The 69,889-nt window shown below is 48.4% G+C and overlaps 5 protein-coding genes across 38 annotated transcripts; 2 read left to right on the top strand and 3 right to left on the bottom strand.

The window, feature by feature from the left end:
- The first annotated feature begins 27,012 nt into the window (after positions 1 to 27,012).
- On the top strand, positions 27,013 to 41,053 carry LOC100280329 (uncharacterized). 34 transcript variants are annotated; one of them, XR_004858190.1, is made up of 11 exons: positions 27,013 to 27,339; positions 28,592 to 28,649; positions 28,978 to 29,101; positions 37,457 to 37,555; positions 37,632 to 37,751; positions 38,133 to 38,242; positions 38,580 to 38,639; positions 39,018 to 39,125; positions 39,816 to 39,886; positions 39,983 to 40,122; positions 40,578 to 41,053. XR_004858190.1 is itself a non-coding variant. In XM_035967977.1 (10 exons), exons 1-9 carry the CDS (start codon positions 27,182 to 27,184, stop codon positions 39,883 to 39,885), a joined length of 882 nt encoding a protein of 293 aa, XP_035823870.1. In that variant the 5' UTR covers positions 27,013 to 27,181; the 3' UTR covers position 39,886; positions 39,983 to 41,053. The 34 variants fall into 34 exon arrangements, 9 of the variants coding, with proteins under 9 accessions (XP_035823870.1, XP_008643549.1, XP_020408898.1 ...); XR_004858187.1 differs by having other exon boundaries at positions 39,793 to 39,886; XR_004858188.1 differs by having other exon boundaries at positions 39,793 to 39,886; positions 39,958 to 40,122.
- A 442-nt stretch (positions 41,054 to 41,495) lies between these two features.
- Positions 41,496 to 43,517, top strand: LOC100276918 (methyl erythritol cyclodiphosphate synthase2). The gene is made up of 3 exons (NM_001150613.2): positions 41,496 to 41,938; positions 42,035 to 42,165; positions 43,135 to 43,517. Exons 1-3 carry the CDS (start codon positions 41,626 to 41,628, stop codon positions 43,366 to 43,368), a joined length of 678 nt encoding a protein of 225 aa, NP_001144085.1. The 5' UTR covers positions 41,496 to 41,625; the 3' UTR covers positions 43,369 to 43,517.
- A 678-nt stretch (positions 43,518 to 44,195) lies between these two features.
- On the bottom strand, positions 44,196 to 46,179 carry LOC127752396 (pentatricopeptide repeat-containing protein). Its single transcript, NM_001414427.1, has one exon. It carries the CDS (start codon positions 46,062 to 46,064, stop codon positions 44,196 to 44,198), a length of 1,869 nt encoding a protein of 622 aa, NP_001401356.1. The 5' UTR covers positions 46,065 to 46,179.
- Positions 46,180 to 46,437: 258 nt separating this feature from the next.
- On the bottom strand, positions 46,438 to 59,126 carry LOC100286144 (uncharacterized). Its single transcript, NM_001159032.2, has 15 exons — positions 58,919 to 59,126; positions 58,037 to 58,184; positions 57,827 to 57,911; positions 57,656 to 57,751; positions 56,912 to 56,977; positions 49,130 to 49,228; positions 48,837 to 48,950; positions 48,618 to 48,728; positions 48,483 to 48,545; positions 48,314 to 48,406; positions 47,874 to 47,909; positions 47,615 to 47,728; positions 47,325 to 47,396; positions 47,175 to 47,240; positions 46,438 to 46,928 (listed from the first exon to the last, which is right to left on the bottom strand). The coding sequence occupies exons 1-15, from the start codon at positions 58,947 to 58,949 to the stop codon at positions 46,809 to 46,811; spliced, it is 1,314 nt and encodes a 437-aa protein (NP_001152504.2). The 5' UTR covers positions 58,950 to 59,126; the 3' UTR covers positions 46,438 to 46,808.
- Positions 59,127 to 66,490: 7,364 nt separating this feature from the next.
- On the bottom strand, positions 66,491 to 67,657 carry LOC100281885 (uncharacterized). The gene has a single exon (NM_001154805.3). The coding sequence runs from the start codon at positions 67,555 to 67,557 to the stop codon at positions 66,679 to 66,681; it is 879 nt and encodes a 292-aa protein (NP_001148277.2). The 5' UTR covers positions 67,558 to 67,657; the 3' UTR covers positions 66,491 to 66,678.
- Positions 67,658 to 69,889: the final 2,232 nt, after the last annotated feature.

Raw genomic sequence — 69,889 nt, 5'->3', positions numbered from 1 at the left:
GTAGACGATGGTGGGGTCATCCTCGATAGGGTCTCTCCCTGACAGTGCCTGAAGTCTTTTCCTCCAGGCGGGGGTATTTTTGTTGCTGGGTGGGAAGTAGCGGAGGGGGGTTTCAATGATGACCCCGCTGTAGCTCTCGCATAGTGGTCGGAGGGCTTTTCGGGCAACATTCTGGCAAGTATCTGGGAAGCGGTATCCGGTGAAAGTGACTTGGAAAGGAGGATGGTTCGGGTAGTTTTGGCTTTCTCCCAGGTAAACTGCCATAGAGCACTTCTCCATTCCATACTCGAGATACTCCTTCCAGACGTATTCTGGCTTCTTGCGGATTCCCATGCGAAGCGCACAACTTCGCAACAGATGCGGGAACCCCTCTACTTCTGAGTAGTAGGATGTCCTAATGACCAGAGAGTCTTCCATCTGGAATAGGAAAAGAAGGGTCTGTTAATATTGGGGGAAAGAGGGAAGATTTTTCTTGGGGTAAGAGGTATTTTCTTTTAAGGCAAGTTTTAGGGTCAGGGTTGCGACCTACGGCCAGTCCTATGGCTCTGATACCACCTGAAGCGTCCCGATCCTTTGGGACTCAAATGTGATACAAGTACTAGTCCTAGGAGGCTAGTAAACACATTCCTTACTTCAAATAGTACAGAGTTTAGATAAAGGTTATTACAATACCGGGGTACAAGCTCGAGGGAGCCAAAATAAGAAGCGTAGTAGGAAAATATACTAGCCCAAGCCACAGGCAGAACTGGGTGCAGACACAGCCCTCTCAATCAAGCATAGCAGAAAAGAAGTCTTCGACTGCTGAAAAACATAAATAATATCTGGGTGAATACACTAGGTATTCCGCAAGCCCACCCCACTCCCGTAAAGAGAAAGAGACCTATACCACACATGCTTTATTTGGTGGAGTTGAAGTCACTCATCTTTTTCTTAGAGAAAGGCAGTTGTTGTGAGGTTTTTCCCAAAGACTTAAAAGTAACAAAATACTCAATCACCACTGAGCTTCCCGCTCCTGTGGCCTTGTTTTCTTTTCCAGTAAGCACTTACACACATTTCCCTGTTCACGGAGGTTATAGAAAATCTCTAATTGTCATACCACACCAGACTCGTCCATACCAGTGGACACGGACTATTCGAATAGGTTTCAACTCTGCGCAGAGGGGTACACTTTACCCACTAGTCCGGTTTCTGCGATCTCACCGTCGCGAGACCCGAATGCTGGATCTCTTTCCTTCCTCATACGTCCTAACCTTATCGGTTATCCGGAAGGAGTCAGGCCACCACCATGTCCAAACCGGACAAAACTTTCCCCCTCCTTATCCTCCCGGTGCTCCCCAGCCTTCATAACCCTGGGGTCAGACCGCACGAGTTCGGATTGAGTGACTGCCCACACAGTCTCGAGTGGTTGTACTATTAAAGAGTACAGGTAGTGAAGATGACAAACCGGTCCTTATATGAGGGGACAAAGCTGAGCCAACACCTTAGGCCCTCCCCTAAACCAGGGAGTCCTTGATCATCCCACTCCCAAGGTGATGAGGGTGAGTACCCTTCATCGCACACCTCTTTTCAAAAGAAACCTTATTTGAAGCATCATATTCCCCATTCTCCGAACCCACATTTCGCATCCGAAAACAATATATGTTAATGCAGGCTATCTCTTTGCTCACAATGCAAATATCCCACCCTAAAATCCCGGCCTAGGTAGTGGTAGAAAGAATAGGTAATTTATGCATCAAGGGAAGGATGGACTTGCCTTCGTCTAAGCTTTCTTGGCACAAAAGATCTACTTCCGGGAGATCGGGCTCCGGCCCTTCTTCCGGGGCTACGGGTTCCGGATCAACGGTCCCCGCTTCTTCTAGTAAACACAGGCAATAAAACAATACATCAACAGTCGTTCTCCAATTGCAGTGTGCCATTTTCTAACGTTATTATTACTTGTGATCTTAGAAATCATTTTGATTATTTTTGATGCATAAAATATTGAGAAATACTAATTAAATGAGAAGAGGTTGGAAATAGGAAAAAGAAAAGGGATTCCAGCACTGGTGGGCCGGGGGAGATTTTTGGCCCAGCTAGGCGCAGCGCGCGCGTGAGGGCGCCGGCCCAGCTGCGGCCTAAGTCGAGGAGACGGCGCAGGCGTGCGAGGAGCGGACGCCGTCGCTGTAGGCCCACACGTCAGCGAGAGCGGAGGGGGGGGGGAAACGGCGCCACGGTTCGACGGCGCGGGTGAACCGGCCGCCCGCGGGGGAAGAAACCCGGCCGCCGGTGGGCTCGGCAGCAATTCACCGCCGGTGGCCCGGTTCTTGGACGACGGGGAGGTACCTTAGCACGGGGAGGGGCTGGCAAACCTAGGGGTGGGCTCAATTTGGCTATAGCGGGCCGGGAGGGGGCTGTCTGCGGGGAGGTGGCGGAGCTCCGCGGCGGGGATCGCCGTCGGTGGGCTTCGGGCGAGGGATTGGGGCGGGGGAGTGGTGTTCTGAGTTCGCGGCAATGTGGTGAAGCTGGTAGGCCAACTTAATTGCTCGCTGGACCAACAGAGAGGGAGGGAGAAGAGGGGGAAAGGGCTCACCGGAGAGGGAGAAGACGGTGGCGCTTCGCGAATTGAGCTCGGGCGAGGGGAGGAGAGGGGTGGCCGAGGCCGGTGCGGGGAAGGAGGTGCCTGGGGCGACCTTTTTATAGGCGTCCGAGGGGAGGGGAGCGGCGGAGCTCGGCGGGCGCCGGTGAGGTGCATAGCGCCGGCATTAATGTCGCACAGCGGCGACGATGAGACCTCACGGCGGGGGCGGTACCGGGCAAGGACGCGGTCAAGCGGCGAGGACGGGGCGGTGCCGAACTTTCCTGTGCGGCGAGGGGATGGGCGAGGGGACGGCGATGGAGGGGATGGCGGTGCGTCGTACGCGAGGAAGACGACGAAGCGGCTGACCGGTGGGGCCGGTCTGCCAGCGAGAGGGAGCGCGCGAGAGGGAGTGGCTGGCAGGTGGGGCTGGCTCGTCAGCGAGAGAGAGGGGAGGGAAGCGCGGAGCGGCTGCGCGCGCGCAAGCGGGCCAGCAATGGGCTGAAAGGGGGAAGTGCGGGCGCGAGGGGGAGGGGAGGCGACCGCGGCATGGGCCGGATTCAGCCCAGCAGGGGGGCGAGGAGAGCCTTCTCTTTTTCTTTTTATTTTCTAATTCCCATTTCCATTTTTGTTTCTTTTTTTCTTTTTGAACAACTTATTAGTAGATAATCTAGATGCTGGAAAGTAAAATCTAAGTGAGGTGTTCATGATCAAACAAAGTGTATGCATATGATGGGAAAAATCTAAGGGAGTTTTGGGATGGATAAAAAGAAGAGGGGGGTTAGATTAGGGTTTCAAACCTGGGTTAGAATTTGGGATGTTACATGAATGCTTGGATGGTTGGAGTGGAGGTGGTTGGTGGGTATTTATAGCCCTCAACCACCAAAACAACCATTGGGGATGGCTGCTGTCGATGAGCGCACCGGACAGTCCGGTGCGCCAGCCACGTCACCCAACTGAAGCGTCCCGATCCTTTGGGACTCAAATGTGATACAATTACTAGTCCCAGGAGGCTAGTAACCACATTCCTTACTTCAAATAGCACAGAGTTTGAGTAAATGTTATTACAATACCAGGGTACAAGCTCGAGAGAGCTAGAAATATATAACGCAGTGGAAGATAAACTAGCCCAGGCCACAGGCAGAACTGGGTGAAGACACAGCCCCTCTCAATCAAGCATAGCAGAAAAGAAGTCTTCAGCTGCTGAAAAACATAAATAAATCTGGGTGAATACACTTGGTATTCCACAAGCCCACCCGGCTCCCGTAAAGAGAAAGAGACCTATATCATACATGCTTCATATGGTGGAGTTGAAGTCACTCTTCTTTTTCTTAGAGAAAGGCAGTACTTGTTTTTAGGGTTTTCCCGAAGAAATAGAAATAACACGTTGCTTAACCACCACTGAGCTTCCCCATCCCGTGGCACCATTTTCAGAGACACACTCACACACACGTATTTCCCTGTTCACAGATGTTGTAGAAACACTAATTGTCATACCACACCAGACTCGTCCATACCAGTGGACACGGACTATTCGAATAGGTTTAAACTCTGTGCAGAGGGGTACACTTTACCCACTAGTCCGGTTCTGTGATCTCATGGCCAATGAGATCCAAATCCGAATCTCTTTCCTTCCTCGCACGTCCTTACCTTTACGGTTATACCGGAAGGAGTCAGGCCACCGCCATGTCCAAACCGGACAAAACATTCCCCCTCCTTATCCTCCCGGTGCTCCCCATCCTTCATAACCCTAGGGTTGGACCGTACGAGTTCAGATCGAGTGACTGCCCACACAGCCTCGAGTGGTTGTACTTTTTATGAGTACAGGTAGTGAAGGATGACAAACCGGTCCTTATATGATAGGACAATCCTTGTGCTCATGCCTAAACCAGTTGAGCCATCACCTTTAGGCCCTCCCCTAAACCAGGGAGTCCCTGATCATCCCACTCACCACGTGATGAGGGTGAATACCCTTCATCGCACACTTTTTGAAAACATCGTTGGTTACAACCATTTCCCATCCCATATCTTGTGATCAAAAGGTATTAGTTAATGCGGGCTATCTCATGCTCACCATGCCAATAGATTCCATCCCTTAATTCCTGGCTTAGGTAGTGGTAGAGAGAATAGGTAAATTATGCATCAAGGGAAGGATGGACTTGCCTTCGTCGAAGCTTTCCTGGCACAAAAGATTTATCTCGGAGGGGTCGGGTTCCTGCCCTTCTTTCGGAGCTACAAATTCCGGAGGATCGGATACCTCTTCCGCTAACAAGCACAAATAAAACAATACATCAATCATGGTGACTTAGTGGGGTGTGCCAATTCTTATACCTTATTATTTTTGTGCCCTATAATTTATTTAAACTATTTTTGGTGCATAAAATATCAGCATATAATTATATATGTGGAAATGGGAAAAGAAAAAAGAAAAGGGATTTCCTGCTCGCTGGGCCGGGGGGTGTTTTCGGCCCAGCCGAGCGCGAGCGCGCGCGGGGGCGCGGCAGGCGGCCCAGCCGGCCCACGAAGAAGGGGGCGTTAACGGCGCAGAGCGGGCGATGGAGGGGGGGTGAACCGGTCGGCTCGACCGCCGGTGATGCCCGCGGCGGTTCTCCGCCGGGATCCCGGTTTCGCATCGGGGAAGTGGTGGCGAGGCATGGGTGGGGGTAGGGGGTCACGGGGGTGGGGTCAATTTGACCAGCGGAGGCCTAGGGTGGTCGGTCCATGGCGCGGTGGCGGGCGCTCGCGGCGGTGAGGTCGCCGGCGAGGCAGCCGAGCGCAATAGGAGGTGGGGATGGGTGCATTGGGTTCGTGAGGGAGTGGCGAAGCTCAAGAACCATATGAAATGGACTGGGACTTAGCAGAGGGAGGAGGTTGGAGCTCACCGGAGATGGGAGAGACGACGGCGCCGAGTCCGATTAAGCTCGAGGGAGGGAGGTGGAGTGGCTGAGGCCTGGTGTGGTGGAACAAGGGGCTTGGGGCGGTCTTTTTATAGGTGGCCGGGGGGAAGGAAGGGGGGACGGCGAGCGTCGACGAGCTCGCCATGATGGCGGTGATGGCACAAACGCGACGGGACGGCTCGGGCAGGCGGGGTGGGGGTGAGGGGACGGCTCGGGCACAGTGAGCGGGCGCATGGCGCCAACCGAGCGAGTGCGTGCGTTAATGGTGAGGCGACAGGGCGGATGGTGGTCGGCGGCGAACGCGCCGGTGAAGGCATGGGCGGAACGAGGGACCTGACGAGCGGGCTCGGGCTGCTAGTTGGAGAGCGGCGCGAGAGGGAGGGAGAGGGTGCAGCTGACGGGTGGGGTCGGGCTGTCAGGCGCGGGCGTGCGCAGCTGGGCCGCTTAGGACGCGGGAGGAGAGGGGGGGAAATGCGGGCGCGGGCGCGACTTGGGCCGGAAACGGCCCAGCCGAGGGGGGGAGAGAAAATGTTTTTCCTTTTTCTTTTTCTGTTTTCTATTTCTCATTTCTATTTTCTATTTCTATTTTCTTTTTATCTCCTTTTCCTTTGAACAACAATTTGCTATCTAATCTTAGGTGTTAAAAATAATCTATGTGAGGTGCTTCTAACAATCAAAGTGTATGCATATGACCTAAGGGTGAAGTTTAGGGAGAAAATAGAAATAAGGGGGGGTTAGGAGATTAGAGTTCCAAACCTTGGGTTGAGATTTTGGGATGTTACAAACCTACCCCACTTAAAGGAATCTCTCCCTCGAGATTTAGACTGGATTTGAGAAAAGATAAGGGTATTCCCTCCTCAAAGAGTTCTCACTCTCCCAGGTAGCTTCCTCTTCTCCTTCTCTGCTCCACTGAACCTTACAGAGTCTCACTTCTGAGTTACGGGTCTTCCGGATTGCTGAGTCAAGAATCTTTATTAGCTTCTCATGGTACTGAAGATCTTTCTGAATCTGTATTGCCTCTTCTTCGATGTGACTTTATAGTGCTTGCAGGCATTTGCGGAGCTGGGACACGTGAAACACATTGTGGATGTCAGACATGGATTTTAGTAATTCAAGACGGTACGCTGCGGGTCCCACTCTGCCAATGATGGGATAGGGGCCGACGAATCGCGGTGCTAGCTTTCCTTTCACTTGGAACCTTCTGACACCACGCATCGGGGAGACCTTGAGGTAGACGAAGTCTCCTTCCTCAAATCTGAGTTCTCTCCGACTGTTGTCCGCATAACTCTTCTGCCGACTTTGAGCTTCAAGTAATCTTCTGCGGATCGGGGCAACTTTCTCCTCAGGCTCCTTAACAAATGCAGGTCCTTCCAGCGCCTTTTCCCCTACGTTGTACCACATGAGAGGGGCTGGCATTTTCGTCCATACAATGCCTCGAACGGTGACATATTGATGCTGGTCTGATGGCTGTTGTTATACGAGAACTCCGCATAAGGCAAACTGGATTCCCAACTTCTATCGAATGTTAACAAACAGGCTCTTAATAGATCTTCGAGGACCTTGTTGACCCTTTCTATCTGCCCATCTGTCTGAGGGTGATAGGCGGTGCTGAAGTCTAGCTTGGTGCCCATGCCTTTCTGAAGGCTTGTCCAAAATTTGGAGGTGAACTGGGTTCCTCTGTCTGACACTATCTTCCTTGGGATGCCATGGAGTCTGACTATCTCTTTAAGATAAATCCGGGCAAGGGTGGCTCCTCCAAAGGTAGTTTTCACGGGGATGAAATGGGCTACCTTGGTGAGACAGTTGAAAGGGAAATAGGGTCAAACCTTTTCCTAAATGATTTTGGTGGTTGAATTGCCCAACACAAGTAATTGGACTAACTAGTTTGCTCTAGATTATACATTCTACAGGTGCCAAAAGTTCAACACAAACCAATAAAAAGAGCAAGTTAGGCTTCAAAAGAAAGGAGCAAAAAGGAAACCGGAGTATGCCCTAGTCTGGCGCACCGGACTGTCCGGTGTGCCACCGGACAATGTCCGGTGCACCAGGGTGAATCAGCTTAAACTTCTCAGCTTTGGGTTTCCCAGGCGCAGCTCCGCTATAATTCACCGGACTGTCCGGTGTGCCACCGGACTGTCCGGTGCACCAGCGGAGCAACGGCTATCAGCGCGCAATGGTCGACTCTGATAGTGAACAGTACAGAACAATGAACGCGGCAGAAGTCAGAGCAGTTGGTCAGAGGCGCACCGGACTGTCCGGTGCCACATGAGGACAAAGCCTCCAACGGTCGACCAGCTTCAAGCCCTAACGACAGGATGACGTGGCGGCGCACCGGACACTGTCCGGTGGCGCCCATCGCCAGCAGCCTTCTCCAACGGCTACAATTTGGTTGGTGGCTATAAATACCACCCCAACCGGCCACTTCAAAGCGAGGGAGCCCAAGCAACATTCCAAGTCATCTAGTTGACATATTCAAGCCCTCCCAACCACCTCTATTCATTGATTCATCCTATACACAAGATTTAGACCACTACAAACCACACAAGTGCCACAAAAGAGAGAGCAAGCAAAAGAGAGCCTCTTGTGAGAGCTTAGCTCTAGTGCCTTGTGAGATTGATTGAGAGAAAGTGTGTGCTACATCTTGTGTTCATTTGTGCGTGGAGTTTTTGACTCCCATTGAACTTCCTTCAAAGTTTTGGAGACTTGTAAAGCTAGCAAGAGACACCTAAGTGTGTGGTGATCCTTGCGGGGTCTTAAGTGATCCTTGAGAAGAAGAAGAGCTCGCCGATCTTTGGGATCGGTGGAGAGAGGGAAAGGGTTGAAAGAGACCTGTCCTTAGTGGACTCCTCAACGGGGACTAGGCCTTCGAGGGCCGAACCTCGGTAAAACAAATCACTCGTGTCTTGTGTGTTCATTGTTTGTGATTTGTTTGTTCTCTCCCTTTCTAAGTTCTCTTGCGCTACTCTTTGATAATATTATTTTGTGTTGCTTCAAGTTAAATTCTCATTTAGAGAAGCAACTCTTTGCAAGAAAGAACTTGTGTTTATCCTCTTCTTATCTAAGCCCTCGTGCTTTATTCTCCATTGATCTATTAGTTGTATTGATTTATCAATTCTGCATTATTTGAAAGCAATACTCTTTACAAGCAAAGGACTTAGTTTTTATACTCCGATAATCGTGTATCTTGTTCTAACCACTAATCAAGGGATCTAGTTGGGGTGTAAAATTATAATTTTCAGGTTTTGCCTATCTACCCCCGCTCTAGGCGACTTTCAACGGTCTATTATCACCTAGATAGAGTCATTCCCTTTTTGCGTCCAGGGTAGTCCGGTTACAAAATCCATGCCTATTTCTTCCCACTTCCATTCAGGCACTGGGAGGGTTGCAATAGGCCTGCAGGCTTCTGGTGCTCGGCCTTCGTTCGTTGGCAGGTGTCACACCGGGCCACATACTGTGCTATCTCTTTCTTCATCCCTCTCCACCAGTATCTGGTTTTGAGGTCTAGGTACATCTTGGTAGTTCCTGGGTGGATGGAGTAGGCTGAGTTGTGAGCTTCCTCGAGCAGGACTTCTCGTGCCCCCCCTTTTGGTACACACAGACGATTCTTGAACCAAAGGGCTCCTTGTTCATCTGTCCTGAGGTCCGGAAGTTGTTCTTTGCGAGCTTTTTCCACAAGTCTTGTTGTCTTTGAGTCTAGGCATTGAGCTTTGCATATGAGGTCTTCTAGCATTGGTTTGACTTCGAGACTGTCGTTGTTTCCCAAACATGCATTCAGTTGAGCTGATTCCTTCTTCCTATCTTCTAAAAAGTTGGTTCCCTTTATCCCAAAAGGTTTTCAGCTGAGGGCGTCTGCTACCACGTTGGCCTTTCTGGGGTGATAATGAATCTCAAGGTCATAATCTTTGATCAGTTCTAGCCATCTTCTCTGACAGAGGTTGAGATCTGGCTGAGTGAAGATATAATTCAGACTCTTGTGATCGGTGAAGATGTGGCATTTGTTCCCAATTAGGTAGTGCCTCCATATCTTCAAGGCATGAATTATGGCTGCCAATTCCAAATCATGGGTGGGATAATTCTGCTCATGCGGCTTGAGTAAGTGGGATGCATAAGCAATGACTTTTTCGTTTTGCATCAGCACACACCCTAAGCCTTGCCTCGAGGCATCACAGAAGACGACGAAATCCTGATGTATATCCGGTAGTGTCAAAATGGGTGCGGTCGTGAGCTTCTCCTTTATGATCTAGAAACTTCCTTCACACTTCGGGGTCCACACAAACTTATGGTCTTTCTTGAGGAGTTAGGTCATAGGTCTTGCTATGCTGGAGAATCCCTTGATAAAGCGGCGGTAATATCCTGCCATTCCCAGAAAGCTTCGAACTTCACTGACGTTGGATGGCTGCCTCCATTTTGATACTGCTTCTACCTTGGAAGGGTCTACTTCTATTCCTTCTGCGGTCAAGATATGCCCAAGGAAGGCTATCTTTTCCAACTAGAATTCACATTTACTGAGTTTAGCATAAAGTTGGTGTGCCCTGAGTTTTTCGAGGACGGTCCGGAGGTGACGCTTATGGTCTTCGTGGTTCTTGGAGTAGATAAGGATGTCGTCAATGAAGACTACGACAAACTTATCCAGCTCTTCCATAAACACCTTATTCATGAGGTTCATGAAAAAGGCGGGTGCGTTTGTTAGTTCGAAAGGCATCACTGTGAATTCATATTGTCCGTACCGGGTGACAAATGCAGTCTTCTGAATATCTATTTCCTTGATTCTCAGTTGGTGATAACCAGACCTCAGGTCTATCCTGGAGAAGTATTTGGCCCCTTGAAGCTGATCGAAGAGGTCGTCGATCCGAGGGAGTGGATACTTGTTTTTGATTGTGACTTCATTTAACGATAGATAATCAATACACATCCTCATACTTCCATCCTTCTTAGAGACGAAAAGGACTGGTGCTCCCCAAGGGGATGAGCTGGGATGAATGTACCCTTTTTGTTGAAGATCTGCGATTTGGAGCTTCAATTCTGCTAACTCGGCAGGAGCCATGCGGTATGGTCTCTTTGCGATGGGCGTTGTTCCAGGAATCAGATCTATGTAGAATTCCACTTCTCTTTCTGGTGGCATTCCTGGCAACTCTTCCGGGAACACATCCATAAATTCTATACCACTGATATGCTTTCCGTTACTACATTAAACATCATTGGATCATTGGCGGGTGGCTGAGCCTGACAAGAGACTAACTTTCCTTGGCGGTCTGTGAGAAGGACTGTCTTGTTTGCACAACTGATGATACCTTTGTGCTTGGTCAACCAATCCATTCCTAAGATCACATCAATCCCTTGGGATGGCAAGACGGTTAAGTCTGCCAAGAATACTACCCCACTTAAAAGAATTCTGACTTGGGAGCATTTGAGCTGGCATAGAAGGTCTGACCCTGGGGTTCGGGTGACCAAGGGAATCTCTAGAGGGGTAGAGGGGATGCCATGCTTTTCCACAAAACTAGTGGCTATAAAAGAATGGGATGCTCCTGAATCGAAGAGTACAGTAGCGGGAGTAAATTCAACAAGGAACTCATCGAGCACTACTCCCGGAGCTTGCTGAGCCTCCTGAACATCGACGTGATTTACTCGTGCCCTTCCTTGATACTGGGTCTTGTTCTGCTGGCTGATGGAGGAGGGCGCCTTGGGGGCGGGTGCTGAGGTATTCTTGGGGCCATTCACCGAGTTGGAGTAAGCAGGTCCTGATGGCTTCAGCTGGGACAGTTGTTCTTGAAGTGACTGGGATCTCCGCAGTGCCAACACGCATTCGCTGGTGGTTGGTTGCTTGCAACTGAGGGGGTATGAAAGGAGCTCTGACTCTGCTGACTAAACCGTGACAGGGTGGGTCTAGCTGGTCTACTGAAGCTTGGTCCCTTGGGTGGAAATTCAAAGGATCGAGTTTTCTGGTGCCGGTCTTGCTGCTGAGCTCGGAGGACTTGGAATTTCCTCTTGAGATGGCCTTTTTCTTCTTCCTTTGCCCTTTCCACTTGCATGGCTTTGTTGGAGAGGTGCAAGAAACTGAGGAAGTCTTAGCTGGCTAGGATGGTCTTGAGTTTGGGTCTGAGCCCCTTCAGGAAGCGGGCCATCTTCTTGACTTCGGTGCTGACGTCAGCCGGCGCGTAGCGGGCTAACTCTGTGAATTTGTGCACGTACTCACTGACAGATCTTCTGTCTCGAGTTAGTTCCCGGAATTCATATTCCTTGAGCTGAACGATCCCTTGGGGCACATGGTGCTCTCGGAAAGCAGTTTCAAACTCTGCCCAGGTAGCATCTCTGATGGCAGCATTGAAGGTATCCCACCAGGCTAAGGCCATTCCGGAAAGTTGATGAGCAGCCAGCTGAACACGCTGATTTTTTGGGCATCCGATGGCTTCCAGCTTCCTTTTGATCATGCGCATCCAATCATCAGCATCGAGGGGATTGCTAGATCCAGCGAATGTGGGAGGCTTGAGTCTCAGGAAATCTCCCATCCTGTCTTGCGGTCTTCCACCATTCGGGCGTTGATTTTCCAGACTTCTAGTGAGGACCTCGATGAGTCGGGTTTGGTTGGCTAGAACTTGGGCTAAATCTAAGGGTAGTTCTGGAGGTGCGGGGAGGTGGGTCTCACTTCCTTCTCTACCAGCTTCTCTTTCAGCTCTTAGGGGAAACCCTGCTCCAATCCCGGAGGCGGTAGGCGTGGTTTTATCCGAAGCCATCTACCAGGGGAGAGAGTCACTATTATGCACATGCCAATTGTTTTCAACCAAGTTATTTTATTCATTACACCAATACATTACAAGCATACAGCTACTACAAGTCGTACTACACGCGAGCGTTCTTTGAGGTACTACCGAACTCTTTTTCTAAAGTGTCCCCAAATTCCTTGAGAAGGCCATCAAGGCTAGCTAGGGACATATCCTCGATGTTGGACAAATTCTCTATCCTGGCGGAAGTTGGTGCTGGAGGGGCCTTCTTCCTCCATTCAGCTTGGCCTCCTTGGTTCTTGGTCTTCTTTTGGATTTTCTTCGTGGGGGCGAGCTTCTTCAGCTTCTTATCGTAATCCATCTTTAGGGTTCGGTAGGCTTCACGGGTGTTGGCCTCCTCGCCTTCTGCTATATCGAGACACTCTTGGAGGGATGCCTTCTCCTTCTTAAGTTCCTTGACCTGCTGCTCTAAGCTTTCCACCCGGGAGTTTAGGTGGGTGAAGTGGGAGGAAAGATCATCGTAGTGGTTATCGAGAGTGTGGAGGTATCCGGCCATGTAGACAATGGTGGGGTCATCCTCGGTAGGGTCTCTCCCTGACAGGGCCTGAAGTCTTTTCCTCCAGGTGGGGGTACTTTTGTTGCTAGGTGGGAAGTAACGAAGGGGGGGTTTCAAAGATCTCTCTGCTGTAGTTTTGGCATAGCTGTTTAAGGGCTTTTCGGGCAACACTTTGGCAAGTGTCTGGGAAGCGGTGCCCGATGAAGGTGACTTGGAAGGGAGGGTGGTTTGGGTAACTTCGGCTTTCTCCCAGGTAGACCGCCATAGAGCACTTCTCTACTCCATTTTTGCGGTATTCCTTCCAAACATATTCGGGCTTCTTGCGGATCCCCATGCGTAGTGCGCAACTCCGTAGGAGGTGAGGAAATCCTTCCTCCTTTGAGCAGTAGGATGTCCTAATGACCCAAGAGCCTTCCATCTGGTAGGAGAAAAGAAGGGTCTGTTAATAACGGGGAAAGGAGAGAAGGTGTTTCTTAGGGGTAAGAGGTGTTTTCTTGTTAAGGCAACTTTTAAGGTCAGGGCTGCGGTCTACGGCCAGTTCTATGGGCTCCGATACCACCTAAAGAGTCCCGATCCTTTGGGACTCAAATGTGATACAATTACTAGTCCTAGGAGGCTAGTAACCACATTCCTTACTTCAAATAGTATAGAGTTTGAGTAAATGTTATTACAATACCAGGGTACAAGCTCGAGAGAGCCAGAAATATAAAACGCAGTGGAAGATAAACTAGCCCAGGCCACAGGCAGAACTGGGTGAAGACACAACCCCTCTCAATCAAGCATAGCAGAAAAGAAGTCTTCAGCTGCTGAAAAACATAAATAAATCTGGGTGAATACACTAGGTATTCCGCAAGCCCACCCGGCTCCCGTAGAGAGAAAGAGACCTATATCATACATGCTTCATATGGTGGAGTTGAAGTCACTCTTCTTTTTCTTAGAGAAAGGCAGTACTTGTTTTTAGGGTTTTCCCGAAGAAATAGAAATAACATGTTGCTTAACCACCACTGAGCTTCCCGCTCCTGTGGCACCATTTTTAGATACACACTCACACACACACACGTATTTCCATGTTCACGGATGTTGTAGAAACACTAATTATCATACCACACCAGACTCGTCCATACCAGTGGACACGGACTATTCGAATAGGTTTGAACTCTGTGCAGAGGGGTACACTTTACCCACTAGTCCGGCTCTGCGATCTCATGGCCAATGAGATCCGAATCCGAATCTCTTTCCTTCCTTGCACGTCCTTACCTTAACGGTTATACCGGAAGCAGTCAGGCCACCACCATGTCCAAACCGGACAAATCATTCCCCCTTCTTATCCTCCCGGTGCTCCCCAGCCTTCATAACCCTGGGGTTGGACCGTACGAATTTAGATCGAGTGACTGCCCACACAGCCTCGAGTGGTTATACTTTTCATGAGTACAGGTAGTGAAGGATGACAAACCGGTCCTTATATGAGAGGACAATCCTTCTGCTCACGCCTAAACCAGCTGAGCCATCACCTTAGGCCCTGCCCTAAACCAGGGAGTCCCTGATCATCCCACTCACCAGGTGATGAGGGTGAATACCCTTCATCGCACACTTTTTGAAAACATCGTTGATTACAACCATTTCCCATCCCATATCTTGTGATCAAAAGGTATTAGTTAATGCGGGCTATCTCATGCTCACCATGCCAATAGATTCCATCCCTTAATTCCCGGCTTTGGTAGTGGTAGAGAGAATAGGTAAATTATGCATCAAGGGAAGGATGGACTTGCCTTCGTCGAAGCTTTCCTGGCATAAAAGATTTATCTCGGAGGGGTCGGGTTCCTGCCCTTCTTCCGGAGCTACAAATTCCGGAGGATTGGATCCCTCTTCCGCTAACAAGCACAGATAAAACAATACATCAGTCATGGTGACTTAGTGGGGTGTGCCAATTCTTATACCTTATTATTTTTGTGCCCTATAATTTATTTAAACTATTTTTGGTGCATAAAATATCAGCATATAATTATATATGTGGAAATGGGAAAAAGAAATGGGAAAAGAAAAAAGAAAAGGGATTTCCTGCTCGCTGGGCTGGGGGGGTGTTTTCGGCCCAGCCGAGCAATAGCGCGCGCGGGGGCGCGACAGGCGGCCCACGAAGGAGCGGCGCAGCGCGGGCGGACGTCGTGGGCGTGGGCCCACGCGCCAGCGAGAGGAGGGGGGTTAACGGTGCGAAGCGGGCGACGGAGGGGGTGAACCGGTCGGCTCGACCGCCGGTGATGCCCACGGCGGTTCTCCGCCGTGATCCCGGTTTCGCGTCGGGGAAGTGGTGGCGAGGCACGGGTGGGGGTAGGGGGTCACGGGGGTGGGGTCAATTTGACCGGCGGAGGCCTAGGGTGGCCGGTCCATGGCGCAGTGGCGGGCGCTCGCGGCGGTGAGGTCGCCGATGAGGCAGCCGAGCGCAATAGGAGGTGGGGATGGGTGCATTGCGTTTGTGAGGGAGTGGCGAAGCTCAAGAACCATATGAATTGGACTGGGACTTAGCAGAGGGAGGAGGTCGGAGCTCACCGGAGAGGGGAGAGACGACGGCGCCGAGTCCGATTGAGCTCGAGGGAGGGAGGTGGAGTGGCTGAGGCCTGGGGTGGTGGAACAAGGGGCTCGGGGTGGTCCTTTTATAGGTGGCCGGGGGGGAAGGAAGGGGGGACGGGGAGCGCCGACGAGCTCGCCATGATGGCGGTGATGGCGCAAACACGACGGGACGACTCGGGCAGGTGGGGGGGTGAGGGGACGGCTCGGGCACAGTGAGCGGGCGCATTTCGCCAACCGAGCGGGTGGGCGCGTTAATGGCGAGGCGACGGGGCGGACGGTGGTCGGCGGCGAACGCGCCGGTGAAGGCATGGGCGGAACGAGGGACCTGACGAGCGGGCCTGGGCTGCCAGTGGGAGAGCGACTCGAGAGGGAGGGAGAGGGTGCAGCTGACGGGTGGGGCCGGGCTGTCAGGCACGGCGCGGGCGCGTGCAGCTGGGCCGCTTGGGCCGCGGGAGGAGAGGGGGGGGAAAGCAGGTGCGGGCGCGACTTGGGCCAGAAACGGCCCAGCCGAGGGGGGGGGGAGAAAATGTTTTTCCTTTTTCTTTTTCTGTTTTCTATTTCTCATTTCTATTTTCTATTTCTATTTTCTTTTTATCTCCTTTTCCTTTGAACAACAATTTGCTAACTAATCTTAGGTGTTAAAAATAATCTATGTGAGGTGCTTCTAACAATCAAAGTGTATGCATATGACCTAAGGGTGAAGTTTAGGGAGAAAATAGAAATAAGGGGGGGTTTAGGAGATTAGGGTTCCAAACCTTGGGTTGAGATTTTGGGATGTTACACCAACCGTTAGGGTTCAGGCGCAGACGACCGTTGGAGCTTTGTCTTCTTGTGGCACCGGACAGTCCGGTGTCGCACCGGACAGACACTGTTCACTGTCCGGTGCGCCTCTGACGGCTGCTCCGACTTCTACGCGCACTGTCCGAGCACTGTAGCGTTCGCAGGTGTCCGTTGCAGTCGATCGTTGCGCTGGTAGCCGTTGCTCCACTGGTGCACCGGACAGTCCGGTGGCACACCGGACAGTCCGGTAAATTATAGCGGAGCGCGCCCTCAGAAACACGAAGGTGGCGAGTTCGCAGCTGTACAGTCCTGGTGCATCGGACACTGTGCGGTGCGCTAGACCAGGGCACCTTTGGCTTCTTTGCTCCTTTGCTTTTGAACCCTAACTTTGATCTTTTATTGGTTTGTGTTGAACCTTTATGCACCTGTGGAATATATAATCTAGAGCAAACTAGTTAGTCCAATTATTTGTGTTGGGCATTCAACCACCAAATTATTTATAGGAAAAGGTTAAACCCTATTTCCCTTTCAGCGGGATTGGTTTTGTCTATCGTGAGATAAGCCTTTTCGAGGGAAGATAAGCCTTATCGAGGGGAGGAGAATAACTGTACACGCGTGACGTACGACAACGCACGTCAGTCAAAACTCGTGTTTTAAAGGAGTATATATATAGCGTTATTCGTCACCCTAGATAATAAAATCGTCATTAATTGTTAAGTCGTTGCAGATTGGGTGATCATAACTTAGGATGGCCAATTCATCACCCGAACCAGCCCTCTGCTTAATTACGATCGAACCCGAACACCCACTCAGCCACATCGTCGTTAATCCCTGCTCACTCGTCCCCGTCCGTGACGGTGCTTCCCCCAAATGATTAATTCTCCCCTGGCGCACCAATGTGCTACAACAACCGCCTCTCGTCCTCGACTCATCACCTTGAATTGATGATCTATAATGACTGAAGTAAATCTTGAGTGGCTGAATATTTATTTCTGCTATCCATTGAAATAAACCTTGAATTGCTAAATATTTGTCTCTGTTGTATGTTGAAGTAAACCATAAATGACTGAGATAAACAATGAATGATTGATATAAACTTTGGATGGTGAAAGGAAAATGGACCTAATCATTTCCTATAATCGATTTTGGTGGTTGACGTCCAACGCAAACCACGTGGACTAACTAGTTTGTCTAGATATCATTTATCTTAGGTGCATAAGGTTCAACACAAATCAAGAAAGAAATTTAGTTAGGGACACAATCAAATTTGGAGCAAAGGACTTAGAGTGTGCTGAAAATTGGCGCACCGGACAGTGTCCGGTGTACCAGGCCCGTACACAATCAAACCAACCACTCCCGGAAATTCCAGGGGCACCCTCCGCTATAATTCACCGGACTGTCCGGTGAGCCAGCAGAGCAACGGCTCCCTGCGCACCAACGGTCGACTGCAAAAGTCTATAGTGGCAAACAGTGCCGCGCAGAAGTCAGAGCGCAAAAGTCAGAGGCCACCAGACTGTCCGGTGTGGCATCGGACTGTCCGGTGCGGCAAAAAGACAAAGAGCTCCAACGGTCAACAACTCCAAACCCTAACGGGCGCTCTGACGTGGCGCACCAGACAGTGAACCGTGACTGTTCGGTGTGCCCATCGCCAGCAGACTTTACCACAGCTAGGAAGTGGTTGGGGGCTATAAATACCCCTCAACCACCTCATTCATTGCATCCAAGTGTTCTGACTTCAACATTCAATACAAGAGGAAAAGACTTCACTCCAAGACACATTCAATAGATCAAAATCCTCTCCAAGTCCCAAAATCAACTCCACCACTTAGTGACTTGAGAGAGAGAGAGAGAGTTTTTGTGTTCATTTGTGCTCTTGTTGCTTGGATTGCCTTCTCTTCTTCCCATTCTTAATTCTAAGTGCTTTGTAAAGCTAGCAAGAGACACCTAAGTGTGTGGTGGTCCTTGCGGGGTCTTAGTGACCCGTTTGATTAAGAAGAAGGCCCACTCGGTCTAAGAGAGAGAGGGAAAGGGTTGAAATAGACCCGGCCTTTGTCGCCTCCTCAACGGTGATTAGGTTCTTTGGAACCGAACCTTGGTAAAACAAATCACCACGTTCACTTGTGTTGATTTCCATTTGATTTGTTTTTCCTCTTTCCTCTCTCTATAGTTACCTTGCTAATATTGATTTCGTCTTTTGAAGGTCCTCAAAAACATGTTTAACCATTGGTTATTAGCATGATTGTCAAGTATTGCAAGAGCTTCGACATCAGAACACCTTCGATGCAGGACGATGGATGGGTGACGAAGCTAGTTTCGTCATAATGGCACAGGGAGACGATGTAAGGAGAACATGTCATCCTGATTCCTTAATGCTGAAAGCAAAAGATGATGTTCTTGTATTATTTGTAAATCCTGTGTGTAATTCTTATGGGTATAAATGTAATTTCGTACGAAGCTGTACGATTCTCTATAAATAAATGAACAGTGTACTGCATAAAGTACCTTTTGGTGGGCTGGATAATTGCCTTATGTAATCTCTTTCCCAGAACACCTTTGTTCTAATTCACTCTGTAGAACCAAAGATACGATTGTAAATTTATTATATTAAAGGGGAGAAATGTGATACCAAAATATTCGAGATGAGTTATCATGTTTAACTTCTTCACATTCTTTATATTCTTATTTATGCAATTAAGTCACGATTTATTCGATTAAATCCTAACCTTCATCTTCGAAGGAGTTATCTCGAACAAGACGAAGGTCGATTATCTTCTTAATATTGTGTTGTCTAGTTTTCAACTGTGTATAGCAATTGAGAACAAGTGACCAACCGATACTATGTTGTGATGCTCCAAGCACTAGATACATCTAAAAGACCCCTTCATACAACCCAAGGTATTTAAATAGTGTATCTTATTCACTAGAACCTCTCAAAGATACAACTAATTTATATGGTTTGTATTAATAGAACTGTATCTAGACTTAAAGAACTGTGTTAGAGATGTTTCTTCGTCAAAATATTGTCTCTCGTGCTTGAGATGTGGTATTTATGTAGGTTGTACGTGCAGTGAGTCGAGGTGTGGGTGATGATTAGCACTTTACAAGCGTGCATGGTAAATGACCAAATGCAAGCTAGGGGTCAGACGTGTGATTTATCAGACGGATAAGCAGGACAAATCGTGATGCAACCGACTATGAACGCCTAGCAGGCTAGCAGCCACACATGACACATGAAACAAATCCGTGCCTAAACTAATGCTGTCAAGCGAGGCGAGAGCACGACAGCGCGAGAGGAACGGCGGGCAAGTGGGCGGCAGTGGGCCAGTGGCAGTCGCCCGCGCAGCCACAAGCGCTCGCCCACGGACGCGCGCACCAGGCGAAACGGAGGGAAGAAAACGCCGTCGCTCCCGCATTCCCGCAGCCAGACGCTAGAAGCGCGGAATCGCCGGAATGCGCGGTGCCACCAGCCCACCACCCACATCATTGCCTGCCCCCACCCACCCACATAGCGCCACGCCCGCCGGCCCACTGTAACACCCCAGGTGTTACCATGGCATAGGCACATCTATGCACAAATGGCTGTGATCACATGTGGTAGAAACTTGAGAAGAAGCACATAAGAACCTTGGGGACCATGTATTAACCAAGCATGTTCATGACCAAAATCATTACCCAAGCTTAAGTACAATTATCACTTTGGGCAAGAGGGGAGTAAACCCTAGAACCCTCTTGAACCCCTATCTCCTAAAACCTTGGTTGAAGGGGGAGAAAGGTTAAGCCAATGAGCAAAACATGATTTAACCTTTGGCCAAAGTTTAAGTAACATGTTGATCTACAAATATAGAGAGGAAACATTGCAAAAAGACCCCTCAAGGAACCCCAAATCCATTCCTTAAGTAGAGAGGGAGCTAGAGCTCTCTAATTCCTTCTAAGTCCAAATTTGCACCTAATCTAAAGATCCACCGTGTTCACTTAGGAGATGGCACCAAAACCACCTAAGTTGTATACCAAAAATGTGGCATACCACCTAAGGAACCCCCTGGAAAAAGTTGAGACCGAGCCCTTGACATTTGACATGAGTTGGCATGGCTTTTGTCGCGAGGTGGGCAGAGGGACAAGCCAGATTTGGCGTCCGTATATCTCCCTACCTAGGGCATATCTGCCATGGGGACTCACGGATGAGAGACAGCCCTAGGTGCCAGTAGGAGGTCTGCGCCGGATTTATGCCGAGATTCGCACGCTTGCGACCTGGGCGAGCTGTTGAACACGGGCAGAAGAAAACTTCCGCGTGTTCGACGCGCTCTGCGCGCGCCAGAGCACGCCCGACCCCACGCCGCGCCGAGCCGTACCCGTGTCCCCCGTTCGCGCCCGCGCCTATAAAGCCCACTCAGGCGTCTACCGTACTCCTTCGCGCACGCTCGACCTCACCGGAGCCCGAAACCACCGACGTTTGCCCCGCGCACGGCGTGCCCGCGGCCACCCGAGCCCCTGCCACCGTAGACCGGCCACCAGAGCCTTTCCCAGCCACGCCCGACCCTTGGAAGAGATCGTGCATGCCTCGGTGAAGCTCCCCGAGCAAGGAATCGGACTTTGCTTCGCCGGAGAAGCCAGTCCACGGTCGCCGGACTTCACCCGATCGCCGGTGAACGTAGACCGGGTAAATCTCTGCCCCATTCTTCGATTCCTTGTGCACATCGCCTCTACGTCACCCCGTGGAGCTCACCGTGCCTTTTGATTGAACTAGATCGCCGTGGTTTAGCCGGAACACCCGCCGCCGACGAGATCACCCGCCTGCGCGCGTGGACCGGCCGATTCCGGCCACCTCCGCCGTCGAGCCGTACACCGCTGTGACCGCCAGGACCTCCCGGAGCCAACCCCGCCCCTCGCCGGACCTCTCTCGCCGCCGGTAAGCCGCGCCGCCCTTTTCTTTTCCACGGGTACTGTTTAAACCAGGGGAGGGACCGCGGGGGAGAAGAAGAAAAGGGTAGGGGGTTTTGTGCATTGTCAGTGACTCAGGGGAATAGTGGCGCAAGGGTAGAAATGAGTGAGTTGATTCGGATTAAACGCAGGGTCCTCGGTGTAAACTGTTTTTCCAGGAAACCCTTTTTAATAATCTGTTTTAAATTCAAACAGAACTTGGAAAATTCATAACTTTAGTTTGAGTTACCCAAATCGAGTCAAACCAATTTTGCCAGATCCCAAATAATGTAAACTACGTAGGAAAAATATAAAACCCCTAAGTGTTACAGAAAACTTTAAAGTCTTGATTTAATTATTGATTTGGCCAAAAGCTAAATAATGGGAGGAAAAATAGTTGCACTGTTAGACTGAGGTTAAGAAAATTTGGAGAAGTACCTAATCACTTCTTAACCTGTTTAAAAATAATAAACCTCTCTGTACACCCAGTTAAGGTAGAGTTTACCATTTAAATCCTTTTTAGCCTAAAGTTTAAGAAAATGTTAATGGAGGTTTAAATAAAGAACTAGAGAGCACCCACATTTTTGTTAGTTTACTTATTCAGTATAGTTCACTAGAAAAATTTATTATACCCTTGTTTAGTTCAGAATAAATGAGATACCTTTTATTTTAAGGAAATAAGGAAAACTTAGAAAAACCCTAGAAAAATAACCCAAGGAGAAAACACCCCAAACCTTGGGATAACTAATGTTTTGTTATTATGAACATAGGAAAAATATGAAACCTGTTGTTTGATATTTTTCAAATAACAAGTTAGTTATAAGCACCTTTTTGGCATAAAACTTTAGAAATTCACAACTAAATATCTAGGATGCATTTTTCTGTGATTTTTAATACAAGAGCCTAATACCACCTATGTACCTGGACAAAAATAAAATTTGGTACAAAAACCTCAATTAAATCATAGCTATAGTGTAAAGTGCCTCTTAAGAAGTTATTCTTGTTAATTTTGCACAAGTAGTATCTGAATCAGTATCCACCTCAAACTTGTAGGACAGATTACAGTGACCAATAGTAACCTACTGTAAATTTTTCAGAATTTTTGGAAAAAATTAAATCACTGTTGTAGTTCAAACCCACACTAGAAATTCATAAATAGAAATGAAAAAGGGAAATTAATAGTGGGAATTAATGCCACCCTAACCCAACCAGCCAAACCGCTTTTATTGCCCACTAAAATAAAATATCTCAGGGAAATACAATCCACTATGCTTATCTCTAACAAAACCCCAAACTAAATTGATAAGCATATACCACTAAGAGCCTCGTATGGCCAAGAAACCCTAAGTTACTAACTAACTTAGTTTTCTTTCACTTAGCATAATGTTTACCAAATCCTGCATAATCATGGTATGCATATTCTTATTCATTGCATTCGATAGATTGCAACCTCGCTGACGGAGAGTACGTCCTCGTGCCGGAGCAAGGAGCTGCTCAGGAGGTAGCCCCAGATCCAGCACCCGAGCCTGCACCAGAGGATCTGCCTGCCCCAGCTTTGGAAGGCAAGCCCGGTTTTATGCATAACCTGCTATTTATGCTATTTTACTACACTTAATGATTGTAGGATTGAATGTGAAGTGTAGGAGTTATTTGAAACCCTAGTTGCATGATCTCAGGAATCCTATTGAGATGAATACTAGTATGCTAGGTCGAGTAACTGCTTTATTAATTAGGATCTCGGTAGAAGTCGAGTGATTTTTTGAGCACTCGCGCGAGGTCAGGAATTGGTTGTACCCACTTTCATATCATATTGATGATTGGTCTGTGGACAACAATCCATGGGGATTGGTTGTCTACGAGATGGAAAATTGAAATAAGGACTAACGTGCGGATACCTGTGTCAAGTGTTTGAACGTACTAAACACATACCGAGAAATATGGTAAATCGGTAAGCCTAGTACCTGAGTGAACCTGCCCACAGACATATCCCCTCACGCGACCTGAGACGTGGTCTCCCATTCCGGTTATGGTGGGTACAAGTGCGGTCACTGCACGACGACAGTCGGGGTAAGTGAGGCATTGTACGCCAAGGCGGTGAGCCCTGATCTGTTGCCAGGAAATCGATGGGGACGGTTGATGTGTGTGGGGACAGAGTGCCCCTACATGTCGTGTCTTTAGGTTACCTTGCAAGGATAAAAACTCGATTCGAATCGTCTGCTTCTCGCAGCTAATGAGACTGCTTGATCCATTGTACTGCATTGAGTAACAAGTGGAAATGTGATGAGTTGATATAATATGTTGATTGCTAAATATGTTTGATACCATGTATGAGTAGATAGTACACATTTAGCCTTAAGAGAGTCACACTTAAACTTGACAAAGCTAAAATTTGATTTACAAACTCAGCTAGTGCTTTTGGCAACCCAACCCCACAGCCAAACAGCTGCATGTCTAGAGGTAGAGGAGTAGACTCCTCACACCGGGTAAGTCTAGCTGAGTATTAGTATACTCAGCCTTGCTTGTGGCATAATTTTACAGGTTCTCTGGAGGACATGGTTGCTGGAGTGACTTGGTCGTCCATCTTGCCACCGGATTGGACAGTCGAGTGGGATCCTGCCTCGGCTGAGGAGGAGCATGAGGAGTGATGGGACAGGCTTCCCCATCTCTCTCTTTATTTATCGTTAGGGTCATTCCGCTGCACTTCGAACAGTAATGACTACTTTTGCAAAAACTCCGATGATGATGTAATAATTTAATACTCCTTAATGTATGGTTTTATGCTTTATTGGGCCTGTTTGGTTCAGCTTTTTTCTGACCAGCTTTTCTGATAATCCGGCTGTGGAAAGAATCTGGCTGTGTAGAGAATCTGAGTATCATTAGGATTACGTGCGGAGGAAGATAAAGGTGTCCATAGGACTCAGGATCTAGAAAGTGACGGATTTCTACTATTGCAACGACTCAACCGATTATGTGTTTATGTTGATTTTGAATGGTTTTTACTCAAACAAATTTTATAGAAGCTGACTGAAAAGCTGAGCGTTTGGCAGTCCACAACAGCTTTTGGTGGCCAGAAGCTCCAAAAAGCTGAAACAAACAGGGGCATTGTATTTGCTCTGTGACTCACCATCGAGTGAGACTGTGGTACTTGATTCTGTCAGTGGCCTCGTCGGACTAGATCCGAGGGATTGACGGGTTATTCCCATTTAAGTGTGGTCTAGCCTCTAAAGCGGAACTTAGGCACTTAAGTTGGAATAATTCGGGTAGTTCCGCCACACCCACGCCCCACACCACCACGAGGATCGCAACCGCGCTGCAGCTGCTCACACACAGTGCAACAGACCTCCTCCATGGATCCAGATTCAGTGCCTTAGCCAAGGTAAGGCACCACGTACCTTGCCTTCTACAGCAAAAGGGACACAGCAGGAATACGTCTGGATCCCAAACAGGTTATGTTTGCACATAGTACAGCTTACCAACAGCACATGCAAACAGAACACAAACATACAGCTAATTTTGAAGGATGTTTATATAGCATTTGTTTCAGTTTCTTAAGCAATACATGGCATTCAGAAATTTACAATTACACCATTTGGGCATTGCCTGGCATACTAACTGTCATTCATCAGGCTACTCACAAAATACTATAGTTAGCCCACAAAATATTGTTGTTAGCTCTATCCAAAATACTATCCAATCAACTTGCAAATCTAGAACAGATCTTCATCATAAAAATTTTCATCATGACTAGCCATAGATGTTAGGAGCCTGGTAAAATCACCAATGACCCTGTACTCATGGAGGTCCACATTTGCTTCTTTGTTGCTGGTGTTATTCTCCACTTGTACATGTGGTGGTGCACCATCTTCTTTCTTTTGTTGTTGCCAACAAAATGCAACAAATTAGTTCAGAAGTGAGCGACAACATCAATATTAAAATATCAAGATTGCAGTATACCTTTGCTCCCTTTTTTGTTGGTACAGCAGATTTAGTCGCCTTGCGCTTCCCTTTGCGTAACTTCTCAATCCAACTTTTCTTTCTCTTTGAGCCTTTCAACTGAACCTCTTTTTTCTTAAGTTGTGCAGTGCCGAGCAAGTCATCTCTTTGTTGCATGTTTGGGCTAATATTTTCTTGGTCATTACATGGTTTTTCATTGGCAACACTAGATGGTGCATTGAGTTTATCCTCTACTTGTGGACCAAGGAGATCAGGTGCATTGTCTATTAGCAAACAACACTCTAGAGAAATGGCTGCTTTATATGCCATGTTGAGAAATTTATGAGACAAAGATCTGAGCCTAAGTTGAGCCTCCAACTTTGGATTTTCCACCACTTCCCTTCCTTGTCTATCCAGTATGCTTCCACTGCATGCTTCTCTAGTCCATCTTTTTAGGACATAATGTGTGGGTAACATTTTTATATTCATCAAATCAAGCACTTTCAGACCATGTGCACATAATATCACTGCATTCAGCCCATTTTTCTTTCACCTTGTATATACTATCTAGCCAAGTTTGCTTATGCACTTTATATCTCATGCTGTCAAATGCTTCTTCGAATTCTATTTTGTCCTCATAGCGATACATGCAAGCACTAAAATCAGAGAGAATATGAGATTCTTTCTCTTGGCCCTTCACTGGAGATAAGTGTTTGACAGCATTTTGCATGATGTGAAAGGTGCACAATCCATGATATGATTCCGTGAACACATTGGGTATAGCCTTTCCCATTGCTGCATCTTGATCAGTATAAATAGTTCTAGGTTGCCTATAATTATGGGCAGCTAGAAAGGTCTCAAAGAGCCATGTAAATGAGGCTTCTGTTTCATCAAAGAGAATTGCAGCACCAAAAATAGTGGTTTCTCTAAACTGATTGAGCCCAAGAAAAACACCAAATGGCCTATATTCTTTATTTGTGCCAAAAGTAGTGTCAAATGTGACAACATCACCGAAATGTGCATAGTCTAGAATCATTTTTGCATCAACCCAAAATATGTTGGTTATGTGCTCCTCACAATCCACTTGCAAAGCATATTGGAATGATGGATTCTCTGAAATTTTGTCATGAAAATATTTCAGCATGCTTCCGGCTTGCCCAAAAGCCAACTCCCTCTGCCGTTTGCTTTGTAAATAATTTTTCCTATCACGACAAGTGTAGCTAAGATTAAGTGGTCCACCTACTTGACGGCAAGCCAAATCATGTGCAGCTTTTGGCCTGATTCCAGAATCATCTGCAGTTTCAATTTCAAAGGCTTGCACTTCTGAAATTTTCCTCTGTGATGCCATCAAGTGGCGGGTTTCTGGCAAGTGAAGCTTGTAGTTGTGTTCAAGCATAACATCAGTAACTTCATAGTTTTCTGCCCCTCGATCCAATGTGAGAGTCATTCGGGATGTGCAGCCCGTTCTTGTTTCAGCTCTAAAACACTTGGTCACATGATCAGTTTGCCCTTTTCTTCGGTGGCCCTCATTAGAACAAACAAATCTGCATGAAGTAACCTTACCATCATAACTGCTGACATTTGAGTATCTTTTCCTCACATCAAAGCCTGTATGCCCCCATATGCCACCCAAAACTGCCAAGCCTCATCTGGAGTTTTGAACCTCAAACCAATTTGAGGTGTCCCCTTGCCAAATTCTACCATTCCCTTAATCCGGAGTTTATTGAAATCTATGGCACATGGAATGCATGACATGCTACAGAAAAAACTATGGCACATGAAGAGAAAGGGAAGCTTACTGAAATCTCAAATCTCAAATTGGTAAGCATTCAGTGAAGAGAAAGGGAAGCTTACTGAAATCGGAGGGTTGGGCTACTGGATCGACGACGCGCAGCACCGGGTCGAGGAGCGCGCAGGGGTACCAGGACGGCGGCGCACAGGGCTCTCGGGCGGCGCGGCACAGGGCTCCCGCGCGGCAGGCAAGAACAAGCGCGCGAAATGCGGCAAAACGTGTGCCTGCGCGCGCTGCGAGTGAGGACCGCGTCCTGGCTTGGTATTAATTGGAGTCTCCTCTGTTGTTTTGCCTACACACGACAGGAGCCATTGGATCGTTGTTGGAGGGCAGATACGGAGGGGCAAGGTACGTGGTGCCTTACCTTGGCTAAGGCACTGAATCTGGATCCCTCCTCCACCTCCACGCGAGCGGACGACACGAAGCGGCCATAGCCGCACGTTGGGATCCCCTCCGCTACGCCTCTCGATGGTCTCCGCCAGCGCGCCGCCGCCGCAGGCCCAGTCCGACGCGGCCGGGTCGGGGGAGGAAGTGAGCAAGAAGGTGCGGAAGCCGTACACAATCACCAAGTCCCGGGAGAGCTGGACGGAGCAGGAGCACGACAAGTTCCTCGAGGCCCTGCAGCTGTAAGCAGACGCGACCCCCTGACTTGGATTCCATTTTATTTTGGTTGATGCTCGCTTTGCGGTTCACAGGCCTGAAGCGCCGGACTTTGTGGTGTATTCTCGCTAGAAGACTAGATGTTTTCTGTCTTTTTGATACGTTAATTATGTCGTCGTGGATTTTTACTTTTTAATGTCTTGAGCATTTTTTCTAAAGATATGGAGCAGTCGTAATAATTAGTCGGTGCATCTGTTTGTTACTTATTTGAATTTTACTATCATTTTTTGTAACTCAATTTCTTTTTTATGATTTCAATTTAGAACTTTATAATTAGTCGAAGGTTTCCCTGTCATTTTTAGGTCCAACATAGGGAAACAAATTATGTGTTCGGGCAGTTCAGCTACTGTGATTCACAAGCTGAATATGAAGTACCGAGTACATGTGAAATAGGATGAATCCAATTTGCAGAATTTGGAATTTGAATTGATGAAGAAATTGTGCTGACCCTTTGCTTTACTGGTACTACATCAGGCAGTCTTTTTAGGTTTAGGATTCAACTAGGACTTGATTCATTTAAGTGTTTTCGGTTTTTTTATGTGGAACATACGAAAATAAGATGTATTGGGCGTTTGGGCTACTGTGGTTCACTGGTTCACAAGAAGAATATGTATGACAAATAGGAAGCATCCAATTGCAGATATTGGAACTTCAACTGATGAAGACTCTAGTGCTCTTTGCTCAACTGGTTGTGTCATTTGGCTGGGTAGGGCACACACTAGATTCTGTAAGCCAGCAAAGCATGTGTTCTTGCAATTAGTCTACCGACACAAGTTAATCAGGATCCAAAATTCATCCATCTCCGTCCAGTTGAAAAGGCGCCATGCATCTTTGTCAGCACATGCTTTGCCGATGGCCTTTCAGAATGCACTCTTACACGCATGGGTTGTTAGTAGCATTCTGCCTTCTCTTATTATCTATCTGTTCCATAGTATTTTGATTGCAAGCATTAACTTGGTCATGATTGGACACCTGAATTTATTGACGTCTTTGAGCATCATGATTTGTTGTGCGTGATACCACTCTTGGTCCCAAACTCCCATAGTCTCTGCACAACTTTTTCCGGTGTATGATTGTGACGATAGCGTCCCTTGTTGCCACAAGAACACCACATTTACTGTTCTTGAATCCATACACATGTCCCAAAAATTTAGTGAAATATAAGACCATATCTTGCATGTAATATTCATGTGTAAACTATGTTTCTTTTCTTTTTAGCTTTGATCGTGACTGGAAGAAGATAGAGGCTTTTGTTGGCTCCAAGACTGTCATCCAGGTATTCCTATTGTAAATGGAACTATAAGTTGTTTAACTTTATAAGAAGCCTGATAATCAAACTATTTAGCATATGCACCAACAAATCAAGTGAAATAATCCATCAAATATTCAATTTGTTACCTACGGATGGTGGTTAACAAAGAGCTGAGGGATTTGCCCTGGTTGTGTTCTTTTTCTCTGCATTACAACATTAGAAATAGCAATCCATTTGGATAACTCATTTCCTGGTCCTACATTTTTCATCGTTGCATAAACTCCTATCTGTTCATTATCAATTATATCATCTTAGAACAAATTTCTTTTGGTACTTTGATTTGCTGTTGTAGATTAGGAGCCATGCACAGAAGTACCTTTTGAAGGTTCAGAAAAATGGAACCAGCGAACATGTCCCACCTCCACGACCAAAGCGAAAAGCTGCCCATCCATATCCTCAGAAGGCTTCCAAGAATGGTGAGACTTCATATCCTCAGAAGGCATAAAAATAATGATCATATATATCCATGTCATGCGCTGTGGAGCATCAAATTCACCAGCACCCTTTGTGTTGGGGACTTGCTCTCAAATGCTATAAATTGAGAACAAGGCAACACAGAAACAGGTTATTTGTTAATGACTTTCGTCCTTCGAAGCATTATTTCCCCAAGGATATAATGATTTTCGGACGAAGGTCATGAAGGACATACCTTCATCATCTCAATATACATATATGTACACACATTAACAGCAAACGAAGCATGCAAAGCATAAGAAACAATGTGAAGAATCATATAACATTATTATATATATTTTTCATTATATAATTGTTAATGAATATAAGGACAATATCGAATTACATTTAGTACCTTCGACTTGACAGAAGACAAAGGTACAAGCGTGACGCAAAAAACAAATGCCAAGTTAGCGTGAACAGTACGGGAGTACTGTTCATCTATTTATAGACACGGGACGCAACCCATGTGAAATTACATTCATGCCCTTTACATTTGCTAGTGACTCTAAGGTAATCCACCGAGGTCTAAATAGCCTTTTTCCTTTTAAGTCGGTTCCCTTTTCTGTCGTCATGCCGAAGCTCCCTTGCGCGTAGCTTCAGCGCTGTGTCAACCTTCGTGTTGTTCCTGCTTCTCACTCTGTGTGGTTCTGATCCGAGTCCGAAGGTACCTGTTCATATATAATACTCGGGAAATATTGTTAAATCATGTTTTTGATGACCTTCGGAAGACGAAGGCCCCCAACAGTAGCCCCTCGCGATATTAATTTGTTAGAATGACAAATTCAGATTGCGACATGGACGAAGACTCTAAGCCGAAGGTCCGAAAAAACACCTTCCCTTTGCTAGAATAGCAACAGCCAATGACAGACGGGGCCCTCCAACTTGGAGCGCACTGGGCGTATAAATAGGAAATCACACCGACTGCACTTGACACACTGCTTGTGCCATTTGCCTTATTTCCTCAATTTTACAACTTTTGCTTACTAGCGCTTGATAGCTCTCAAACTTTTGAGCTTTGGTTTGTAGGACACATTTTCGTCATTTCCGAAGAGAAGATGTCTCAAGACAAGAAGGCAGTTGCTGAGACGAAGCTAACTGAAGAGGAAAAGCTTCTTGAGGAGAAGATTGCTGGGTTTGTTGAATCAATCGCAAAAACAAATACAGAGAAGATCACTAAAGAGATACTGGAAGGCTTGTCTGAAGATACTGATGATAGCGACAGCTATGATATGGAGAGTGGAGGCGAAGACTCTGAAGATCGGCCCTGGCGACCAAGTCATACAGTCTTCGGGAAATCAACTATCAAACAGAGTCATCTAGATAATATGAGAGGAAGGTATTTTCGAGATATGTCTATCGTGAGGGCTGACATAGACAGGGCCGCTCCTGCTCCCGAAGAAGACGAAGTTGTGATCTTCCGAAGCTTCTTCAAAGCTGGACTTCGGTTCCCGTTGAGTAGATTTGTGGTTGAAGTTTTGAGTACATACCAGATCTACCTTCATCAGATTACTCCCGAAGCAATTATTAGAATGGGGATTTTCGTCTGGGCTGTGAGAAGTCAAGGTCTGGAGCCAAGCGCAAGATGTTTTTGCAGTATGCATGAGCTCTCGTATGAGACGAAGGCCTGGGGTAAAGAACAATATCACAACAATTTCGGCTGCTACAGCTTTGTTGCTCGCTCCGGCGTAAGCTACCCAGTGCCAACATTCCGGAAGAGGTGGCCCGGAGACTGGATGAAAGAATGGTTCTATGTAAAGAATGATTTAAAGGCGAGAGAAGACATTAAAGAGATCATCATGCGCCCCATTTGGTCCCACTTCGGCCTCCGGAAGCCGAAGGTTGAAATTGACGAGGCAGTCGAAGCATGCCGAAGGGCTTTCAGCACAATTTGCTCTTTTGTTGGGACAAGGGACTTGCTTCAAGAGCATATAGCCTACAGAATATGGCCACTTGTAGACAGCTGGGAAATGCCGAAGGACACCATCACTAACCCTAGCGAGGGCGGCCTAGTTCGACTGAAGTACACCTTCAGGTTTGAGGACAAATTTGTCGAACCAGATGATGACTGGCTGAAGTGTATTGAAAATACTAGTGATGAATTACTTGGAGCATATTCCAAGTCCGAAGATAATGCACTATCTGCAGCTTTCGGGAGCCGAAAAAAGAAAAGATTAAATAGGGTTTTTGATGCTATTGGATTTGTGTACCCTGACTATCGCTACCCACCACGGGGGCAGAAAAGAAAGGGTGTATCCTCTGAAAAGGTTGCTGCTTCGGCTGCTCCGAGCGAGCCTGCACCGAAGGGTAAAAAATTGAAGGTCCTTACCCACCGACCACGCTACATTGAACCGGCCGTAATGCCTGAATTTGGTGGGGAGACATCTTCAGCTACTGAGCCGAAGGAACCTGCCCCTCCCACACAGAAGATTGAAAAGCCGGCTGCAGTGCCGAAGGGTCCTTCGAGTAAGGTGATTTTAACAAAGGTTGCCGAAGATAAGACCGAAAGGTCAAAAACTGAAAGAGCAACAAAGATGTCGGGGGTTCTGAGTCCTTCGACAGAAGCAACAGTGCTGACGGCAGAAAAAAGTTCTGCCACAACCCCTAGAAGGAAAAGGATGGTGAATGTTTTAGATATTTTAGACACACTGGATTCAAAACGCCCTTCTTCCACGAAGAAAACTGCCGGAGCTGACAAAACGCAACACAAAGCTGGTTCTGAGCAAATAGAAGTCGAAGCTATAAAAAACCAGGATGAAGCCGAGGCAGGGCCCAAAGTGCCTGTTGAGACGAAGCTTGCAACAACCGAACAAGGGGCCAAAGAAATGATTCCAGATACTAATATAGTTTTTGAAAAAAGTGCGGCCAAAGAAGCCGAATCTCTTACCCCCGAAGCATCCTCCGAGGATCTTGATTATATCATTCGACATGCTGCGGGAAAGAAATTATCCAAAGAAGAAATTTTTGAAGCCAAACACTATGCTCGGGAACTGAAGTATCCAAAGGGGGCCTTAGTGTTTAACGGTATGGATGAAGATGATTTCTTGTATTGTCTCCCGGACAACAAAGAATTACCCGTCTGCCGGGAGATGGCCCGAAGCATGGGTTTCCCGAAGCTTGAAGCTGGCCTTTGCGCCATGACGAAAGATGATCTTGCAGATAGCCTTGCATATAATAGTCTGAAGGTATAAAAAGTTGTAAATTTTGAAATTTATATATTCTGTAATGGAGTCTTTTATATGTTAATTCATTTATTTTTTCTTGTAGGGCCTAATACTTAGCAACGCTTTAAGAGCGCAAAAGAATGCTGAAGACGAGAGCTGCACTATTGCTCTCAACAACCTTCAAACAGAGGTTATCAAGCTGAGGAACGAAGCCACGGAAAAAGACAAAATTCTACTTACATTGGTGGACAAAGTAAAGGAGGATGAAGCTAACTTAAAGGCTCAAACTGAAATTCAAAAGAATGAGATTGAAGACCTTCGAAGACAACTGGCTGGAGCCAACTTAAAGTGTGCTGTCGCTGAAGCTGATCGAGATGCCAGTGAATACTGGAAGAATTATTTAGAAAAAACAGTTGCAGAGCTTCGCTCCTCCAAAGAAAGATGTTTTGAGAAATCTGTGGAGTGTGTGAAGAAAATAAAGACTAGCTTTGCTAACGTGGGCGCGTATTCGAGCGAAGACAACTTTATACGAGGCGACCCCGAAGGCGTTATCGAATGGATCAGTAATGAAGCTGAATCTTTTGAAGAAATCTTAAGTGATCGTGGGGATGTTTGCGCATTTTCTGGCGCAAGAGGAATTGCGACCGTCTTGGAGAAGGCGGATTGTGATCACATTAAAACCTTGGCCCAGGCCGAAGCTGCCTTCTCCGTGGACGTCACGAAGGACCCCTCGACCGAAGCAAGTCTAATAGGCGGAAAAATTTTCACTGATATCTGGGAAAATGGCGGCCGAAAAATGGCTCATGAAATAATAAAGAAAAGAGAAAAAGATCTTCATGACGCTCGAGAAGCAGCAAAAGAGGCAGAAAGAGCAGCAGCACTCGAAAAACGAATAGGTATTACTTAATGGCTTTTAGCTTTGTCTTTTAGTTTTTTGTGACTTCGAACTAACTGATGTTTTGTACCGCAGCTAAACTTTCTCCTCCACCAGAGCCACTCGACCCACTGGCCAACCCAGAAACAAAGAAGGAAGAAGAAATTATTAACATGGCCGAAGCTATTATCGACGAAGTTGTTGCCAAGCTACTAAACGAAGCTGCTGAAAAAGTTTTGAAGGAAGTGTAGCTGCTATTGTAAAAACATTTCTAAAATATTAATGTAACATTTGCTGAACTAAGTTTGTAATATTTGTTGTTTATAATTTTTGAATGTAATATGTAAATTGTTTGTAGTTCGATTCTTTACGATGCATGAAACTTTACATACATAACGTTTTTGAGCCTTCGGCGAAAAAACACTTTCCCTTCTTTTCATGCTTCGTGAAAAAAAAATTTATATCTCGTGGGAATACCCATACTTCGTAAAGAACATCCAAGCTTCGTAAAAATATTAATGCTTCGTAAACAATAGATTTCTTCTTCCATATCAGAGCTGATGAAGTTGTACTTCTTCAAAACTTATTTTGTGCCTTAGCACAATTTTACTTCTTCGAAACATTCTCCGAAGATCAACATTGTATCCCCTTCTTGTGACATTGATGCAATATGATGTATGATGTTATGTTATGCGAAATGATGTGATGATGTTATGTTATGCGAAATGATGTTTATGCCGAAGTCACACTCACACCGCCATAGTGGAATACACAATCTGTTTGCCGTTTATTTTTCGGCTTCACCGCTTATTTTTCGGTGTATCAGCGCTGACTTTTCGCTGTAAGTTCTGCATCCCCTTAGGAACGTCTTTTGAACTTCTTCGCCTTATATTTCGGCGGTATTCACGTTAACTTTTCGCGCTTCGCCTTATATTTCGGCGGTATTTGGTTCTGCATTCCCTTTGGAACGACTTTTGAACAGAAAACTTACGCTGCGCTCCCTTAGGAACGACTTTTTGTAGCTTCGGTGAAACTTACGCTGCGTTCCTTGGGAACGACTTTTTGTAGTTTCGGTGAAACTTGCGCTGCGTTCCTTAGGAACGACTTTTGAGCTTCAGCAATTTCTGAACTTCGTGAGTCTGTGGAGAAGATATATTTCACTATGGCAAGAACGAAGCTATTATAAGAAATTGGAAATGGCAAGAAAACTAAGTTTACAATAATTGTTCCTTATTAAAGATGAAAATGACAATGAATGTAAAACTGTTTCAAGGGTAGGATATCTCTCAATAGATGTGTTTCGACTCTGGCACAGTACTGTTGACTGTGCGAGCTTCAGACTCCTCCCTGAAATCTCGCTGTTGATGGGTCTGTTGGCTCCCTTCTGGCTGCTGGCCTCGTGAATATGCAGGTTGTAGTGGTGGCGGAGGTGGAGGCTGTGGCCAAGACGCCTGTGGCTAGCTAGCCGAAGCAACAGAAGCTGTAGGATGGTTACCCACATACTCTGGTATGTAGGGTGAGTGATACGAAGCGGTGTGCATGACCTGCTTTGGCTGGTTCTGCTGAGCTGCAGCTTCTGTTATTTCCTTTTGTTTCTGAATGGTGACATGGCACATCCTTGTAGTATGGCCCTTGTCCTCACCACAGAATAAGCAATAAATCTTTCTTGACTGATCCCCAAACCTTCCTCCGAAGCCCCTGGCGCCTTTGCCTCTTGGAACTGGCGGTCGGAAAGAGCTTTGTTGTTGCCCCGAAGATTGTGAAGTATATTGTGACTTCTGCAGCTGACTTCCTCTGTCATCACTCTGGGTGGAGTGAATTGACCTAACATGCCTTGGGTGGATTCTTCCTCCGAAGCCCCTGGTCATCTCAGAGAACCTGTAGGCTTCTTCCCTTCTTTGACGAAAGTCATTATCGGCTCGGATATACTCATCCATCTTCTGAAGCAACTTTTCCAGGGTCTGAGGGGGTTTTCTGGCGAAGTATTGGGCCGTAGGCCCTGGCCGAAGCCCTTTAATCATGGCCTCAATGACAATTTCATTGGGCACAGTTGGCGCTTGTGCCCTCAGACGCAATATCTTCGGAAATACGCCTGGAGGTATTCTTCGTGGTCTTGCATGCACTGGAACAAAACTTGAGCAGTAACCGGCTTCGTCTGAAACCCTTGGAAACTGGTGATCAGCATGTCCTTCAGTTTCTGCCATAATGTGATTGTTCCTGGCCGAAGAGAGGAGTACCAGGTTTCGCAACATTTTTTACTGCCATGACAAAAGATTTCGCCATGACTGCGGTATTGCCCCCATATGAAGATATGGTTGCTTCGTAGCTCATCAAAAACTGCTTCGGATCTGAGTGCCCATCATACATGGGGAGCTGAGGTGGCTTGTATGATGGGGGTCATGAGGTAGCCTGCAGTTCTGCTGACAGAGGAGAAGCATCATCAAAAGCAAAATTTCCATGATGGAAATCATCATACCATCCATCCTCGTTGAAGAAGCCTTCTTGGTGAAGCTCCCTATGTTGGGGCCTTCGTTCTTGTTCGTCTTGAGCAAGATGGCGTACTTCTTCAGTGGCTTCGTCAATCTGCCTTTGAAGATCAGCTAGTCGGGTCATCTTCTCCTTCTTCCTTTGTACTTGCTGATGAAGTATCTCCATGTTTCTGATTTCTTGGTCCAACTCCTTCTCTTGGAGTGTTGGACTGGAGGCTTTCCTCTTCTGGATTCGGGCCTCTCGGAGGGAAAGGGTCTCCTGGTTTGGATCCAGTGGCTGTAGTGCTGCAGCCCCTGGCGCTGAAGCTTTATTTGGCGGCATGACCAAGGTCGGTGTTTGCCGAAGGTGGTCGAAAAGGGTTCACCGGAGGTGGGCGCCAATGTTGGGGACTTGCTCTCAAATGCTATAATTTGAGAATAAGGCAACACAGAAACATGTTATTTGTTAATGACTTTCGTCCTTCGAAGCATTATTTCCCCAAGGATATAATGATCTTTGGACGAAGGTCATGAAGGACATACCTTCATCATCTCAATATACATATATGTACACACATTAACAGCAAACGAAGCATGCAAAGCATAAGAAACAATGTGAAGAATCATATAACATTATTATATATATTTTTCTTTATATAATTGTTAATGAATATAAGGACAATATCGAATTACATTTAGTACCTTCGACTTGACAGAAGACAAAGGTACAAGCGTGACGTAAAAAGCAAATGCCAAGTCAGCGTGAACAGTACGGTCTATTTATAGACACGGGACGCAGCCCATATGAAATTACATTCATGCCCTTTACATTTGCTAGTGACTCTAAAGTAATCCACCGAGGTCTAAATAGCCTTTTCGCTTTTAAGTCGGTTCCCTTTTCTGCCGTCATGCCGAAGCTCCCTTGCTCGTAGCTTCGGCGCTGTGTCAACCTTCGTGTTGTTCCTGCTTCTCACTCTGTGTGGTTCTGATCCGAGTCCGAAGGTACCTGTTCATATATAATACTCGGGAAATATTGTTAAATCTTGTTTTTGAGAACCTTCGGAAGACGAAGGCCCCCAACACTTTGTATATCAAATAGTTGCTCTAATGTCCTCTCCCTGACGTTTGCCTTACTCGAAAGAAGCACGAGCGTCACCCTAGCCAGCATTCTTTTTATTTGGATTTGGATTTAGTAGAATCCAAGCCATCTTACTCATTGATTAGTAGAGGTCAATTCAATGCTCTAATAAGCTTGCGAGAAAGCCTAAGTGAAGTTCAGTCTCTTTTTTAGTCTGTCTCTTTTCAGTTTTTAAGCAAGTGACCATAGGGCAATGGAAAGATCTGATACGGCGTTATAGGCCTTGTAGGTTGCAACTCCTTCTAAGATAATAAAACGTAACCACGAGGGAGATTACGAATATTCCAAGCATATACATCTTAGGCCAGTAAGCTAAGGATAGATGAAATCCAGTAAGACAGCCAGAAGCAAACGAGTTATCAAGTGGCGAGATAAAGCTTTGTATAGCTGCTGTCTTTTTCATATATACATATGTAGAAAGGGGTATAGCTGAGGAGTTTTGAATTCGAAGAGCAGGCATATTGAGAATAAGCGAGTAGTTTGATTTCTTACCTCACTACTGTTTCAAGTGCTTTTGCCTTCTAGCGAGTGTGAGTTCCCCCTAGGTAGGGCTATAGACTAAAAGATATCTGTCAATGATAGAGCAGTAGATTTCTTTCTTTTAAGAGTTCTCTTGCTTGTTTTGATTCTGTTTATTGTATTCTGAAGTGAACCAAACTATGACCTCAAAACAGATTCATCTTCCATCCATAGGAACTCTGGCATGAACGTGCCTGTTTCTTCATGGGCTCATAGTTCCATCCCACAAGCTGTTGCTTCATCAATGGTGAAAGGTTTGTATTTGTGCTTCTTCTGTCAAAAGGTTTTATTGGAATATTCATCTGTTAATTCTTATCTTTCACCCAGAAGATTTAGGTGCTGGAACACCAGGTTCAAACAATTTTTGCTCAAGTAGTACTGAAGGCCTTCCAAGAACTTGGCAACCTGGTGAAACAAATGATCCAATAAATCAAATTCCGTCACTCCGCCGTCAGTACCTCATGATATTTCTGATAATCATCTTGTAGTGCAAAATACTTACTCCGATTCTGTCCATCTCTACTATTTCTAAGAATTATGTCTTAACCATCCTCCTGTGCATCTTTTCTTGTGAATTTGTAAGCTTCAATCTCAAATCCGCTGGCCCCTTCTTTTAGAATGAACCGAACCTCCAATATTCTCTTGATGATGCTTAACATACAGAGAAACGGTGTAACACAAAACAGCACAATCCATTTCTTTGTACTGTTTCTTTTTCAAATATTTTACTGTTTTCAATATTGAATCTATGTCTTGAATGAATTGCTAGCTTATCTAATTCATATTTACATTCTTGACATTTCAATTATGTCTTTCCAATGTTTGATATAGTTATGCCAGATTTTGCGGGAGTGTACAGCTTCTTAGGTAGTGTTTTCGATCCAAGTACAAGTGGTCATCTGCAGAAACTTAAGGAGATGAATCCAATTGACGTTGAGACGGTATGTCAGTCATGGATTTGCCTTATTTCCCTTTTCTATTCATAATCATAAGCATGTTCTAACTAGTCAGCAGTAACATTTGCACCATTTGTCCTCCAAAATAATGGCTTTTGTCAATTTCATAGTTACAACAACACAACATAAACAATTTATGCTAGTCTTTATTATGTATGATGCCTGGTAGTAGTTAAGCTCTCCTCATTCAAGCATTGTGACTGAATAGTCATCATTTTTCATTCTGTATTGAAACCAATAGGTGGCACGCTGAATTCATCATTTCCTCAGAGTTATGGTTCGGAACTCTGCCTGTGTTAACTCTCTGTCTGTTTATCATCAGGCACTGTTGTTGATGAGGAATCTCTCCATCAATTTAACCAGTCCTGATTTTGAAGATCAAGTAAGTAGTTCAAACATGCCCTCAGATTATGCCTCTACTAAATTGTTTGCCACTAATTGATGATTGTGTATTTCGACCCACTAGTAATTGCAATGTTTTCTTTAGGTGTCTGGTACTCTGGTTCATGTTTCAGTGTTTTGCTGTTTGCATCATTTCTCTATGGTATTTGTCCTCTTGTAGAGGTTTCCTTTACCTTCCTTAAAATATTAGTATCCAGAACTATGTTATCCATGATGTTATGCCATTTTTGCTGTGTGTATACGTTGGGGGTAGCCACTTTGAAAAATCCCATTCGGTCAGCATGTAAAGAAGCTACACGTGTTTTGTGTAGTTTGCGTTCTCGAACCATTCATGATCTTAATTGGTCCTTCTAAGCAGGTCTTGCCAATTCGTGATGCCAGTACTCAGCAGAGCAGGCCTGAAGTCCGAACCACTATCTTATAGCATAGACTCTTATCTCCTGACACCCACAAAGGGATGAAAGTGGTAATCCGAACTGTTAGAACAAATTTAATATTTTAAAATAGATATGCATAAAATCTAATGTTGATCTTTTCTTATGTTATCAAGCACATTAGTACAAATATGAATAAAATATTACATAAATTGTTTTATGTATTATTTGCTCCCTACAACACAAAACGTTAAAAAAATTACCGAATTTGTTTCCGAATCCATACCGAAGTTTATATATATTATTTGAGAAAATATAGAATGAATTTTAGGTTTACCTTTTATGAATCTTTACAAGCTGGATGTTAAAAACAAGAATGCAATTTTGTATTGTAGATTCTATATCCTATTTATTCGCAACCAAAGAAAAACGACTAAAAACTGATTACCGAATAAATACCGTTTCCGACCGTTTTCATCCCTCCACATTGTATTAAGGGACAAAACACAAGATTAATCTGTGGTCAGTTTATCAGGTTACACAGATTAATCTTCCGAACGTTAGTCTTCACTCTTCAGTGAAAAACTAGTCTGTAAAGTACGCCAGGTTAGCCAAGTGCCTCAGCACTGGGAAACTATTTGTATACTAAACTAGGCATGCACGTGCAGTATAGTTGGATCATCTAATCAGGATGCAATTTCTCTTATTCTCAATCGTAAAAAAAAGGAACTGAATTGTGCTCTATGCATTTTGACACAGAGGAAGTTGTTGTCCTTATACAGCGCTTCTGATGGACCTGGGCTAGGGAGCTCAAGAAGTTCAGCTCTAGCGACGAGCGCGCCTTTCATGTAAGGTGTGCCCTCCTCGCTGTCCCGCCGCCTCTTTTGTTCCCACAATCTACAGACAAGTTCATGACTACTCCAGGATTAAAGGCGAGTAGTGTGGCCAGGTCTCTCGGCATATAATTTCAGTTCGACAGACCTCAGGAGGATAGTGCCTGCCCTGGCGTAGTAGCACCGATGAGTGATGAAGGAGGCGTTTGCACCTTTTGTGCTTCTCGCTAGCTCCATGCCTTCGGCTGACGATTGTGTAAGGCTATCCGCACTCATTTTACCTTATTTCTCTACTCTAAAAGGAATATTCTGTCCTGGTCAGCGAGATTCTTTACCCTATACTAAAATCATCTGCAGCCATATTTACCCTATATCTCTACTCTATACCAACCACTACAATTTTTATTTCCAATTTAATATTCCCCCCTCTCTCGTCCCATGGCGGGAGATGGAGCCGTTGGCCACGTGCACGAAAGAGAAGAAAATAGGGTAGGAGAGAGAGGACGCTGGATATGAGGTAAGAGAAGAGCAAATTTACGGTAGGGATGACTTTCGAGTTCGCGAGTGCAGGGCTTCAGTCTACTCTAAATATTTACGGTACCTTTTCGCGTTTGCGAGTGCGGCCAGCCTAAGGGTGCAGCCGTGTGCAGTAGGCTTCTGAAAGGTGATATTGGTCTGCGGCCTGATGTGTGTACATATAATTTTTGCCAGGAAGCGTGCACCCTTCCTGGCCTTTCCTATCCCCAAAAGCTCGGCCATCTAGGCTCGTGAAATGCTGCTTCAGATCAAGGCTGTCCTTGGAAATGGGAAGATGAAAGGAGAATCTGGGTAATGCCGGTTGCTCCCTTTCCCATTCTTTGTTGAGTTCAGCTTTCTGATTGGTTTCTGGTGGCCCTCTTGATACGGAACTTGTGCGCTCCGTCTGAGAAAGCATGTGTGCAAAGTTTCATTTGAGGAGTTGAGGCGATCATGGCGCTGTAAAATGCGGCTTATCTTCCCCCTTCAGGGCTGGTTTGGTGGACCAACCCTCAAACATTTGCAATTCCTATGTACGTCTGTAGTGCATCAGGTGTTGTTGCCCACGTGTAAAAGGAAAATAAATTCACAATGTAAAGGAGACTTGTGCGTTAGCACTACCATTTGAATTTATGAAATGTCAAAGCAGCCCAGCGAGTTTGTACTTGCCACATTTTTTTGTCGCTGTATCAGCAGTCTGGCTACTCTGGCATCGAGTTCGTTTCCAAGGGTGAGTATGTTTTTTTTTCGAAAATTGCTTGGGTAGGACATCTGCCAGGCAATCATATTAATGTAGAGGGTGGGTAGGTTATTTGAAGTGGCCTTTTCAAATTACTTTCACCGTGCTAATTTCGGTCAAAGCCGGGCAGCAAGCCACCTGGAGTGCTTGAGAATTTCTCCTCCGACTGCGGGTGCCGCCACGCCATCGCATCTCCAACTCCAGATGCTCACTTCGCCTTGGCGCAAATAATTCCGGCACATTAAAGGCCTGTTTGGTTTGTGGCTAAATGTGTCACACTTTGCCTAATGTTAGTCGTTCGAATTGAATAACTAACCTTAGGTAGAAAAGTTAGGCAAAGTGTGGCAACTGAGGTAGTGAACCAAACAGGCCCTAAAAACGCAAGGATTTCTCGGTTCCTCCTCGTCCTCGCGCTCTCCCGGTCTCCTCTCCCCCGAGCATCCCAAAAAATACTCGGCCACTGCGCTATCTCGCCCACCAAGCCAGCACCAGCAGCGGCGCGCGATGGCCACCGCGCCCTACGCCTCCTCCCTCTTCCTGGCTTCCTCCCCCATCTCCACCGCGCCACGAATCCGCGCCGGGCCCTGCCCTCCGTCCGCCCAGCCATCCCTGCGGCTCCGGCCGAGGCCGTCCCCGGCAGCCGCGGCCGCCGTCCAGGCGGAGCACCAGCCCGCGTTGACCGCGGCGCCGAAGCCACCCGCGCTACCGTTCCGCGTGGGCCACGGCTTCGACCTCCACCGCCTGGAGCCCGACCTCCCGCTCATCATCGGCGGCATCAACATCCCCCACGACCGCGGCTGCGAGGCTCACTCTGACGGTACGCGCTCCTGCGGCCGCCACTGCCCTCTATGGTTCCTGCGTGGTCCCGTTTCTGACCTCGCGTTTGGGAACTTTGTTTCTTCGCCCCGTGCAGGCGACGTGCTGCTGCACTGCGTGGTGGACGCGATTCTCGGCGCGCTGGGGCTGCCAGACATCGGCCAGATTTTCCCGGACTCCGACCCCCGTTGGAAGGGCGCCGATTCTTCGGTGTTCATGAGGGAAGCTGTGAGTTTCTCTTCTTTCTAGTGCGTTATCTCTGGTTCATTCGATTCAATCAATTTCGTCCTGTTTCTCATGTTAGGATCTGCGGTATTTTGTATAAGTAGCATGGTATCAACAAAATGTAGAGTCTCAGAGAAATTTTGGAGGTTTCAGAAAACTGTTGGGTAATCTCTACTGATTAATGATTAATATGAAGCATGTCAGGATTTTGATATCATGTGTAAATTGGACGGTTGCTTAAAGTTCTGGATTAATTATCAGAGCATACTATAGATTGATTACCTAAAATTTGGTAAACCGTTCGTAATTCCACATAATTTTTTTGAGTGAATAACTTCACATCATATAGCATATCATGGTGCTTATACTTATTTTTTCTGCTCGGTTTGGTTTTGTTATAGACTTACAATTTTATGTCAAAGTGTAACATGTGTAAATACCACAAGACTTACAGCCTTGTGGTATTTGGAGCGGAGAACATCCTTGAAAACGCCATAGTTCATTCCCCGCTTGCTCACTGTTTCGCTGGTCAATTTTTCCTGAACCATTAGATGCTCAGTCGTTATTACGTCACAAAATGTCTTGGCAGTTCTTGCACGAGTTGCTGACTGCAAAATGTGTTTTGACCTTTGTTCTCTTCAAGGGCAGAAAGTATTCCACGTTTTAGATTTCGTACAAGGCATGGGCCACGTGCATAGAACTCTGACCGCACATTTACTATTGGTACTTGAGTTGGACAGAAATCTTCCCCATACGCATATAAACCCGTTGACTAGTGACATTTGTCTTGCGTCACTTATTTAGCATTACACACTGTTTGTTGCCCCTTCAAACAATATGCAGGGTGTTTACATCTAAACTGAGCATGTCTGTTCTCTCTTGTAGAAAACAATTGCTTCTATTTTAGCATTGAAGTGCCTGAAGTCTCAATATGCAACACTTTAAGCTCCTAGGATTGCCATGTCATTTCAGGTGAAATTGATGCATGAAGCAGGCTACGAGCTGGGCAACCTTGATGCTACGCTGATCTTGCAAAAACCAAAAATTAGCCCATTCAAGGAGACAATCCGATCGAATTTGTGCGACCTACTTGGGGCAGATCCATCTGTGGTCAATCTCAAGGCCAAGACGCACGAGAAAGTTGACAGTCTAGGGGAGAACAGGAGCATAGCTGCTCATACTGTAGTTCTCCTGATGCGAAAGTAGAAAGAACAAATGGCAGCTAATTGTATCATGCTACACGGAAAAGGTTGTTATCTTATACTTGTGATTGTTGAGTGATCTAGCCAGTATGGAAAATCTTCATGTGGTAGAAACAATAAAGCTGATTGCAATGAGAATTTTTCTGTATTTCACTTGTGCTGTCAATTTGCTTCATGGATTCCCCCCCTTCTACGATGTATCATGATGTTGAGTTGTCTTTAATTGATATTTAGGAATGAGAATCATATCGACAAAACATAGGTCTGACCGTCTTAGTGTGAACATCCGGTGAACTTCATTTACACCAATAAAAATATTTTCATTTAGCCAGGTTCAACAGAATGAAACCATAATTATCGATTGCTCACAAGATACACAAATTTATGGGTGAAAATCAGATAGGTTTAAACAAACTCATATGTATTAGTGTGTCAGTAACATCATTAAGACTTCTCTACATTTCCACACCGGATTATCTCATCAGCCGTACAAAGGTCAATTAACACTCAGTGTGTTAATCGGGATCCAAATTGAGGCCAAAAATCAACTTGCTAAGCACACAGCATAATTTCAACCTTCAACCTTCAACATGAAAGGAAGCAAAGAATTCCAAAGCAAGATTGAAGCAAGCGTCAATGCAATATGTGCAGCTTACTCCAGTTCCATGTGTGTTCTGTTTATTCACTCTTCTTGTTAACTATATTCAGCATTCAAAACAACGGATCAACTGTAATTTTAAGTTATAAGCTCATAACTACAAAAGGTCCATTTCATCACTAGTTGGACCTAGACACATCAACAGCTAGATCTATAAACATCTCGTGCATCGACTAAATTGCACTAATTGGATTAAGTTTATGCACATCAGCAGCTAGATCTGCCATGTGCCTGTTCATACTGTGCCATACTGAATATATTTTTTCAGCATCATGATGCCTTGTATCTGCTGACACAAACTTAAAACCCTCAACCCCTCCAACGTCTACAAAACTCCACCCAGTCTCTTTTCTCAATCCAACTCTCCTCATTTCAGACCTAATCTTTGCAGCGTCTCTCCATCTCCCAACCGAGGCATAGGTATTTGACAAGGATACTCTCCATATGTCACTCTCCGGTTCCAAGGCCGACAATTCTTTGGCAGCTTTTTCTGCAAGATCAACATTCCCATGAAGCTGGCAAGCAGCTAAAAGAGGTCCCCAGATGGTTGAATCAGGACGGACAGGCATGTCCCTGATGAATTGCTCAGCCTCTGCAAACCTCCCAGACCTTCCAAGCAGATCAACTACGCAGGCATAGTGATCCATGCTAGGTTCAATGCCGTGGTCTCTTCCCATGCTTTCAAAGCACTTGTGACCTTCTGAAACCAAACCAGAGTGACTGCAAGCTGATATCACACTCACAAATGTGATAGCGTTTGGCGCAGGTGTTCCAGCATCCTTCAACTGGTGGAAAACCCGTAGAGCTGAATGACCATCGCCATGCATACCATAAGCATTGATCATTGAATTCCAGGAAACAAGGTCCTTGATATCCATCCGCTCAAAGATCATCTCAGCAAAATCAATTCTTCCTAACTTAGCATACATGCTTATGAGAGCATTGCATATTGAAACATCGTACACGAAACCAGATTTCATGACGTATCCATGGAGCATCTGCCCTTGATGAAGTAATCCTGCATTGGAGCAAGCCTGCAGCATGCTCAAGACCGTGACAAAGTCAGGCGCAAGCCCACCACCAGCAGCAGCATGAAGAACACTGAAAATATCCATGGCTTCATTCACACGATCAGTCTTGGCAAGGCATGAGATGATGGTGTTCCATGAAACAATATCCTTAACCTCCATACCTTCGAACACCAAGAGTGCAGCATCGATTTGCTCAAATCTAGCATACATGCCCATAAGGGAGTTCTCAACGCTGATGCTTGGGAAAGCACCCATTTTAATGGTGTGCGCATGGAGCCCCTCCCCGTTCTTCACGGACCCTGAAATGGTGCAACCATAAAGAACTGCCGCAAGAACATCCTCGTTAGAGCATACGCTCCCAGTTTTTAGGTAGAAACCCTTGAAAAGCCGGATAGCCTCTTCAACAAATCCATTTTTCGCATACATCATGATGAGAGAGTTCACCACTGAGGCATCATGCTCGAGCTCCAACAGCACAACAAGAGCGTGCACTGGACCAAACAATTCCGAGGCGCCCATCAAAGCGCACGCCTGAATGACGCTCAGCATCGTGACGTTGTTGGGGAGGACGCCGTCCTCCAGCATCATGAGGAAAACCCCGAGGGCCTCTTCGAGCATAGCATTGAGCACGCACCCTGATACGATGGCCGTCCAAGAAACAACATCCCTGCAGGGTAATCCCAGGAGCAGCCTCCGCGCGCTCGCCACATCCCCAACCTTGGCGTACATGTTGACCAATGAACCGAGCACAAACGGGTCGTCGCAGAAGCCGCCTGCCACGAGGTAGCCGTGCACCATCCTCGCCAGCCGCTCGTCCCTGGCCAGCCCGCAGGCCTGCACGACAGCGGCCGCCGTGAACTCGTTGGGGCGGACGACGTCGTCCACACCCTCCTCGTCGGAGCAACCCCAGGCCAACATGTCGAGGAAGGCGCGAAGGGCGTCCAGGGGAGCGCCGAGGCGACAGTGCGCGGAGATGAGGGGGGCGTAGGTCGCCGCGTCGCGGCGGGGCATTTCGTCGAGCAAACGGAGCGCGCGGGAGAGCAGGCCGCATTGGAGGTAGGCATGCAGGAGGGAGTTCGCTGCGGCGAGGGGTGCCTGCCGGGAACGGAGCGCGCCGGACTTGAGGAGGGCGGCGTGGAGCGCCGATGTGAGTGCCGTGTCGCGCCGTTCCGCGGCACCGCGGAGGAGGGCGACGGAGGAGGTGGGAGTTATGACGGTGCCGTGGGGAGACGGTGGGGGCGGAGGCGACGAAGGGGTGCAGAGTGAGAGCATCGCTACCTGACGGGCATGCGGGACAGGGGAGCTCGTTTTTTGGAGGCTGGAGCCAGCAAGGCAGCAACTCACGGCATGTCTGGATTAGGTGCTGCTGCCTACAGGATCCAGATGAAAGAGTTCCATTCAGATGCGTCTCACTGTCTGCCCGAAGCCCCGAAACGTGCATGTAGTGTAGCTTTGAGTGGCAAGTGACTTCAACACAGGAAGATGCATCAGTTTTGCATAGCTGGTTCGCTTATACTCCCTCTGTTTATTTTTAGTTGTCGCTGGATAATACAAAATTGAATTATCCAGCGACAACTAAAAAACAGAGAGAGTCCTCAATAACCTATAATATTTCTCAACGTGCATGTAAGCATCTTCGTGCTGGATGCTTACAGAGCTTTTACAACACTCAACCAATGAATCGTACCCTCATGGAAACCTCGTACAAGGATCAAGGCTTCGCCCCATCAGGAACAACAGCTCTGACAGTTGGCGTTAGTCATTTTTTTTGGCGTCTGAATCTTCAAGAGCTTGCAGCCTTTCGACGAGAGGTGGGTGGGAGTAGTGATATGCCGAATACCAAGGATCGGTGTTCATTGCAGACAAGTTCTCCTCCTGAAATTTTTTGACATGCTTCAGCGTGCTGAATGAATGCAACTCATGTGGCTGTATGCTACGGAGGCACAAAATAGCAACACAAGTGAACAGGGATCCCAGTGGAAAATGGAGTTGCTCGATTACAGTAAAAGTGAAAGCATGCTACATATATGATCACACCTTGCAGTTCAGATACTCTTTAGAAAAATAAAGAGTAATATTACTGTTGTTAACTATAAATTAAAATTGCGTTCAGATGGTTACATGTAGTTTAACAAGGGCCGCTCGGAGCTGAGGGGCATATCCAAGGTTCTTGGCAAAGGCATCAGCCTAGAAATGGAATTTAAGTGAGTGCAACCAAAATCTTTAAAAACTGTTAATAACAGCAAACTCGGAGGCAGATAGAAGAATGACCTGAAATTCAAATGCTCTGCTGACAAGGTTCAGGCAAAAGCTCAGAAGGTGTTGGATGGGTATTCTGGTGTGCTGCAATCAAAGTAACACATGCATCAATCGAGCAATAATGTTCATAATGCCAAAAAAAATCAGAGAACACCACATCTAAATTTTCAAGGCAACTTGAATCGAAAAGTACGAACACCTAGAGAATTCATCTCAAATAGAATTTGGTAGTCAGTACCAAAAATCTTGAGAAAGGACAAAACAAAATGATGATGCCCGTTACAGACTATATGCAGACATACCTGGAAAATGATCAGTCCAGTTATTATTGGCTGATCCTCGAAGCCAAAACTTTGAAATAGATCTTTGGAGTTCCTTACTAGAGTATATCCTCCAAATTGAAGAAACATAAGCAGCTGCACACAAAAAAACAATAATGAAATGAAAACAGAAAAAAAATCAGCAGCAAGAAAAGGCTAAGTAAACAGTCTTTCTCCTTTTTCTTCCAGCAATCCTAAGGAGGGAACCAAAACTTTGAAATAGATCTTTGGAGTTCCTTACTAGAGTATATCCTCCAAATTGAAGAAACATAAGCAGCTGCACACAAAAAAACAATAATGAAATGAAAACAGAAAAAAATCAGCAGCAAGAAAAGGCTAAGTAAACAGTCTTTCTCCTTTTTCTTCCAGCAATCCTAAGGAGGGAGTAATCTAGCAGCCACCCATCACAACATGTCCACTGTAACCATTGGCATCTTGTGGGAGCATCGTTAGAACTACCACTTTTCATTGGACAAGCATAGGTGACACTTATTTAATCAATAGCAAACATATACAACTTGGTGACCACTTGTACCTGTGGATACAGTTTTATTATCACTACCCCTAACCTTAGCTTCAACCTTACCTTCCCAGCATACCCCTGCGCTGAATGATAGATGATACTAAACAGGTCATTTTGAGGGGCATGCAAAGGTCATAGTTATTTGAATGAGAGAATACCTGGACAGCTACAAAGGAATAGACAATATGATTGAGTTTCCAGTGCCCAAGTTCATGTGCAATAACAGAAACTATCTCATCCTCATTGGTACACTGAAATCAACAAAAGAAAACAGGTCAATTCTGTGCATGCCAATTTTTATGAAACAAAATGTTTGAAGGATTGAACCTGCTGAATCAATGTGTCATAGAGTACTATGCGTTTATTCTTAAAAAATCCATACATGTAAGCCTGAAAGAGAATCAATGGTTCAAATAGCAGCACTAAATTATTAATGGCTCAGAATATAAGTAATTAACATACATTACTGTGGCTTGATCTGGTAGACCCATCTACCACGAAAAGTTTTTTCAAAGGAAATTTGAGGGAAGCTGCCAGCTTCTCTATTTTCTCCCTGAGGACTCCTTCAGGAAGCTGTTGACATCAATGCAACCACAAAATTCAATCTTATCCCATGCTAATTTAGTGCAAAACAAGAAAAAGCAGATTGTGTTGGAGCTATCACTAGAACAAGATACTCACAGGGGTGAACTTGTTGAACAGAGGAGCTATCACAATGGGGTATATTGTCATCATCAGAAGAGCTAATGCAAACATAAAACCAAAGAGATATATATCCAGGTAGGGTCCTCCAATCTGAAAGAATACAGAAAAAAATGTGGACCTTGTAAAACCAACTAACAAAACAGGTCAAAGGGGAAAAATATGTTGTGCACATAATTATTAATTAATTAACCTTTAAACAATAGAACGAGGAGTTACCTTGCACATAATTGTTAATTAATTAACCTTTAAACAATAGAACGAGGAGTTACCTGTACTATGTAGATGATAGCAGCCACGATTGGTGGCCCCAGTATCATGAATAGTAAAACTCCTTTGATCATATCCCTGATGAAGAGCCATATAGTTTGCTACAAGGGAAGCAAGAGAAGTCTTAGTATAAAAATATCAGGAAAATGAAGATAAGAAATCCATAGCCAGTTGCTTCAGTACTTATCATTATCTGTTAGAATAGGAACCCATACCCTAAGCAGGGGTTGGGAGTGATATTAATAGAGTGAGTAACTGGGCCAGGTGTGAATCATCTAGGCCCCTTTGGTAATGTTTTGGTAATTAATGACAACTGCTTGTGGACTAACGATTCTTGGAGAAATAAGAATGCAGGGTTGGACCACATAGAACAGGAAATGTTGAAGAATCATACGCATTGGTTGTGGATCAGATGAAGGGAAAGGTATAATATAGGTTTCACTTTTGCCGGTCTTGAGGAGTTTAGAGAAGATACCTGACCGGATTAGTAGGCTAGATAGCCGTACTATTAAGAGGGGTCAATGACTCAGATCTGTGTAAAACTTAGTGCCTCATAGAGCATCAAGTAGTTGCATTTGCATGAAGACTAACAGCGCTTCTCATTTCGTGAGTTAAAAGTTCATTCAAAAGCATGTTTGAAAATTGCGAAGTCTTGGTCGCGCGGACTGTCCGGCCCTTGGGGGCGGACCGTCCGCGATCCTCCAGAGGGGTCCGAAGTCTGACCATTTGTGTGGACACTTTGTTCTATTGCACTGCGGACCGTCCGGGCTTTAGGGCCGGACCGTCCGCAGTCATGACCAGAGAAGGGTGGCTTCGGGCCAGTCCCTGAATTATAGGCGGACGGTCCGCCTGTGAGGGGCGGACGGTCCGCAAGTGTCAAACTCGTTTTTGGACAGGGACTGTGTGTTTTTATAGATTTGTACTACGGACTGTCCGGGGGACCAGTCCGGACAGTACTGTCTCAGGTCGCGGACCGTCCGGGATTTATAGCCGGACGGTCCGCGTGTGTTAACCTCTTTTGATCCGAGACTCGGGTGTTTCATTCTGCCAGGTCGCGGACGGTCCGGCCTTGAAGGGCGGACTGTCCGGACCCACCTTTTGAGTCAGCTCTGACATGTTTCAAACGGTCATTATAGCCGTTATTTGTACGGCGGACCGTCCGGCCCTAGGGCGCGGACGGTCCGCGTGTGCGCAGAACTGCCCCCTTTTGCACATAACGGTTGGTTTTAGATGGGGGACTATAAATAGAAGGGTAGCTCGTGTGAGAGAACTCCCTTGGCCATTCCTTGCACACATTGAGCTCATTTGTGATCCTCCAACTCACTCTCTCACACTCTTTGCTTGAGATTGCATTCTAGTGAGAGATTGAGGGTTCCTAGTGCATTTGCATCATTTGGTGATTCTTGAGGCACTAGGTGGTACACCGAGCAAGCGTCGTTGGCTTGTTACTCTTGGAGGTTGCCGCCTCCTAGACGGCTCGGGTGATTGTCTCCGTCGAGCTCTCCAAGAAGATTGTGGAGAAGCCGCGGTGTGGATTGTGAGGGGTTCGCGCCTACCTCGCCGGAGCGGCAAAGGTGACATTAGTGGAATCGAGGTATTGAGTGATTTCTTGTCCACTTGGCTCAAAGATCAAGTCGTGTCTTGATAGAGGAGCAAGTGAGAGCTTGAAGTCCACCTCAACGTGGATTAGGGGTGATCGGCAAATCACCGATACCACGGGATAAATTTCGGTGTCTATTCCTTCTAGCATTACTTATTGCCTTGCAATTGATTAGTGCTTTGCTTATTGTCCTTCAAGTATTCAATCTCCGTAGTTGTCTTTCATACATTGTTTACTTATTGACACTAGATAATTTATTCCTCTTGTTGTATTGATTAAATTTATTTAGTATTGTTGTTTTTAGTCAAAACCGTCTATTCACCCCTCCTCTAGCCGGTGTCCTAGATCCTACACCAGGCCCATTACACAGGGGTATAACGGTCATTACAAGGGGAATAACACAAACCCTAGACGGGTAGTCTAACACCCCCCCGCAGTCACAACTCTATCCGGTACAGATGTTGAGACTGGATCAGAAGTCTAAAAAGACACTCGACGGTAACCCCTTGGTGAAGATGTCGGCGAACTGAAGCGTGGTGGGGACGCTGAGAACGCGGACGTCACCGGCAGCGACACGCTCGCGGACGAAGTGCAGGTCGATCTCCACATGCTTCGTGCGCTGATGCTGCACGGGGTTGGTGGAGAGGTAGACCGCGCTGACGTTATCGCAGTAGACGAGGGTGGCGCGCTGGAGGGGACTGTAGAGCTCGTGGAGGAGCTGGCGCAGCCAGGAGGCCTCGGCCACGCCGTTGGCCACGGCACGGTACTCGGCCTCAGCGCTGGAGCGAGAGACGACGGGCTGCCTCTTGGCGGCCCAAGAGACGAGGTTGGCGCCCAGGAAGACGGCGTAGCCGGAGGTGGACCGGCGCGTGTCGGGACAGCCAGCCCAGTCAGCGTCGGTGTAGACCACGAGCTCCGACGTCGGGGATGGGCGGAGTAGGAGGCCGTAGTCGAGGGAGCCGCGGAGGTAGCGTAGAATCCGCTTGAGCGCAGTGAGATGGGGCTACCGCGGAGTGTGCATATGCAGGCACACCTGCTGGACGGCGTAGGCGATGTCGGGCCTGGAGAACGTGAGGTACTGAAGCGCGCCGGTGAGGCTCCGGTAGGACGTCGCGTCGGCGACCGGAGGCCCGTCGTCCTCAGAGAGCTTCGCCTGAGTGTCGACAGGCGTGGAGCAGGGCTTGCAGTCAGACATGCCAGCCCGCTCCAGGATGTCGATGGCGTACTGGCGCTGGTGGAGGAAGAGACCCTGAGGCCGACGTTCGGCGGTGATGCCGAGGAAGTGGTGGAGGGGCCCCAGGTCCTTCATCGCGAACTCCCGCTGAAGGGCGACGATCGTGCGGTGAAGGAGGTCGGCGGTGGATGCCGTGAGCACAATGTCGTCGACGTAGAGCAGGAGGTAGACGGTGTCGTCGCCGCGCCGGTAGATGAACAGGGACGTGTCCGACTTGGCCTCGACGAAGCCGACGGAGGCCAGGTAGGAGGCGAAGCGACTGTACCAAGCCCGTGGCGCCTGCTTGAGGCCATACAGGGACCGGTTCAGCCGGCAAACCAGGTCCGGACGGTCAGCGTCGACGAAGCCGGTGGGCTGGCTGCAGTAGACAGTCTCCGTCAGAGTGCCATGGAGGAAGGCATTCTTGACATCGAGCTGATGGATCGCCCAGTCGCGGGAGAGGGCGAGGGAGAGGACGGCGCGAACAGTGGCGAACTTGACGACAGGGCTGAAGGTCTCGTCGTAGTCCACTCCGGGGCGCTGGGTGAAGCCCCGAAGGACCCAACGGGCCTTGTAGCGGTCGAGGGAGCCGTCCGAGGTCAGCTTGTGGCGAAATAGCCACTTGGCGGTGACCACGTTGGTGCCTGGTGGACGCGGCACCAGGTCCCAGGTGTGGTTGGCCAAGAGGGCCGCGTACTCCTCCTCCATAGCGCGACGCCAATGTGGGTCGGCGAGGGCAGTGCGAACGGAGGAGGGTACCGGGGAAGCGTCGGGTGGAGTGCTGGTCGTAGCGGCTGCCAGGATGAGCCGGTCAACGGGGCGGAGAACGCCAGCAGCGCGCCGAGTCACCATCGGGTGGACGTGCCCGGGGTCGCGGTGGATGGCGACCGGGTGGTAGACGGACGACTCGGAGTGAGCCGCCGGAACGTCGGGAGCGGCTGGTGGGGCCGGCTCACGGCGGTGATAGACGACGGCGGGGTCGGCGAATCGGGCCGCGCTCGTCGACGGGCCCGAGTCGGGGGGCGCCGAGGTAGTGGCGTGGTCGCGGCGATGGTAGACGAGGGCGGGGTTGGCGAATCGAGCCGGAGTCGACGGGGCCGCGCGTGGCGCAGGCGGGGTCGACGGGGCCGCGCGTGGCGCAGGCGGGGTCGACGGGGCCGCGCGTGGCGCAGGCAGGACCGACGGGGCCGCGCGTGGCGCAGGCGTGGTCGACGGGGCCGCGCGTGGCGCAGGCGGGGTCGACGGGGCCGCGCGTGTCGCGGAAGGGGTCGTGGAGGCCGCACGAGGAGCAGGTAGCGGCGCAAGACGGGGAGCCGAAGGTGGGGGAGGAATCGGATCGGACTCGAGGAGGGAGTCAAGATCGGTGGGTGGGGTGGAGCCAGCAAGGGGAAACACATCTTCGTCAAAGATGACATGACGAGAGATGATGATGCGGTGGGAGGTGAGGTCCAGACACCAGTATCCCTTGTGGTCAGGGGAGTAGCCAAGGAATAGACAGCGGGTGGAGCGAGGAGAAAGCTTATGTGGAGCGGTAGCGGAAGTGTTAGGGTAGCAGGCACAGCCGAACACGCGAAGGTGGTCATAGGAAGGGGTTGTGCCGTATAGGGCGAAGTGGGGGGTAGGGTGGCGAACCGCCTTTGAGGGAAGACGGTTGAGGAGGTGGGTGGCAGTGTGCAGGGCCTCTGCCCAGTAGCTGGCAGGGAGAGACGCCTGGAAGAGGAGGCAGCGGAGCATATTAGTGGTGGTGCGGATCATGCGTTCGGCTCGGCCGTTCTGTGCAGAAGTGTAGGGGCACGAGAGACGCAACTGGACGCCATGAGTGAGGAAGAAGGAGCGAGAGGCGTGGTTATCAAACTCGCGGCCATTGTCACACTGCAGAGCACGGACCGGGCGACGAAATTGAGTGGATACCCAGGTGAAGAAGTGTGTGAGGGTGGTGAATGTGTCCGACTTCAACCGAAGCGGGAAGGTCCAGAGAAAATGGGAAAAATCATCCAAAATCACCAAATAATATTTATAGCCAGAAAGACTGAGTACAGGGGAGGTCCAAAGATCACAATGAACCAGGTCAAAAGCCTGCTCAGCCCGAGAAGAAGAGGTAGTAAATGGGAGACGAGTATGTCGGCCTAACTGACAAGCATGACAGAGACCCTCAAAATGTCCCCTACTACATGAAAGATCTAGACTGCTGGTAATCTTGGTCATGACGTCGGGTCCAGGATGGCCGAAACGTCGATGCCATGTGGTGGAGGAGGTGGTGGAGACCAGGGCAAGAGGTGGAGACACGCCGGCGGTGGAGGGCTGGAGCGTGTAGAGTGGCCCCGAGCTGTCACAGCGGGCGAGAAGGGTCCTGGTGGCCAGATCCTTCACAGAAAAACCAGAGGGGTCAAACTCAATGGAACAGGAGTTGTCAGTGGTGAATCGACGAACAGAAAGAAGGTTGTGAGTGATGTCGGGAGCTACGAGAACATCGTTGAGGTAAAACGGCCCAGGGAGAACCGAGGCACCTACTGAGGTGACTGGCAGAGTGGAACCGTTTCCAACGACGATCGAGGATGGGTGAGAGGGGAGGGGGATGAGAGCGAGAGAGCGTGCCTGCCGTGGGAGTGGTGTGGTACGAGGCACCGGAGTCGATCACCCAGTCGGAGGAGGGTGGGGTCATCGCCATGGTGCTGAATGCAGCAGCGAGGGAGGCGCTGTCCCAACCACCGGCCGGCGGGGACCAAGGCGGCGAGGTGTGGGTCCCCGGGGGCAGGAGTGCGGGCGGAGCCTGGGGCACGGCGGGAACACCATAAGGAGGTGCGCCGTAGTGAGGTGTAGTCAGGAGGGCTGGCGCCGGAGGACGGGGGGTACTCGGTGCCTGGCCCGGCCACATGGCGATGGTCCCGGTCCAGGGGTTGTAGAATGACGGCCACGCGTGGCCGCCACCCCGGCCGGAGGGACCACCACGAGAGGAGCAGCCGCTCCCACGGCCGCCCTTGCGGGAGCGACGACCCCCGTCGGTCGTGGAAGTCGGACGAGGGGCCACCGGGACGGCAGGTGGAGGGCGGGTGGGAGCCCCAGTCGACGGAGGACGGGTGGCCTGGCCCCCTGAAGGCGGCTGACCACTGGTAGGAGCGCTGTAGAGGGCCGAGGCAGGAGTGGGTGCCTCATTCGCCATGGTGAGCTCCTCGAGGAGAAGCTCGTTCCGCACGGCGTGGAAGGTGGGGAAGGGCACGCTCCTCTTGATGAGAGCCTTCAGGTGGCCGTATCGGGGGCTGAGGCCACGCAGGAGGTTCAGCACCAGGGTACGATCGGCAACTGGCTCGCCGAGATCGCGGAGAGAGTCAGCCAGGCCCTTCATCTGGCGGCAGTATTCTCCCACGGAGAGGTCCCCCTGAGAGAACAGGTGGAACTGGGCGTCGAGGTGGAGCACCCGCGCATCCCGATTCCCGAGGAACTGGTCCTCGAGAGCGAGCCACGCCTGGCGAGCAGTGTCCGCCTGATCGCGGATGATGTCCTGCAGCTCAACGGTGATGGTGCCGTGGAGCCACGAGAGGACAACGCTGTCCATGAGGCACCAGGAGCGAGGCGGTGGAGCGTCGTGGTCGACGAGGACGTGATCGTCGAGGACGAACCGCCGCAGCGTGAGGACCTGTCCTCGCCAGCGGGGGTAGTGGGAAGACGCCGGATCCAACACCACGGACACGAGGGCCCGGATGTTGTGCAGACCAGCGGCTTGAGCGTGGAGAGCAACGATGAGGTCGGCGTCGAGGTCGGAGGCGTGGGGGTCCTCTGGGGGCTCCGCATCGGCGAGAGTCGGACGGCCGAGGAGGCGCTGCGTGGTGGTCATCTGGGTGGTCAGAGCAGCGCCCAGGGCACGCTCACGCTCCAGGGCGAGGGAGGCAGCGTGCTCGCGCTCCCGCGAGGCCGTCACAGCGGCCTGGATCGTGGCGAGGGTGCCGACGAGCGGGGAGTCGGTGGAGGGCGCGACTCGGTGACTCCAGGTCGGTGAAGCGAAGGCGGGAAAGCCCGGTGGGGAGCTGCGACGCAGGGGCAGCGGGGAGGCGGCGGGGATCGGCCCAAGGCCGGCGATGTAGGGGGGCCCCCATGGGTGAGCTCGCTGCTGGGTGCAGCAGGGGCGATGGGGGGGGTGTGCCAGGGCCGGTGATGTCCCCGACGTGGAATCCGGCCGTGGGGGCAGCAGGTGCGTCCATCGGGCGTGTACGCAGCAGGGGGACGGGCGTCGGGCGCGGGTGTCGCGGCACCTGGCGAGGTCGGCGGCGCAGTGCTGTGCGCGCGGTCGGTGGGCCGGCGTCCGGGCGCGGCGCGGACCAGGGCGCGAGGCGGCCTGGCGCAGAGGGGCGTCGGGGTCGGCGCCGGGGCTGCGCGGCTCCCTGGCGCGAGTGCGGCCGGGGTCGCGTCCTGCGGCGGCCGTCCAAGGCGCGCCTGGTCGAGGGGCAGAGAGCGGCACCGGGCGCGGCTGCTGCTCCTGGCGGCGCGACGAGCTGCGAGCTTGGGGACGGGCGGCGCGGTGGGAGGCCGGCGCCTGGGAGAGAGTAGAGTGGGAGAGGGAGGGAGGGAGGTAGAGGGGAGAGGGGAGGCCGGCGGCTGGGGGCAGGGGGCCGGCGGCGGGAGGAAGGCCGGCGGCTGGGGGCCGGCGGCGGCTGCAGGGGGAAGAGGCCCCCTGGCGGCTGCGCAGGGGAGAGGAAGCCCCTGGCGGCTGGCAGGAAACAGAGAACTAAACCTAGACTGAAGATACCATGTTAGAATAGGAACTCATACCCTAAGCAGGGGTTGGGAGTGATATTAATAGAGTGAGTAACTGGGCCAGGCCCATTACACAGGGGTATAACGGTCATTACAAGGGGAATAACACAAACCCTAGACGGGTAGTCTAACATTATCAAACACTGCAAGTTGCCAATTTTCAAACATAAATTCCTGCCTAGCTAGTGAAAATAAAAGGAAAATTAGAGAATGTGAACGCACCTTGTTAAAACCATGTCGAGCCTCTATAACAAAAGTTGAATAAATAGAGAACGACAAGTCTGTAATCTGTATTTCATGAAGTATGCATTACTGTTTCACATCAAGTAGTGGATTCAACAATCATTTGCGCTCTAAATGAGAAACTGTTTCTCCATAAAAGAACAACATGGCACAGTTCTAGTAGGCTGATTGTGAACACAACAATGAGCGTAGGTTCAGATTCAAAATGAAGGTCATGGTTAATCATTGAAGCAGTCAACAGGAAAGGCTGGGTTACAGCCCAAAAGAACTCAGAATCTTGATTCGTGCAAATTCGAAATTCATAAATGCACCTTGCAACTGCTTTTAAAACAAAATCTAAGCATTTATTGAAATGTTAAATAGACATGGTGTAGTAATATGGTAGAAGATAAAACACAAGTTTTTCACTTTTGCTATAAACAGAAATTTCAAAAAACGTGAAAATTAATTGGCTAAACAGAGAACAAGTAGTGCGACACAAACACTTTTGGGCCCAAAGCACAGCAGGACATAGTGTGAACAACTACTACCATCATACCCATAGATGATATGGCACTAATAATATAGCACAGTAGAGCTATCGGTTCAACAAAACAAAGTAAATGGTGTACATATGTCAGTTTAAGTGCCAAAAGCTATAAAAAGCATTCAGATATATTACAGATGGGTATAAAATGACAAATGAATTTAACATCTATTATGATTTAGGGAGATTATTAGTACCTTTGACCAAACCATGGCACCAGCTAAGAATGCAAGGGTGTGTATTATCTCATTCTCAGCATTCAGCCCAACATTGGTAACTAACTCTCCAGATTTCTGCAGAAAGATCTAATCCAGTCACAACCACAACACTTGCACAAGAGATTGATGGAATCAACGAATTTGTTTTACCTTCCAAAACCAGGGAACGGATCTGTAGTACAGTATTGTGGTATCCATTAAAATAGTCACAAACTCATGGACAAAATGGAAGTAGCTGTAAGATGGAGCAAAAAAAAATCAATATCAATAATCATGATAGACAAGCTGGCTAATGAACTTGGGCTTCAGAAATGATTTTAAAACTGAGGTTGCAAAAAGGGACAACAGTGTTGTATGAACCTTTTATCAAGGCTATAAGCTCTAGAGCGTTCAAACTTTTCATCACTGATTACTCCCAGCAGGGGTTTGGGCAAAGTTGGCAGCTTGAGGGCCCTATGCTGACGGATGTCAAGATACGTCTCAAATATGAACATGAGAATCATAAAGCCTGCAACACAGATTCATGTTTAAAAGAGCATCAGTCACACCAAGTAAACAACAACAACAATACCAAGTAAATAATGATGACATTAGGCATATCATGTAATCAAGGAATATAATCTAAATTGTGGATTTTATTTGTAATAATCGCCAACAAACTCTAAACTAACACATCCCCATATGAAAGGTCAACGATTACCAAATTTAATTGCTAGGAACCATTTTACATTAATTATCAAATTTGCAAGATATTGCATATTGATGGAGAAGAACGGATATTTGCATCACAAGCATAAGTTCTCAGAGCGAGATGATTGAGTTAGCATCTTACAGGCGTCCCTTCACTCACTCCATTGCTCCACTAACTAAAAATCATGGGGGCTCTTCAATTCAAGTTTTGAAGTGTACTCTACTACCCTATTAACACTGAATCACTCGATAACATCGTGCTACATCTTTTTTTTTAAAAAAAAAATGTTACATCATGCTACATTCAATCACTCAATATTATAATCCGGTGTGCATGATTTTTTTAGAGTTGCAGGGAAAACAACCCCAGTCGGTATGCACCACAACAGGACAAGTTCAGCGTTTTTGAGATCATAATTCACGCACGCCACCACTCTCCCAAACTTATCGCAGTCGTCAGGCACACACCGCATTACGCTCACTAGAATTCGCCAAGGCAAGCAAAACACAACTGCTCCACCATAAAAGAGCGGCAGGGAGGCGGGGACTTACAAAGCACGGCCTCCAGGTAGGACAGCGCCATTGGAGCCAAGGGCGGAGGCGAGGAGGATCAGAGGGCAGGCGGAGGGAGTGGGCGCACGCGCGGATGCTTTTGCTCGAATCCGGTGCTCGGAAGGAAGGAAGGAAGGAAGTTATGAATTGGCGTCCTCAATGGTGCAGTCACGCAGTTATGAACTTGGCAGTTGGCACTTGGCAGTGAAGCCAAATATGCCGCGGCCTGCGGCTTGGCTCTGCGCTCTGTACGAAGCGTCCGCAGCACGAATCCTGTCCTCACTGGACTGGATCCGAACCCTGATGGCGTATGGGGGCATGGGGCCGTGGGTACCATTGGATTAGTGTTGGGCCTGCGTGACCATTTTGCCGTGGCTACAAAACTAGCCCACAACGAACCAGTGGCGTATATGGATCATGTTGGGCCGACACCCCACAGTTATCGTCTTGCTCCGAAAGTCGCTAGCTGGACCGATGTGTGTGCTACAAAGCATAATGACGTGATGCGTTCGTCAGTGTCGATGAAATGGTGTGTTCCTTGAGGAATGGTGGATAGTGGCTGCTGGGCTGGTTAGCTGCACGCCTGCTTTCTCTACTCACTGTGGCAGAGATAGAAGCGCCAGAGAGAAGAAGTGCAACCGATGAAATAAGGGCCCCCTTTTATAGATGGATCGGACAGTCCAATAGTCACCTCCATATATATGTGATGTGATCAATCTACTATTAATCTTCCTCCAATCCAAACATTTAACGTCCATTTTCTATGCCACCATGGACCGTCCTGCTATTCTAGTTCTAGATCTGAACTGCTATTCTAGTTCTACAGCTGTGGGTGCAAAGTCAGGCAGACGCCACATTCTTCCTGCAGTCGGTAAACTCGGCCAGCCACTGCCCCACTGATCAAAAGTATCAGGTATCAAGCAGTCAAAAATAAGCAGTCCTGTAATAACTTCCCCGGTGGCGGTGTTTACTGCGTAACTTGAGCTGCATTTGCCCACGCCGCGCCCACGGACAGGCTAGTGCTTTTGTTTAGCACTAGGGTGCAAACACTAACAAACTGGACACAGCTGGTTAATCTATCTATATATATGCACGTGAGCACGTAGTGAGACATGGCTACGAGGCATCAGTAAGACAAATGCGGCGTATGGCTGTCGTCACTGCTGTTGCTAAGATCTAAACAAACTAGTTAATTAAATGTGTAGTCGAGTGAGACCAAAGCTAGGACGCGTCAGTAAAGACAAAATGTGTGGCGTATGGTTGTCGTCACCGCCATTAGTCCCGTAGTTCTTGTGCCTTTGCTCTGGCTAGGAAAACAACGCCGTCTGTCTGATGACCTGCCGGCGTTGCATCTGCATCTTGCCGACGCTGTTCAAGTGGTCTGTTCATTCAACTTGCGCAGATTCAAAAAAGGCTCCAAGTGCTGAAGTGCCCCTAAGCATCGTACCGTCTGAAGACTGATTCCAACCATTCTTCCTATTTTCTCCAATTTGTACCTTCATCATATTTTACTACATCCCCTAGAAGATGCTTCTTCGACCATTTCCTCTATTCAACTCTGTTATACACTATTCGTATGATTGGGTGCGACGCGCCCTGGCCGCCTGGATATGGTAAATTTTTTTTGCGTGTACGACACGACCCTCTAGCTCATCCGGGCCGGCACGGTCCCAATTTGAGTAAGGCTGGCATGGTCCCAATTCGAGTCGGGCCAGCGCACGTGGCCCATTTGGACTTATATACTCATATGGTTACTCAAAACATTGTTTTGCACTATATATTGCATTGTTTACAATTGGAGTTTGAATATGGGGACGATGGTGGGTAAGTTGTTGGATAGTCTAACTAAGTTATTTATCATTTTTATATCCGTTTTTGAAGTTTGAAAATCATACAATATTTGTACTGTTGGAATACATATTGTTATCAGTTTATGAAACTTAAAATAGGTTAGTTCGGCAAATAAACATAGTAATTAACAAATAGGGAGATTATAGCTCCCCATAAATAGGAGAGAACTCCCTCTCATCCCGCATGTAGGGAACTCCAGGGCGCCATTTCCCATCCGTACACACTCACAAGGTTAGGGAACCTCTTAGGGACACTGTTGGAGAGCATCTAAGTCAGTATTTTATGTATACATGCAACCAGGTCGGTCAATACAGGCTCAGTCGAGTCGGGTCTCACTGTTGGCGTATGGTGATCGTTAAGTCTACTATAAGGTTATGCAAGGCAAAATTTAATGAACTTTTATATAGACCAAACTTAATTATAAACGTAAAGACAAAAATTTACACTGGTTCCATTGAATACAATAATGCACTACATCTAGTTAGACGTGTTGTCTTATATTGTATTGTGTTATGATCCATTTGTTTGGGTTCGTTACAAGGGGATACCATGCCTCTCTTTATATAGTACAGACGATAGACATATAAGTTTGGGTCCAAGCCAATTAAGACAATAATGTTCTAATCATATTTTTTTTAAAAACAAACTTTTCTCTAGTCCATCTAGTTTGGTAGCTTTTTCCTTGGACAACAAGTCACATGTTCCATATATTGAGGAAGCTCTATGGGCTAGTCCATCTTTTTTCCATGTAGTGATCCTATTAGGAACCCTTAATATCTTTGCTCGTCAAGCTTTTGAGATTTTCATGGTTGAACTTTGAAATCTTCTTCAATCTCTACATTATGGTCGAGTAGAATCGAGTAGCGTATGAATAGTCTTCTTAAGAGAAGCCATGAAGTGCTATTTAAGTCTTATACATGTGTCTTCTGTACGATGAAGCATATATGCTTAGCCCCAAATCGTTTCCTGATTAGCATAAACACGTGGAAGGTTTCTTCTTCCAATATTCTGATCTTTAAAGAAACTTATGAGAATATATATCTTGTAGCCCTTGAGCCTGACTACTTTATAGTCAATTAAAGTGTCTCAGACACCCATAGGGGGCTGACCATGTAAAACTCCCCAACACAATGACAAATATTTGTCTGTCATCAAGTGGTTTTATTGCCTTCTACAATCACGCTTACATAGTGTCATTCCCTTATCGTCATCTATGCCAACGATGGAGCAATCCAACGAGTTGTTATATTGTTCAAACAATTTCGGTCGTGTCATCCTTTGACTAGCCATATAGAGTTTGTGACTAGGGAGTCGTTGCTACTCATTAATTGTTGGCCTCTTTCCCTTGCATTGAGCTCTTTCCCTATCACAACACAGTCTAGCTAGTGATGCAGAGCTATAGTCACCGACCAAATTGAGACATGATATTTTGCTTCCATCACTAGAGGTGTCATTACCATGCCTCGCGCACCACTTGAAGTTGATGGCAAAGAGCATGTCACATATACTCCAGATTGAAGTCGGTTTTGTCGAGCTTGTTGTGAAAGTTCTCCTTGGCCACTTCGAGTAGCATAGCATAATCTGCTCCACTCGGTTGGACTATGTACAAGTAGTTGTAGATTCCATTGAAGAGAGTGATCTTCTGGTTGCTTATCAGCTACTAATAATAGAGATATGATGGTGAGGAGTTTCTGTGGAGATTTAGGTTCTGTCTATTTGGCCTAGAATGCCGATAACTTCTTGCCATTTCCACTAGGTTCATAGAATGCAATAGCCACAAATGAATATATAAATCTGTAAACTTAAAAATACTCTGTCGTTGAGGAGCACTATAGTAAGCGGATTGGTTCGAAAACTGCATCATTGGGACTGCTTAAGGGCACTATCATGCTTGCACGAGGACGAGCACCAAACGATGGAGGAGCACCATACGAGCCATATGGAGAAGCACCATATGGATACTCATATGAGTATGGATAAGTAAAAGGTTGAGTAGGAGCGTAGTGTTAGCAGCTTCAATGGTAGGAGGAGAAGCGTTAGTGATGGTAATTTCATTGACATTATCGTTGGTGGTAGGATTTTCAATGTCAGTATGAGCATCCACGAATGATTGGTAGCGATACAGAGGAGGATAGTATGTATATGAAAATAGCGATTGCTGACTCAAGAAATGGAGATGGGTAGGAACATGCTCTGGCAACAGTATACAGTAGAAGGATCATTGAAGAATACATGTCCCACACCGACAAGGGTCTCTGTCGGCGTTTCGAGACCGGGGGGTCCCTGGGCCGACGAGTGAATGTCGCCACGTGCCCCAGCCCAGATGGGTCGACGCGAGGCCGAGCGCGAAGGGGGGAAATGAGGTGGCCGGAGACAGGCGTGAGAGAGGTGGAAATCCCGCGGCCTTCGTGTTCGTCCCGCGCCTAGGTCGGGTGCGCTTGCAGTAGGAGATTACAAGCGTCCACGCGGGAGAGGGAGCGAGCGGCTTCAAGCGAGCGACTGTCTCGTCCTCGTCCCCGCGCGGCCAACCCTCTCTAAGAGGCCCTAGTCCTTCCTTTTATAGGCGTAAGGAGAGGATCCAGGTGTACAATGGGGGTGTAGCAGAGTGCTACGTGTCTAGCGGAGGGGAGCTAGCGCCCTAAGTACACGCCATCGTGGCGGCCGGAGAAGTTTTGGCGCCCGGTTCGTGTGATGTCGTGGCCATCGGAGGAGCGCCGGAGCCTGGCGGAGGGACAGCTGTCGGGGCTGTCGAGTCCTTGCTGACGTTCTCTTGCTTCCGTAAGGGGGCGAAGAGTTGCCGTCGTCAGGGAGCGTGCGGGGCGCCATCATGGCCTATCTGGCGGAGCGAGTCAGATGGGACGCCGGTCTTGTTCCCCGTAACCTGAGTCAGCTTGGGGCAGGGTAATGATGGCGCCTCCCGTTGACGTGGCCGGCCTGCGCCCTAGGTTGGGCGATGTGGAGGCTCCTCCGAGGTCGAGGTCGAGTCTGTCTTCCGTGGCCGTGGTCGAGTCCGAGCCCCTGGGTTGGGCGAGGCGGAGACCGTCGGCTGAGGCCAGGGCCGAGTCCGAGCCCTGGGGTCGGGCGAAGCGGGGTTCGTCGTCTTCTGGGGCTGAGCCTAAGTCCGAGCCCTGGGTCGGGCAGAGCGGAGTTCGTCGTCTTCCGGGGCTTAGCCCGAGTCCGAGCCCTGGGTCGGGCGGAGCGGAGTTTGCCGTCTTCCGGGGCTTAGCCCGAGTCCGAGCCCTGGGTCGGGCGGAGCGGAGTTTGCCGTCTTCCGGGGCTTAGCCCGAGTCCGAGCCCTGGGTCAGGCGGAGCGGAGTTCGCCGTCTTCCGGGGCTGAGCCCAAATCCGAGCCCTGGGTCGGGCGGAGCGGAGCTTCCTAAGGCGCATGAGGTCGGGCCTGACTGCCTGTCAGCCTCACTCTGTCAAGTGGCACCGCAGTCGGTGCGGCGCAGGCGGCGCTGTCCTTCTGTCAGGTCGGTCAGTGGAGCGGCGAAGTGACTGCGGTCACTTCGGCTCTGTCGACTGAAGGGCGCGCGTCAGGATAAAGGTGTCAGGCCACATTTGCATTAAATGCTCCTGCGATTTGGTCGGTCGGCGCGGCGATTCGGTCAGGGTTGCTTCTTGGCGAAGACAGGGCCTCGGGCGAGCCGAAAATGTATTCGTTGCTGGAGGGGGGCCTCGGGCGAGACGGAGATCCGCTGGGGTCGGCTGCCCTTGCCCGAGGCTAGGCTCGGGCGAGGCGTGATCGAGTCCCTCGAATGGACCGATCCCTGACTTAATCGCACTCATCAGGCCTTTGCAGCTTTGTGCTGATGGAGGTTACCAGCTGAGAATTAGGAGCCTTAAGGGTACCCCTAATTATGGTCCCCGACAGTCTCGGGACGTTGTAGAGATTGTCCGTTGAGTAAGTCGGTGAATGTTCTAAAGTTTGGTCTTCACCTAAGATCCATAATAAAATAGAGTGAGAGACTATAATAAAAAGCAAGACAAGTGAATTAGAGAGTGACGGTGTGAACGAACCTAAACATTCACCCCTTTGTTTATTGGGTAGATTTAGATTTTTTTAGTATTTTTTCAGAACTCCAAAGAGTAAAATGTTGTGGACCAATCCGCAATTGACATGTGGCAACAGACGGTCGGTACCGACCGATCAAAATCAGTATATACCGATTCTCCAATGTACGTGTTGATATCGATTGATTCAATCGCAACACGCTTGGTATCAACCGGGGTAATTGATGTTGAGATCGGACCGGATCAATCGATACCGACCATTCGTGGCGTTAAGTCACCAATCGGTATAGGCTAGTATTAGACCCAGCTAATCTTATGCAGATGAGACGTTCCCTTAGCCACGCCAGCCGAACCGCGAAGCGAGGATCTTGTTCGAAGCGGCACGGACAGTCCTCGCCAACTCATGGCTGAGTTGGTTGGACGTATAAGGAGTGATTGAAGGAGGCGACCACATTTTTTATAGTATTTGAAAAAGAGTCACGCGGGGATGAGATGAATAAGTAATTTTTATGACGGCGTGATGATAAAAAATCAAGAGAATGGTGTTGCTCCCGCCTTTAAACTCAACAAGTCTGGGTCACATGGACGAATCCGATTCTGTTCGTCGACGACGGGCCTACCGGTGATGGTCGTCTGCGCCTCTGCCGGACTGCTCCCGCCGAGTCGCCGTGGGACTGTGGGAGCATTTCTCGGATGTCCGAAAGACCGGCGCACCTGAGGCATCGATCGGCTGCGATGACGCAGCTGGCAGGCAGGATGCCGGAGGCGAGGGTGCGGACAAGCGCTCGCGAGCGCCCTCTTGTGTTGCCTGATTGTCCCTTCCCGTGGCCCGATCGCGTCCACGCGAAACAAACAAGAGCGCCAGCGTCCGTGTCCGCCTCGGGAAGAAACCAGGTGCACCTTACACGCCGGCCTGTTCGGTTCGGTACAGTACCTGCCATGGATGGATTCCTTGCTGTTACGGCGTACGTACACGTAGGCGATCTGTACGCATCATTGCGCCGCCGGGTGCATCCAATCTTGGATGCAGCTGGAGATGCGATGCCGATACGATGCGATGTCCAGTCCGGCGACCGACCGGACCGAAGCAGGCCAGGGAGCGAGCTACGATCATTGCTGATCCCGGCACAGCGCACAGTAGATGGGTATGTGGGCTGCGGTCATTACGTGGGGGCGCAATGATACGAGCTGGTACTTTGGGCAGTGATGAAATTTGAAGTTTAGCGACGCCCGGCGCGTGTGGCAGTGGCCGCGCACGAGCTGGACCAGTGCTGGGCACAGTGCAAGCTTTGGCAGTGCCAGGAGAGCCCCAGCAGGGCCCAGAGGGGGGGGAGGTGGCGGAAAGGGACACGCACGCACGCTAGCTCCACCGTTGCCGTGCTGCTCATGGCGCAGGAAGGCAGCGCCACCACGATGCGGGCGCGGCATGGCAGCGCTTTCGCTCGCCTCTCGCTATGTTGCCACCCGCGCGCTCCGCTCGCGCCAACCACCGCCCCCAGCCCCCCCCCCGCTGAACTGAACTCCATGCGCGCACGGGCACGCGCGTGCGAGCGCCATGACGTCCGTCGCCATCGATCCAGATTCCATCCAAAACTAAAAAGAACGCGACGCCTTTCCACGTCCTTTCCCTTTTCACCAGGTCTCGCCATGATTAGCATCACTCGATCTATCATGTTCACTGGTAGATCGTGGTAAGAGTAGAGTACAAAAAAAGAAGAAGGCAATACCACATTCTCGTGCCTTTTCCAGTACGCGGAAATGGAACACGAATGAACTGATACGGTAGTGTATAGTATTTGCCTTTTCAGCAGCGCACGCACGCACGTACATTGCCACCCCGGGGTAGCAAATGAGAAAGACAACGCACGCGTACGACGAGTTACCCTTACTACCCACTACACGCGCCACGCCGGTGGCGAGCGGCGGTGGTGGCGGGCGGTCGTTCTGGGCGCTGGCGGCCTGCCCGCCGCCGCCGGTTCCCGGCCTGAGACGGAGGACGCTCGGCCGACCGGGCTGGCACAGTCGTCGAGCGACGCGGCGGCGGCGACGAACACGTCGTCCCAGATCTCGGCGAAGGCGCGCAGGATGGCGTCGTGGTGGTGCGGCGCGTTGAGGGTGAGGAAGCGCCGGAGCATCTCGCGCAGGTCCTCGCCCGCCACGATCCCGTTCTCCACGATCATCTGCAGCATCGAGCGCCGGAAGTCGCGGAGCGGGTCGTCCGACTGCTTCACCACCGCCACGCTGCCCTGGAGCCCCGCGCCCGCGTCGACGAAGCGGTTCTCCTCCGAGTCCCTGGGCTCGCCCTTGGCCGCCCTCCTCTGCTGCTCGTGCCGCAGCGCCGGCGGCGAGAGCTTGCCCTCGCGGTCGCGGCGGTGTCCCTTCCGCGCGCCGCCCCACGACGCGACGCTCCGCTCCAGCTCGCCGAGCTCGCGCAGCAGGCCGGAGAAGCTCGGCGCGGTGCTCTCCGGCACCATCCGGCAGCCGCCGTCCTTGTAGCCCAGCCCCTCCACCGCGTCTTCCCAGAGCGAGGACGCCGACGCCGACGTCAGGGTGTCCGTCGTCGTCGACGCCCACGGGTTCAGCCCGCCGGCGCTCGTGCGGCGCGTCACGGTCGACGTCCCTGTCGTCGCCGACTGGGACGGGGACGCGGACGCGGACACGGACACCGACACGCTCTTGGCGTCCTTGCAGCCGCACCCAAGCGCGAACCCCGGGCCGCTGCCGCTGCCGTTGCCGCCGTGGCGCCTCTTGGCCGGAACGGCGGGGCTCTTCATGGCGCGTGCTCGTGCCGCTACCTCACTCACCGAGTGTGGTTGTGGTGTGGTACCGTAGCCTTGGGCAGAGGACAGTGGGCGTGGATCTGGGTTTCGTGTTGCAAGGCTGGAACGGCTCGCGACGTCTTTATAAAGCGTCTCTGAACCCAACTTGCCTGCTGCCAAGTGCCAACCATCCGTCAGTATGGCACCGGCATTTTGCATCCAGGGATGGGACGCTCGGAAGCCGTCGGATCTCGAATCGAACGGATCGGCAGGCCACCAGTTCGATCTCTCCAATGAGGCGATGATTCCCTCTTGTGGGAATGGAACAACGCAAGGCGCTAATGAATGAGCTGCACAGTTTGTAACTATTTGCAAACTGATGCAGGTTTGCAGAATGCAGATGGCACAGTTCTAGGTGCCGTCACGCATGTGCCAACCAACCCTACGCCTGCGCATTGGACCATTGGTTGCTTGCAAAACCTGCACTGCGGTGTGGCCGTGTGGGAAGTAGTAGTCCGCGCGCGCGGTCAAGTTGGACGACGCCACGACGGGCGGGCGATTCCGGGGGGCACGTTTCGTTGCTTCGCGCCTTCGCCGACGGCCCGGTGTTGCCACCTGTCGGAATTGTGGCAGTAATCGCATTGTTTAGTTTACTAGTTGTGTGTCCGTGCGTTACAACGGTAACATATAATACTATTGATAGCTTATGTACGTTGGGATGAGCATCGACATATATCTGACCGGATCTTCTTCTTCCTTGGGGATCTGGAGAAAAGCCTGTTCGGAAGCCAAACATGTTAAGACCTGATCATGTGTTGTCCTTATGTCTCTGATCATCATCAGCACACTGTTCGACGCTTGTATGAGTCTTGTTAATTTGCATGCCTCGTGCATAGTCTCTCAACCATCAATTCATTATGGTATACAGAATTCGTGTGGGTTGTGACAAACATTATCAAATTCATATAAATTATTTTGAAGAATCAATATAGAGTTTTATATGATAGAGAAATACATGTGGATTAAAAAATGCTAAACAAAAGATCTAAAATATAACAGTTCGATCAAGTTGCATAAGATGTACAATTTTCCAATTGCTTCTGCATTTGGAAGTCCACCTTTCTATGTTATCTTTGTTATTTCTGGCTTAATAGAATCCAAATAGTATTGAACACTAAGAAAACTACAAAATGAGATGGAGTTGTGTTGACTGAAAAACATATGTATGTAGCATTTGGAATAAAAAAATACACTTTAAGTATTCAAGTACCAGATAATGCCAGACAAGAGATTAATTCCACAGAGCAAAGTACAAAATCTATGACAAGATATTTCATAATAGATTTAAAAATAATAGATTTAAAAAAGGAAGGCTTTTGCTTAAAATATGAGGTCTTAATCTCAAAATGTGTATAAGTGATGTTGAACGGGTCACCACCAATGCCTACACAAGTTGACTGCCCCAAACCTACAGGTGTTGTTTGAAACACTCGTCAACAGAAATCAGACATGCATTAACCAAACATAGTCAGGTGCTCGTGCGTTGCCACGACTCACAAATTATTAATCATTATTTTTTGCATAATTTTAGATTTTTACCGTTTAAATGTGGGAGAGGAGAGAGAGGTGAATGAAATAGTAGAGATAAGATTTATAAGAAATAGGGATCTGCACCAAGAACATAAACACAAATTAATTAGCATATTCTTGCCCCCTCAAGTTAAAATCATGCATCAATAGTACGACAACAATACAAATCCGGTGTGCATACTACAGAACAGGAATGTAGGCATTACCTTAATTAAAAAAGTAATGTGCTAGTATTAGTAGTACCTTCTAGGGTTGAGTCTTCCTCAACACCTTTGTATGCCTAGTGGCATGATGCAATGATGTTCTTAGACGCATATCTTGCGATATTTATTTATAACCAGTCAAAAACTCAGAGAGTAATCTTACTTTACGAAGGATTTGAAACATAAAGAAAATTATGAAAATTACTGTATTAATCAACGAAAAAACACTCGATGCAACAACATACAAAGATCAATTAAATGCCCAAGCACAAAAAATCTGAATGTGAAGCAAAGCATATATACATATCTGGACATACAGTCTGGTTCTTGCCGCATGCTTCCCAGCTGGACACTTCTCCAACCATTCTCTGTGCTACCGAGCGAATAAAGGTCTAAATAATTAACATTTAGCTTCTCTCTTTCTGTCTATCTATATAAAACTCTTATCCTAGTTCCATATCATTATGTTTTTCTTCAGTGTGTCGATGTAACCGGCTACGCTGTCTCCATAGAAGTCGTCTTTAGTCGGCTAGATGATGCTGGCGTTCCAAACC

This window comes from Zea mays, chromosome 5, assembly GCF_902167145.1.
Source record: "Zea mays cultivar B73 chromosome 5, Zm-B73-REFERENCE-NAM-5.0, whole genome shotgun sequence".
NCBI lineage: Eukaryota > Viridiplantae > Streptophyta > Magnoliopsida > Poales > Poaceae > Zea > Zea mays.
This window is presented reverse-complemented; position numbering and strand designations above follow the sequence as displayed.

Coding starts and splice junctions, on each gene's coding strand:
- LOC100280329 (XM_035967976.1), top strand. CDS start 27,182: ATGGTCTCCGCCAGCGCGCCGCCGCCGCAGGCCCAGTCCGACGCGGCC. Junction 29,102..30,167: donor TCAGAAGGCTTCCAAGAATG/GTGAGACTTCAT, acceptor TTTGGTTTGTAG/GACACATTTTCGTCATTTCC. Junction 33,199..33,272: donor AGCACTCGAAAAACGAATAG/GTATTACTTAAT, acceptor TTTGTACCGCAG/CTAAACTTTCTCCTCCACCA.
- LOC100276918 (NM_001150613.2), top strand. CDS start 41,626: ATGGCCACCGCGCCCTACGCCTCCTCCCTCTTCCTGGCTTCCTCCCCC. Junction 41,939..42,034: donor CTGCGAGGCTCACTCTGACG/GTACGCGCTCCT, acceptor CGCCCCGTGCAG/GCGACGTGCTGCTGCACTGC. Junction 42,166..43,134: donor CGGTGTTCATGAGGGAAGCT/GTGAGTTTCTCT, acceptor ATGTCATTTCAG/GTGAAATTGATGCATGAAGC.
- LOC127752396 (NM_001414427.1), bottom strand. CDS start 46,064: ATGCCCCGCCGCGACGCGGCGACCTACGCCCCCCTCATCTCCGCGCAC.
- LOC100286144 (NM_001159032.2), bottom strand. CDS start 58,949: ATGGCGCTGTCCTACCTGGAGGCCGTGCTTT. Junction 48,407..48,482: donor ATGACACATTGATTCAGCAG/GTTCAATCCTTC, acceptor TGTTGATTTCAG/TGTACCAATGAGGATGAGAT. Junction 47,397..47,614: donor CTGGACTGATCATTTTCCAG/GTATGTCTGCAT, acceptor CTTTGATTGCAG/CACACCAGAATACCCATCCA.
- LOC100281885 (NM_001154805.3), bottom strand. CDS start 67,557: ATGAAGAGCCCCGCCGTTCCGGCCAAGAGGCGCCACGGCGGCAACGGC.